At 41.6% G+C, this 54,830-nt stretch overlaps 1 long non-coding RNA gene across 2 annotated transcripts; it reads right to left on the bottom strand.

Annotated features, from left to right (window-relative positions):
* Positions 1–44,006: 44,006 nt before the first annotated feature.
* Positions 44,007–53,816, bottom strand: LOC126044285 (uncharacterized). 2 transcript variants are annotated; one of them, XR_007507626.1, is made up of 4 exons: positions 52,760–53,816; positions 49,321–49,785; positions 45,960–46,076; positions 44,007–44,880 (listed from the first exon to the last, which is right to left on the bottom strand). It is a non-coding gene; the product is annotated as an uncharacterized LOC126044285 (long non-coding RNA). The 2 variants fall into 2 exon arrangements; XR_007507625.1 differs by lacking the exon at positions 52,760–53,816 and having other exon boundaries at positions 44,008–44,880; positions 49,321–50,063.
* Between the last annotated feature and the right edge of the window lie 1,014 nt (positions 53,817–54,830).

The following is a 54,830-nucleotide window of genomic DNA, read 5'->3' as shown; positions in this document are numbered from 1 at the left end:
GGAAAAGCTGAATAAAAGATTCATGTGTAGGAAGAAGAGGAGGGAAGGTGAACAAATAAACCAGAAGAAAAATTTAAGGACAATTATTTTGTATAAAGCAGGTATTTGAGTTACTGTATTGAATTATGTGAACATTTTTCTTGTTTATAGTCAGAAGGCGTTAGTGAATACAGTAGAAACGGGACATAAAAAGAAAAGATCTCCAGGAGCACTAGTGTGGAACAGAAATGGGAGCAGGTGCAGAGTTTGTGCATACAATTTCACGTGTAACACGGTTTAGTTTTAAGGACTGATGTTAGCTATATATTTCCATATGAATGCTTGTACCTGTGACGTTTGAGTATTTGAGGCTTCCTTATAAAAAAATTATGGTTTTAAAACATTGAAATCTCTTCCTCTCACCATGGGCTGCTTATTCCTATACTCCGTTCCAAATAATAACAATACTTGGCAAGACCTGGTATTTCGAGCACAGGCAACAGTAATGGACAATTGGCTTCTGGCCTGGAGCTGAAGAACAGCAAGTCTCCGTCTGTCTGCCACCAGGTACGTAGGCATTCCCCGGCGATACCCATGCACCTTTAGTAATGCAATCTGGGATAAGGCATGCCAGATCAGTCTCTGTATCCTTTCTTCAAATGCACTTCACATTTTTTGAGGATTCTGAGGACATCCTTGAAATGGAGAAACTTTTCCGCGTTCCCTTTACATTATTTTCTCTCTTGCAGACAAACTTCCAGTAAACAATACAGTGAGTTCATGCAGATACAGACCGACTGAGATTTTAGGACGGGCTGAGTTACAAGCGTGTAAACCTAGAGTAACAGCTGCACAGTCAGTGACACTGCTTTAGCTTCAGGCTTGTTCAGCTGAGATCAGATGCCAGCCAAAGCGATGTCTACGTGCACAGAAAACGTAGGTCTTCTTCCAAAGAGCTGCCATTGCACATACGAGGAACGTGTGAACGTGAGCTTAAATCTGCAGGCTTCCACTGCTGCACAACTTGTTGGACATTCAAACTATTAATTTATGACTGTTTTCTGTGGCTGCACTGTGACTCTTAAGGCAAAAATCAATCATTTTCTTTGAAAATCCAGAGGCGAAAAAACACGTGTGAGGGATGGGAGGAGATTATATGGTTTTCAAAATACTGTCTCCTCTCTGAACCACATCCCTGTGATTTCAGCTAAGGTAAAATCTTACAGATGAAGTATTACCCTTCTGAAAAGTGTCTGCCTTATGTGTCTTGAGATCTGGAATTTAAAAAGAAATGAGCTTAGCTTAGCACCTCAAAAGATTTGTCTTTTCAAAGAATGTAGGCAATGTGCACAGGATGGAGAGCCGTGCTCTGGGATGCAGTTATTTGGAAAGGATTTGAGGGTCATGGGAGAAAATTACTCATGCTGAGGTCCCAAAGCAATGTGTTAACATGATCCTTACAGTTTCAAACGGGAACCCCAAGTAGCAGCAGAAGAGTATGTTTGAGGGAAGAGTGTCCACTTCTGGTGTCCACTTATTGAGAGGAGTGTTAAGAAACTCAGGGGAGTTCAATGCAGAATAACATAACAGACTAGGGAAGAGAGGGATGGATGGGAAAAAAATCTTTAAAGGCTGATTCTACCAGCTTAGCATGTTTAATTTAATGAAGCAAAGGTCAGGGATGTGATAAGGACATCTCAGAGAAGAATTTATTCCACCTGACCTTAGCTGATCTAGCGTCATCTAGTGTCAGCCACCTCTTCCAGGCCCCCTCTGTAACTGATGGAAAGAGAAAGTATCACCACCCCAGGATTCTTTTCCTCCAACACAAAATAAATGTCCCAAACAGCTTGGATAAATCATTATCTGTCTCCATGGGCTACTGGGGGAAACTAAATGATTTGTTCAGACTAGGCACCTGATTCTGAGACAAGTGAATTAAGGAAAGATAAATCCCCACATGCACTGCATGGGAACAAATCTATGCAATAGCTCACTGGAGCAGGCCAGGGTTTAACGAGATCTATCAGCTAAAAGTTGAAGCTAAGCTAATTCAGGCTATAAATAAAGCAAAGAGCTTTAAAAACAGTATAAACATAATTAACAGCTGGATTGATTTACTAGAAAATGCAGTAGATCCTTCGTGACTGATAAGTTTAAATCTAAGCAACAGTAACTTATTTCCACTTATTTTTATGGAAAAAAGAAAAAATGAGCTATTCCCAGTTTTCTACTCTAGAAAGTCCAGCAAAGCAGGATAAGCAGAACATTTTTATTAATGTATTTTCAGCAGAGGGAGTTCAACTGAAGAATCATTAAGCCTCAGTCATAATAGCATGAGCACAAAATAATAGTTATATATTCCCAACCCACCATTAGAAAAGCATTTGTTCCACTTCTACCCTGAATAATTTGAGAAGAAAGACACTTAGAGACAATGCTGTCCCTACCCTAGGCCTTGTCCTCTATTGCTCAACCCTCCTTTGTTCAGAGGGAATCTGAAATGCCATTGCTCAGTTTTACCTCCTGTTAATGCATTCAGACAAAATTTCCCTCTCCACTTTCCATACCTTTAAAGGTATGTTTCACAGATGTGTTTTCAGAGCCATGAAAAAAACTCAAAATGCTGTCTTGTACAAAAAAAAGGCATTGACAGCAGATGTTTCTTCCAACTCTTGACTAATAACAATATGACTCTTTCCGAAGTCTCCAAATAGCCCTTCACCTTCATTAAATGTCAAAGTGGCTTCAAAGTTCTCCTCGCAGGCTTTGAGCTCATGCAATGAATCAGTCCGAAAGGCGAATGAGAAAAGCTGCAGATTCCTCCCCACCATCAGCACCGCTCTGTCTTTCCTACAGAGATCCTCAGAGAGAAGGATTGTGTTTTGCAGAGAGAAGCAGCACAGCCTGTGCAGCAGAACCACATTTATCCCTCTGCCAAAGTGGTTTATGCATCTGCAGATTTGCCTCTGCATGCCAATTTTTTCAAAAGAAAAGCCTCAGCTTTCCAGATTAGTGGTGGAATATGTTTCAGCAAATCAGCCAGACAAGCACATCAGATACGCTTCCGTCTGTACCGGGCCTGGACATAAACCTTAAAAAAATCCCACTTCACAAAAACTTTTGTGACAAATCATAACATCTACCCACCATGAGACAAGAAACCCTAAATATGGGGAGAACTGTATAAGAGCCACTCTGTTATGAGCTCTGTCAAAGTGCCACTGACACATACAGCTCTTTCCAGAGAAGCTTGCACTGTAAATACATAACCAAAAGTACCCTGAGCAAATCACCAGAGAAGTCAGTCTGTGAGCAGATCAACACAAGAGCCGAGGGCACCACATCCTCAGGGCCATGGGCAGCTTGTGCTCTACGGGACGACTGACAGCAACGAGGACAGGGGAGGTGACCCTGATGGGGGCACGTGGCAGGTTCCAAAATGCAGAAGCCCAGCAACAGAGAAGCGAGGACGTATACCCACAGTGAGATCCAGCAGATAACCATCAGCAGCTCTTTGGCTGATGCCTACGTCTGAGCTGGTTATCCAGATTTTCTTCATAGCCGGTGAACAGAAGCGCTTGTTGGATACAAGTCATACATTCCGTGCCCTACACGGCTCTGCTGACTCCAAAACGCATCCCCATAACTAGCTTGGATGTAAACGTCTGCACTGTGGAGACCTACCCTTCAGTGACACCTATCCCGGAGAAAATGAGAGTGCAAAGACCCCGGGGGACAAAACTACCTATGGGAGAAGCACCGACCCCCTCTTCTACGTTGTGTGCAGGATTGTGGCTAAAACAGGCTGTGTGGCCTCTTCACAGATGGAAGAGAATGCTTAATCCTGCTGCAACAGCCATAGCTCCTTGATTTGAGGCTTGTCCACAGGAGCAGACTTTGGCACTGAACTTTTATGGAGTACATTCACTCATAATTGTATAATGCTAGAAGGAAGTGTTCACACTAAAACCCACAGATGTTCATCACAAAATACGGTTTCACCAGTCACAACATATTACAGAAATACCCAAGGTCTTTAGGTTGCGGAGAAGCCTCAGTATCTCTGAGCTGCTGAAGGGCAGTTCTCATGGTGGACAATCTTCCAAATTGTAGAGCCCTGGAAGCATCAGTTGTTGCCTAAACTTGGCATTTCTGCTACTCCTCTTTTCATTCTTTTTGCTCAAAGCAGGCAGCTGAGAAAAATGTCAGTTCTTTTCAGTTGCTGCCAGAGTCTTAGGAAATACATGCTGTGTGGAAATGCTTTACTGCTCTCTAAACTACCACAATAACAATTATCTTTTCTTCATTTGTGAAAAAATATTTAAGAGGAAAACCTGTTTTATTCCGTGTCCATCAAGAGCAAGAAGAAGGGACCAAACTTCCTAGAAACAAGAAATTCCAAGTTTGGGTTATCTCCAAGCCAAATATATCTGAAACTATTCTCCAGAAGAATAGAATCAAATGAGAAGGAATAAAGGGTTATTGCTGCAAGAAGCCATTTCCATAAGCAATATGTAACTTGCTTTTATACAAGTACTATAAAATTTGTGGTGTTTTTCTTTCTAGGAAACTAACAGCCAGAAAAATATTTCATGCTTTTACATGAAATTTGTATGTTAGGCAATTCTTTTCAGCTTAGTGGACCAACAATCTTGATTTTAATTTGATTTCTATTCTTTATCCTAGCTTCAAATAATAAAAGATTCATCAGTCTTCCACTGTAAACTATTGATATTGGCCTCATTAGCATAACATGTGCTATAGTTCTGGCTAGCCTATGTGTAAAGTGTCATACATGCATTCCCTGCCAGCACTGGATTTGGCAGAGAAGCAGAATAGGCAAAGGATGAAGTGGGCAAGTGCTGGAAGTCTGCCACTCAGTCAGTATTCCTGAGTCCCATCCACTTGCATAAGTGACCCTTTTGGGCTGCAATCCATTTTCAGAAGAACAGTTCCTAGAACCCAGCTTCTGGGTGTTGTGTTAATATATTTAAAAAAAAAAAAAAAAAAAAAAAAAAAAAAAGTGCCTTGAAACCAGAAAAGTTAACAAAGTTGACCAGGAACTTTGATTTGATGGCTATGCAATGCCATCAGTAGGCAGGGTTACCCCAGTCCTTATCCTTGTTTTATCGGTTAGTTCTAGCACAGATGGAAAGTCAGCAATGTCAAAGGATTTGCATACGGCTTGCTCTCTGAGCTTAGCCTCTAATAGAATAACAAAATGACTGACATACAAGAACCGATTAGAGGGAACATGAAAATATAGCCGCCAAATGCACATGCACACACTGCAGTTTGATAGAAGCCAAAAGTCACAGTGTGGTACAGTGCCAAGTTCGTATGATTCGCATCTAATTCAATGACATCTCGTACCCATAGGCAAGTTAGATTCATGCCACAAGAATTTCCTGTCGTTTCTTTCTTTTCCCCTCAATAATCTCCAAGATCTGTTTAATACTCCAGCTACGTTGGGGACCATGCTTTTAAATAGCATTTAAATAGCCTCCCCATTCTCAAAGCAAAGCCTTCCCATGCCATGAACTGTAGTCATAGAAATGTCACCTTTCTCGTAGTCTCAACACCTCCTGCTTCTCCAGCTACAGAGACAGGAAGGAATACTGTGGGCTCATTAATTCTCTTTACAACTCTCAACTGAAAAATACAGTCGCTAAGCAAAAGTAGCCAGCAACATACCTTCTTGATGCACAGAGCATATTGCTGATCTAGCACTGGTGAAATGTTGTTTCCTAGGAGCTGAGCAACCCCGTTGTTATACCAGAATTTTCTAAGTGTCATTTCTGAATAGCTCTTGACTAACTCTTATCATAAATATTCACTCAATCAAGCTATTAGATTCTGAAACCAGAAGAAGAGTATTTTATCCACGTAGTACTAGATTTCATGTAGAGAGAAGGTTTTTAAACAAGCATTTCTAATTTCAAAGCGGCGAGATACATCTGCCATTGTGTCATGGTCAGTAATATGCTTTGACTACCATTCCCCATTTGCAGCAACTTATTATTCAGAACTGAAATAAAAAGCAGGAAAACACCAAATATTTGAAGTCTTCTTGGGTTCCACATCAGCATTTTCCTGTTTCCTCCAGTCACTGCTAATTAACCATTCATCAATTCTCAAGAAAAGCCCATGTCTTTTCACTTACATCAAACCCCCCCTTTTCGCATTAAATGTGTTTCGGGTATAACAGTCAGTTCAGACACCATGGCCAGATTCAGATAACCTAATTTCCACACATCCCAACCTGTGTCTACTGTATCCTACTGATCACACAAGAAGGGCAAAGAACAGTAATCTGTGCAGAGGGACAAAAGAGACGTTTGGGCTTTGTGAATGTGAACCCCGGTGTAAATACAGATGCAGGATGGGAGACTCTAAACAGGTTAGTTAATGACACACTTGTGCTGATTTCTCAGGGTTGATTCCTTCATTATTTAATATCATTATTATCCCAATGATTCAAATGCCATTACTGCTAGCAATGGCTGTTACTAACTTGCCGTTGTCTTACGGCATGATCTGCTTTGCCACAGCACTGAGACAAAGATTTGCCACATCTAAATTAAATGTTCATCACCCAGTCCCAGCTGCTCAGGTAGGCTTTCCTAGAACTAATGAAGTATATCTAAAACACGTATCTAAGTATCTTTGAAAAACTTGCTCTGTGAAGGTGTCTCTTTCTCTCCCCTTATCTGAAAGAAGCTAAATGACTATCTTTGTTAGTCTACTTCCACTGTGTGTTCCTAATTTAGCTTTGACAGCTAGAGTTAGGCAAGACAGATTCCATACTAAAACATTAAATTGCCTTTTAGTCTTATATTCAGTGACCTGTTATAATTAGCACATGTAATATAAGTCCTTCCCAATTTTCTTCTGAAACTAATTCTTCTAAGCCATGAGTTGCCTGGGTAATTCATACCTCGGCATTGGTCTTTCAGAGCTGCACCACCTTAGCGAAGCAACACAAATGAATAATTATGTGTCCGGTTCAGAGGCATATTCTGTGATTCTAAGACAGAGACAGCAAAAATACACATTCATGAACTTTTCACAGGAAGCAAACAGCTGTTCAGAAAAATGGCTTCAAAAGGTGGGACCACCATCAGCCTAATTATCCACATTCCTCCTCGTTCAGCTTCTCTCACCAATAACATGAATTCAGGCCACGAATATGTAAGAAAAGGTTTTGTAGTATATTTATTTCCAGAGTCCCTTTAGTACAAGGATTTCTTTTCTTTTGGCTGGTGCTCCCAGTTTCACCACTGAGTAGGACGCATGGTATTTGTAGCTATGTACGTAGCAAGGATCCCTGCCAGTTCCCTCTTGTACCAACCCTTCAACAGAAAAGGGATGAAAAGCACCCCAAACCAGTGCCTGGCCAAAGCTCAGTTCCCTTTTCCCACCCCAGTTTTCACTCCAGACAGCTAAGGGGAGACTTGAGTCACCAAGCAACACACACAGGCTGCCTGTGAACAGAGCACAGCTAGCAAAATAGTTGCCACACAGCGGGTTCCTAAAAGCCACAACAGTAATGTGGCACAAAAAAAGCGAGAGAGATTGAGGTCATCGCTGCTCCCTGTAACAGCAGAAAACGTGCTATGTCCTGTGCCCAGAGGAGGGTCTGGGTTGTGCTGGGGACAGCTGGGATGGAGATGGACATACACTTAATAACGCAAGGAAGGCGTTCCCTACTGGGAAGGGCTCCCCTGGCATACTACATCATCATTGTTATGCACAGCTAATACTTCCCCCAAGTAATTAATAAGGATTCATTAGTAATGTATATAACATGATATTTCCATTATAATAATCAACAGTATTAATAATTAAGCTTTATTGGAATTCCTATTTAATGTAAATAGTACAGACAAGATTACTCAATTGAGATTTTCGCATGCCTGGATGGTTGTACCCAGGACAACCCTACAACTATCTTGGTTCCAACTGGGCACCAGTGCAATTATTTTTAAAAAATAACCATTGTGTTACTTGAAGGGACACAGCTGTAAAAACAGATTAAGGCAATCCTGGGTCTAGAACACATGGGGTGACTTGGCCCTCTGGTTTTCGTGCAAGACCTTACCCTGCATTATAAATACACAACTCCTGTTGCAAATAGCAGAGTTAAACAAGTTCTTTGCAAATTCTGCAGCAGCTGGACTGCGGAAAGGTCAAGCATGTGTGCAGTGGGTCTTACCGAAAGGTTACAAGAGATGCAAATACAAATCACCTTTAGCGTGGTCCGCACCATTGCTCCCTTTGGAAAATGAGCACTAAGTCCCTCTGGCCAAACCTCTCCCTCTCCACACCGAGTGCAGCGAGAGCAGGAGGAACGGTCGGTGCACTTTGCTGGTGGCTTTCCCCATAGGAGAGTGCTCCAAGAGGTATCTCCTGCCAGGACAGGCTGTAGGGAGGGTAGCACAGCACCGCCAGGTCATTCTGGGTCCACAAATACATTACAGGAGTAGCCAGTGTATCTTCCTTAATCCTTTCCTGTTTTTCTTCAGATATTTCTATTGCTTACTTTTTAATTCGAAATGTACATGCTACCTACATTCCCCGAGTTCTGAAAGACAAATACCTTCATACACATCAATATGGACAGATAGGGGTTCACACTTACTGTACTTTACCTCATCCTCTGCAGTTAATCACGTACCTAAACCTAGAATCTAACACATGGGTTTAAGAGTAGAAATAATAAACACATAGGTAACTACTTCAGGATTGGGACTCAGCTTGTTGCTGTCCATTGACCATATTTTTTCAAACATGCAGGAATGCCCCCAAGCACTGCACATCAGTGTATGAATAATAAAAATATAAAATCAAAATAAATTAAAAAATATTTTTTCCAAATATTATTTCAATTTATGAATTCCAGGAAATTGCATTTTGCTGTTAGAGTTCAGTACCATACCTTTTAGGATGGGAGCTATAGGATTCCCTGGCCAACAGGCTACTGAAGTCAGACCTTCCACTCTATCTAAGCAAAAGTACCTGGAATTAATGGCCAACTATTTGAGGGTCATCCAGCCAAGCACTTTATATCGTGTAAACACCTGCTGGACCAGAGCTGAGCCTAGATGCCAGGTGAGCCAGGGCACCACGCGCCGCAGTCCCAGGTGGACCTTGGCCATGGCTGGAGGCACCATCTCCGCACAGCCATCACTCAGGGCTGCTCTCCCTGGGACGTTCTCCCCGAAAAGCTGTGCTAACCCTACGGTCAGACATCACCTTCTGCCTCCTCTTCTGCCTGGGGTAAAGACCACTCATCGCGCCGATGTTGTTGTCCCTCCTGCCTGGCGATTGCCACCTCCGCAGCTCTGCCGGAGCAGTTCATGTGAAGCACTTCTTAACTCCAGGCGTTTCTTAATCCATTTGTTTGCTCCAGGGTAGGTCTGTCAGGCCAAGGCAAACCACCCTTTAGAAACGCTGAGGCTCAGCGGAACAGAGCAGGGAATATTCATGCAAATGGCACCGCTGGTGGGAATGAGTAGGCCAGGCATCTGCATCGCCAAACAACACCGCTCCGACCTGATGGGACACCCTCTCAAAAGCCCACGGTGGGAAAGGGTAACATCTAGGAAGGTCTTCTGTTACTGAGAACACTCTTTGCTTTGCAAGGTATCTTCCCTGTTTGTTTTACTGGAAACACTTGGTGGAGAAAGTGCCTTTGAAAGCAGCTGATGACTTCGGGTCTATTTAATCCTGCTCAGTGCTCTGTAAGTAGCTTTCTACCGAGCCAATTGTTTGTGCACCTATTTGAAGCTTAAACTCTATATGAACAATTGTGAACTGACTTCCTTTTTCAGGTAGACAGAATTAAATACAATATCTAGGTATAAATTGCACCATAGTATATATAAAATAAAACAGAATGGTTGCATCGAATCATAGTAAGTTATAAAAATAGAGAAAAAATCAGCCCCACCCTGTTAATTAAAGAACATCACCAATAAACCAAGAAGGCAAAAAACCCACATTTGTATAAAATTTGTTTAAATCTCAACAAGCAACAGTGTACCATAGACGAATTTAGCATATTTCCAGGGAGAATATTTTCCAGCCTAGCTGTTGATCTATTCCCTAAGGCAGGGCGCTTGAGAGATTGGAAGGAAAAGGCTTCTTCTCCCTGCAGATGTAGTGGAACACTTCGAGCCTCCTCCAAGGCCGGAGGTTGGGCAGAAGGCAGCTGAGCTGGAGGTGGTCCCTTGCCCTTCTGTCCCAGCACAGGAGCGGTGGTGACCTCAGCCACGGCTCTGCACCTCAGCTCCCCCCCATTGCCCACCCATGGCAGAAGAGCCATTTGCCCTGAGGGTCCACGCTCAGCCGACAACCACGCAGCCACCACACGTGGCTCAGAAGTCAGCTGGACACGGATTTTAATTTATTTGCACTAGGTGGAAACCCAAGCTATTGCTATGAGCTCCTTTCAGCAGCAGAGACAGTCACCCCGCATTCAATCTCAGCTAGATAAATTTTTTTATTGCATAAGACCCTCAAAGATAAACAACTTTGCTATAAGTGCAGTGCAATGAAAATAAAATCGATGGCAGATGGTTGCCAATGTGTCTTGTTCAGACACTTCAGATAAACATGGGGAATGGCAGAGAGACACAACAAGTGTAAAGCAAAAATTGGTGGAAATGAACAATGTTGTGGATTCGCCACTCTCTTACAGACTCCTTTAACTATGGGAAAGCCAAGGGAGTTGGACATTTATCCCTTTCTGCTTCCTCCACTCTAAAAATTTTGTTGATCTGTATACAACCACCTTTACGTACAAAATAAAAAAACTTGAATAAAGTAAAAAAATTGAATATAGAAATCTAGAAACATGAAATGGAAGTATAACATAATATGCCTCCTGCACAGAAAAGGAAATAACAGAGAAAAGTCTATTGTTCTTGTAAGAGTTTATTATTGTCATCTAAAACACTAGGAATGTGGTTTTGAGTCATGTTGTGTGATTGTATGGACATATATTTTAAGCAACAGGCCTGAAATTAGAGCAAAATGGAAAAATAACTATTTTTGCAAGCATCTCACACAAACGAAGGTTAGCTCCATCGAAGGGCAGCATCTTTTATTGATTTATTTTATATTTCATTGAAAGCAAAATCCACTTACCAGTGTTAATAAGGAGATCGTAAAAGACAAGAATATATGATTTAATATTCGTCTGTGTGCCTATGCACATTTAAGTGCTGATTTTATTTCAGCGTTTTACCATCAGTTGTCTCAGTATTCCAGCAAGTCATGGTCAGCCCAGCCAAAAGCTGCCTGTGATAGGAATTGCAAGGAGTTCCAGGCTAACAGCATGCTGTGTAACAACACATTTTCTTTTATCACTTTTAAAATGGCTTGTTTTCAATTTCACAGTAAGTTGCCTCGTTCTTCTACTACAGAGTTGAATAGAAGTGCTATTCTTGTACTACACGTTACATAATTTTGTCAAATCCCTTCTTTAAACTAGATCGGTCCTACTCTTTTCAGAATCTACTACCTTCATTTTCAGATTTAATTGCATCTGTCAAACAAGTTTCTAGCTATTGATCAAAGATCTCTTCAAACAGCTTTTCTTCCTGTAACTCCAGCTTCCAGCACTGAGGAGAGGAAAACCAAACGAGGAGATCTAGGAGTACTGCTCCTCTATTTCCCTCTTCATCACCCCTCCCAGCTTTCCGGGGGGAAATCCCATTGAAATATCCTAATTACTCCACCGCCCTATATTTTTATGAAAATGGAGCAAGACTTGGAGGGACGGTCCTCGCACCGCTGCGGTCTGACATCTGTACAGTGCCATCCGCAGAGGTGGCACTCTGCGGGGATGCTATCAGCCCTAGGCTGTGGCGCAGAACGTCACAACCCACTTCGAGCTTCAGACCCCTGCCCACCATGGAAAAGGATGGGGCAAGACGAGGATTTGTTGTCAAGAGATGAGCCAGACATTTGTGGCAAGTGGTATGTTCGATCGTACGTTAATGATAAAAAGTCAATGATAATGATAAAACAATGAAGGAATGAGAATGCCAGACAGATAATTAGGTGTATGACAAAGACAAGACACATCTTGTGAAAATTAAAAAAAAAAAAATAAAAATCATTACAGAGAACTGCTCATTTCTCACAAAGCACTGTGCATTCTTACCATCATTCTTTCATTAAAATCTACTCAGGTGACACAGACCCCCAGCCCACCTGCAAACAACACGTGATGCTTTGCAGCTGCCAGTTGTCTTGAGGATTTAACTTGGGGAGCATCAGAGCAGGGTCGGTGCCACCATTTACTGAAGCAGGGACTCTGCCAGTTGAGTTTCTACTCCATAGTTGAATAAAGGGCAGGAGCGCCTGCAAGTCCTCAGCACACCAAAAGATACTAATGCAATTCCCCAAACCAGAACAATGCTCTAGATGGAAGAAACCTGTCAGAAAAAAATACATATCTTTCAGGAAGAGTTTTGGAAAATTTTTTTTCCATAAAATTATGAGGATTTTTTTTCCCATCCCAGTTCTACCTCAAATCCTGCAAAAGCTGGAAAAGATGACTGACTCTGTCCTTCCTCTCCCAGTGATGTTTTTCTTATCCCATGGGATTTTCTTTTTTATTTTTTTTTTACCACTGCTAAAACAAATGAGTCAAATTAAGCCAAAACTTCAAGATAAAGTTGCTAATCACCTTGTTAGGGAAAGTTAGCAATTACTGGTAAAAATTTTTTTTTTTTTTTTTTTCCCCTCAAAGAAGACAGGACTGCTTGTGTTACAGCTAGTATCAGTGAATCATTACTACCTCCCCGTTGTTTATGTTACCTTCAAAATCAATGCACGTGTTTTTCCTACCACACACTTGATTACTAGCAGGGTTTATACTGAAATTTTCTGTGACATTTCCCCTTCCCAGTTATTAGCCTGAGTGTAGCCTGTTTTATTCTTCATGATGATATCAAGTGCTATGACCTAACATGAGCAGTTACAATAGCATATTATACTTTTTTAATTCAAAACTGAAACTTTTGAAAATGTTGCAGAATCAAGAGGCTGAATTATTTCTAGCTGATCAGGATTTTTTTTATTTTTTTTTTTTTCCTCCAGAAACATCATAAATCAATGTGCTTTCAGTGCTGTCCATTTAAAATGATGTAGTGATTTTGATGAAATCAAAGGAGAGAAAAATCACTTCAGTTCAGAAAGTGAAGCATTTTACTTTAAAGAATGTTGAAATTAACAATTGTAAAAAATGGGTTTGATTATTGTTTCAAATCTGCAAAATAAAAAAAGCTCACAAAATATCTCAGTATCTTTTTAGTTTCACTTTTTCTCCCAATCCATTTTTCTGCATTTTTTCACTCAAAACATACCCTATAACTTTATTTCTGTACTCTTATCCATGCAACTGCTTATTTTTCCAGACCCATTCTTTAGCTCCTGGCTGTTGAGAGAAGCAGAGAGTAGATATGGACACCAAATAAAGAGCATGGGCTCAATAACCTGATTGAAAAAACTAATTAAAACTGTTTTCTAACCTTCACCCAACACTGTTTTTTGTAAGACAGTGATAAAAGAAATCAAAATTAAGCTGATGCTTGTCCCAAATATGTTTTTATTCTAGAGCACTGATATCATCAGTTCCTGCAAGTGAGGTGACTGTGTTTTGAAAAGCCCATGGTCTGTGACAGAAGCTTTTTGTTTTTTCTGCTCTAGGAGAAATATTTTTGCCCAATGCCTCATTCTTCAAACTACAAAAAAAAATTATATTATGCTTTTTTCCTCAAGTTATAAGTGTATTACAATTGACATTCTGCCAGAGAGGACTTTAAACCCCATACATCTTAAATATAGCTCAAACCCTTTACCTTTCTCAAATACTTTTCTCTCTGTTGGACTATCAAGTCTATTTGTCTTTTGCTTTCCTAGATGATCTTGCATCTATATTGCCAGGCCTCATAACAAGGGCTCAGAGCAGACACTAAGAAGTTCTACTTAAAATTTAGACTTTCTGCCATGAAGTCCATCCTGCTGTTGTACCCACAGAATGCAAACTTTGCAAATTGCTGTAGGAGCCTGTTTCAAGAAATGCCCAGAAACAGCATTTTCTAAGGAGCTTGGGAATAACCCTGTAGGCTCCACACAGCAGGCTTGGAAGGTGATTTCAGGGATCAGAGCAAAGCAAAATCAAGGACATCTGAAAGAGGTCTGTAAAAGCAAATGCCTGCATTAGAACATTTTTTATTATTATTCTGCACCTGGTTACAACAGCAATATCCTATTAAAATCAATGGAGTTTAACAAAAGAATTAGACTACAGCATTTTGAATAAAATAGTGCATACTTCAGTAATATGTGAGAGAAATTGAAAGCATCAGTACATTTCTGAACAGATAAATGTGTGCTCTACTTTTAACAGACTACACTTTGCATTTAAATTATTTTATCAACTTCAGTACTTTGGGCCTGATTCATCTTTTGTCTGGTTTTATTCAATGAGATCACTTGAATAAAAATACAGATTCGGTGACACTGGAAAGTATTGTGAATTTCTATTCATTTTGCAGAATTTTGATGTCAGAACATACCTTAGCTTATTTTCAAGGTGTTTTCAAAGTGAAGCGACTGAGAAAAACCCCTTTCTAAGACTTTAGTAAGAGCAGACTTGTTCCCTGTTACTCCCCAGAGCAGCAACTTCTTTGTGATTGCAAATTCTGACCGGTTTTCTTGGTTTATTGTCTATAGCCCTATTATCTTTACAGAAGCTACAGATTTCATTAACTCGGCATATAAGACTTATCTCCTCTTATTTTTTTAAGTTGTCTGTCTGTAAATATTGCTGTCCCTGGGGGAGAGTGGAATTGCTTGGGTTGAATTTAGTGCATCCATAACACCTTCGGCTTTGTACTGGAACAAATATGGAAGTAAAATTCATCTTTCAAGGCCTTTGCTGCCTGACCGGGCTGGGAGGAGAGGGCATGGGGAAGGGGGGGATCTTCCTCACATAATTTTTCCTCTGCTCTCTTTTTTTCTTATATTTGTCCATTTGCTTTCTCCTACTTTCTTCAGGCAGCGGGTAGTTTTTGGAGGCAAAGGTTCACCTGGTGCTCTGAGGTAGCAAAGAAAATGTCTCGAGTGCTCGGCTAGTGCAGTTTCTTCCCTGATCAGGGCTAAGAAGGGCATGACTTTGGAGACATTGGGGCTTCCCAGTGCTCCGCAACCTTGGTTCACCTCACTATGTCCTCCGGGCGAGGGCATTTCATGCAGGAGGGGCTGATGCTGGCCCAGGAAGATGTCCCCCAAGATCTGGGAACACTGCTGAGTGCCTGGAGAAGGAGACAGCTCTTCCTCGTGGTCCCAGGGTAAGCAAGGGAGGAAGACAGGCTCCTTCACATGGGAAGGTGTCAAAGCATCTCAGTTGGGAACCTGCAGTGAACTGCTGTTCCAAGGCTCAGGTACTGCCGGACGAAGCAAGGAGACAAGGGACACCGGGGACTGGACACCCAGAGCCACACTCTTTCATTTGGGTACATACATTTTGACCTAACCACTGCTTTTAGTCTTGATATGATGTTCCAGAAGCCTCCAAGTGGGTTTGCCAGCTCATTTGGTTCAGTCCATGCCACACGTAAGACCAGGGCCTGGTTTTAAGGGTCAGTCTTAAGGGCTCTGGATACATCGTTTGGTAGCACTTAGACTAGGCAGATAACCTACAGGCATGTTGCACTCTTTGGTTGCAAAGTCCTCAGTGATGTTCTTCTGTGTCTTTAGTGAGAAGAGGTTGAAGGAATTGGAGGGGTTGTTCAGCCTGGAGAAGACAAGTCTGCGGAGGCGATAGCAGCAGTCTTGCAAAGTGTGCAATACCCCTGAGAGGAAAAGTGAATAAACTCTGCTCAGTGACCACTGCGGTGAAAAGACACATTAACGGGATTCTAGGGCCAACTGTCGCTGAAGTTTCGCTTAGATATCAAGAAACTCTTTCTAATAGTAAGGATCATTAACCACTGGAAATGTTGCCAGGAACAACTTAGGTACGGTTAAGTCCGCCTAGGGACAAAGAGACAGACTGCACAACCTCTGAAGATCCTATTTTACTATTAAGTCATTTGGACTAGGCATTATGGCTTTTAACGTACAGGGGTTCAGACCAGATGTCTCTGACCATTCTGGTCTTTGGCTCTATTTAACTGTGGAAGTGAAGAAATCTCTTTCTCAGTCTGTAATTCGACTTAAAACCTGTTTCAAAACCTCATGTCTGCACATAAACTACAGCAGCCCCGAGGCTGCTCAACCAGATCCTGTCCTGGCTCTTCCCGAATTGCAGGAACAGTGGCAGAAGCACAGAGGGGCTGAGCCTCAAGATGATCTAGTGTAACCCCACAGCTCAGGCAGGGCCACCCAGACCAGGCTGCCCAGGACCATGTCCAGACGGCTTTTGAATAGCTCCAAGGTTGGAGACTCCACAACCTCTCTGGGCAACCTGTGCCAGTGCTCCGTCACCCTCCCAGTAAAAAGGTGGTTTCTTTTTTTCAGAGGGAACCTCTGAAAATTGCCTCCAGTCCTGTCACTGCGCACCGCTGAGATTAGTCTGGCTCCCTCTTCTTTGCTTTTGCCCATCACATGTTTATACACATTGATAAGATGCCCTTGGAGCCGTCTTATCTTTAGGCTTAACAGTCTCAGCTCTCTCAGCTTCTCCTCCTGTGTCAGATGCTCCCATCCCTTCACGCTCCTTTGCTGGACTTGGCTCCAGTATGTCCCTGTCTGTCTTGTACTTGAAAGCCCAGCACTGGACCCAGTATTCCAGGTATGTCTCACCAGTGCTGGAGACGGTGGCAATGAAAGAAATAATCAAAAGAAATGTAAAGAGGATCTGAAGTTCAAGGAGAGACTAATTGGTATGAGGCTGCCACAAGTGTCCTGCTTACTGCATGGGATCAATCAACAAGATTTAGCGGTGATGATATCATGTTTCTAAAGATACCTTTCGCTGGCTGAATATGTTATCATTCATTAGCCTGAAGGAGAGTGAGATAAACTTAACTGCTCTTTCAGAAAACTTTCTCTTTTCTGAGAATGCAATTATTTTTTTTAATTATTTTTTTTTATTAAGTGGGCTTCCTATTTTTTCCTAAACTTCCCAGGGGCATTATTTAAAAAAACCCCAAACTAAACAGAAGCCCTTTACTTGAAAGGAAATCTTGTTCCTCATCCAATCTTGAATGAACCATACAATCAGCCACTAAACCACAGTATCTGGCCCAGGGATATTTTATGTTGTATATAATACCTCACTGCAAGAACACCTTCCTCTTCCCCTTCCCATTAACACACTAGATGTCCACAGAGATTTTTTAGGAGTTTGTAAACCACTTACAGCTGAAATGACAGAATGAGTTCCTAAATAATGAGAGCTGGTTGCAAAAGAATACACAACAGTACCTAAAGAATAGGAAGAGGATCCCAAAAGCATATAGGAACTTACAGCAAGCAAGTCCTTTAGACAATCCCTTTTTTAAATTAGGCAGGAATGTTTAATTTTCTTACAAGGATAAGACATTTTTCATGCTGTCAACCCAACATGTGAGCTATAAAAATAATAGATATTCTGTCATCCTATCTGGCTATGCCCCAAAACAAGGGTTTTAAGAAGAAAGGTACTTGGAACTAAACCACATATTTGATATGAGCATCCCTCAAGACCCAAAATATGCTTATGAAAGAAATACAGAGGGAATTAAAATACTATAGAGCATTTTATAATTCCACTTCTGCCCTCTTTTAAAAAAAAAAAAAAAAAAAAAAAAGAAAAAAGAAAAAGTTCTGAATTACTGCTAATTCAAACCACTCCTTAACAGGAAAGCTTTATTATTTTGAGGAAAGGAACATTCACCCATAAAACAAAGAAAACATCTGCAGCAGGGGACTAACCAAGAAAGCAGACAATGGATTAAACTACTCCCTGTAGAGTGATAGTGTATTTTAAATTATTTACCAGAGCCCTTTCTCTCCATCCTTCCATTCTGCTCCTGTGTCATCCCCGTCGATGCCCTGTGTCCCAGCTCAGGCAGCTGGGCAGAGCGCACTCCTCACTCCCGCAGGGATGCTGTGGATGGGATTGAGAAGGGCCCCAAAAGGCAACCCGTGAAGGTGCTCAGGACATGGACGCGTGTTACCCGTGACGCAAAGCCCTTCAGAAAAGCTTTCCTCAGGCAGCAGCTTGGCTACGCCTGCTCGCACAGTTCCTCCAGAGATCCCGTAGCTGCAGAAGGGTAATGTGCTCCTGCGTCTCCGAAGAGTCCCAAGTTGGGAAAGGGATCTCCTTTGGAATAACTGAACTCTACCCAATCGTTCCTGGGAGCTGCAGTTTCTCTCAAGCCCCTGTTTGCGTTGGCAGCTGCCTGCTGTGTATGCTTTTCTCTCCCAAGTGCTGCAGCTCCCACAGAGACTGTACTTGGCAATTGAGCACAAACAAATGTGAGATTTGCGTGACCACATCGACAGGGCAGGTGGGATTCATCTTGCCAAAAGCTAGATATATATAATATACAACCTCTGCAGTCATCTAGACTTCTTTTGTAATTAAAGGAGAGGAATGTATACTTCTCAGACATGAGCTATATAATGTATTTTAGTCATCTACACTAAGATGAAGTGAATAATTTCTTAGAAGTCCCTTTTTCTCCTTTACTTAGCATAGAAGGAGTCCAGGTGACTAAGATGCTAAAAAGTTATCTGAGATTAATCCCATTCATTCTATCTCGCTGGAGAGTTAACAAGTCTTTGTATACGATAAACATGGTGGCTACTTACACATACATTAATATCTTCCATATCACTCCTAGTGAGGAAAAGATTTGCTTAAGAAGAACAGGAGGGGACGTTCACTCTTTAGCATTCATGCATCCATTATCACTAAACACAATCACTAGCCTGGCAGCCATACATTTGTCTGAAACATTATTTCTTATGCAAATGTGTAATTCGTTTCTGGAAGGGCAAAATTAACCCTGAGGGAAAACACATAGCTTATGCTTCATTTGTATCCAGTGACAGCCCTCCAAAAGACAGGGCTGTGTAAACACAGCGCGTTAAGTGGATAGGAGAGGTCACTTTGAACAGCTACTCTCTACTCTGGGATGAAAGGGCCACTGGTATTATGCAGGTCATTTCAAGCAAATGCCAGTAGAGCCAGTCTACGCGGCAGTATGTTTCCTTATACGTCACAGGCAAAGTATTTTAGGAAGGTTTCTGGCATTTTTAGCATTTTATTATTGGAACCCATTTTGCCCTCTTTGGATTGTGGAGTCAGCTGCTGTAGCTACCATCCATCAAATGATACAGGTTTTCAGCAAAAAAATCACGGTGATATTTTTATATTTCATTGCCTAATATTTCAGACTCTTCCGGGACAGGACTGAGTCCTCGTTGGTTCCAATGACATACTCTCTCTTCATATGATCCAGCTTTCAGTTCCAGTCCTGAAAGGGCTGCCAAAAATTTAACATCACTTTACACCTTTCTATCTAAACGTCTCAGGCCAGGATGATGGCATGTGAGATAGCAGGCCTATTTAATAAAGGGGTTGGGAAAAGGAAATGGGGAGAGGAACAGAAAGGAAAATTTTCTAGAGTTAATTTTAAACTTTGCATGTTTCTGAACACATTCAAAGGTCTGGGTGTTGTCCTGGACTGCAAGGAGATAGAACACAAGGAAGCGCTCTTCTGGCAGGATGACTGAAGCCGCAGAAATTCTCTGCTCAGACACATCCACAAATACAGAGCAGAACAGCGTGCCCGCCCACTGCATTCAACTCTACAGGGAGAAAGAAACATTGCTCTAAAGGAGCCTTGTCTTGTTTCTTAAAGTATTCACCCTGCCCATACCTCACACTCAACAGCAAGGGGAACCGAGCTACTTCACTCCTCCACAACCAGTAGACGAACTATGGAGGTAAAGCTTAATATAAGGCAAACACCTTCACTGGGAGTGGTATGAAATCACAAGCCTGTTATGCACACACAGGGAGTCTACTACCTATATGTCTGGCTCATAAAATAGAAAGGACATGGGTGAAATCCGGGTGCTGCTGACGAGATACGGCCACCACCAAATTCCAGAAAGCCATGCTCTTCCCTGGGGCGTGGAAGTCACTTGGTGACACTACTCTTCAAGCTATCTTCTTCCCCACATCCTTATTTTCTTGTGATTGTATTCACCCTATCCATTTCATTGGCAACAGCATACCCAGAAGGTGCAAGAATTCTGGGCATGCTGGGTTCACTTCTGGGTTCACTTCTGTTCATAGTCTTTTCAAAAACACCCACTGGCCAACCCAACGCGTTCTGGCGGACTTTAGGGCCCTCTAGTGGCTTCGGAGAGCGGACATGATGAAAGAGGACTGACAACTCTAAAAAACTCAGCAACGTTTCCTACCGCTTTCAAACCAAAACACAAAGCATAAGCAGAGTTCCTCCACCACTTCCAGTAGAAACAAAAGTCTTCATTAGCCCGTGTCCCTACGTTGCTCTTCCACTCAACTTTTCTTCTGCGAAGTAGGACTAAACTGGATGTTGCACGTTGCCATCGTTTTTCTAGAGCCGAAGGCCGACTGTGGTCCAAACATAAATCCTGAACTCCTCCCATCAAGGGGAAAGGCATTCCCAGGCTGTCACGGATATGGCAGTCTGTAAATCGTACAACCTGTCAAAGTTCGTGCACCAAGAGTGGGACACAAAATTGGCTTCCATCTTATTCTGCTTAAGTACAGTGACTTTTTGTTGCAGGTTACTAATTTACAGCACAGCTTTTCTAGTTCCTATTTTATTCTATAACTCCATGACCTGGGAAACAGGTCAGTGGGCACTTTGAACCTCTTAGTCCCATGCATGAAGATGTCCCATCGTGTGAATGGAGCTGTAAGGTTGCACTACAGATGGGGAAGCAGCACTCTTTATCACCTCAGCCCTGGGGGGGGGGTGCAGCGGGCCACCGCTGTGTCCCCTCAGGCGTCACGGCCTGGGGGCTGTCTCAGACTTTGCAAAAAAAGGCTGCAGCTGGGCCACAAAACCATATTCAGCAGTAACGTAAGGTGTCGCTCAAGTGTTTTCTCTTAAAAACACTGGGCTGTTTTGAGAGAAATTTGGATAGCTGGCTGTTCATCCAAAAATTTTGGAAGCCAGATTAGAGATTTTTGAAATCTGTTTAAACACCTGAAACTGTTGTAAAGCAGTAGGAAGAAGACTTAAAAATACTTAGTGAGCCTGAGGTAGTTCCCATAGAGGCAATTTCAGTATTGCTAACCCAGAATGTTTGAAATTTGGGGCAAATGCCTTCTACTGCATAATCATAAGATATTTGTTAAAACGTTGACAGTGTAGGAAAGGCAGTCTGAGTTTCTTTTTGCTTAACTTCTGGTCTTCAACCTTCTCTATAGCATTTCCTGTACAAAATTTTCTTTAGATCCCAGCTAGAAACCTATTTTTATGTAAAATTAAGTTTTCCACCTTTTAGAGCCTCAGAGAAAAGCAGCTTCTAGACAGGACTTGCAGTAAAATCACAGCTGGCAGCAGAGCAATTTACTGCAGCTGTCTTATAAACATCTACTGTGGATAATCTCAGGTCTTTTTTAATAAAGGAAAATTTCATGCCATATTATTGTCCAGTTTCAGAAAAGATTTTAGAGCACACACAGGCTGAGAGATAAACAAAAGGAAACGGTTGTGCTGCAGCTTAGTTTATGGGCTGTACCTGGGCTGCTTTCAGCAAGTGTGCCAAGATCTAAGGGCCAGGTACTTGAGGAGACCCCAAAAGCCCTGTTGTGGACACTGCAAAGGGGAAGGGTTAGGTATGAGCAGAGAAATACCTTCAGGTGACCAGTGCTGTGACTGTTCTGTAATCATTATAGGCTCTTGAGACCCAAATATTCGGTAGACATGACCCCATTTAAAGTCAGTGCCCTCTCTCGTGAAAGCCTGATGTCATGACTTGGCGATCCTGCAGAGAGGATGCTGACTTTAGCAAGCCGCAGATGACAGCAGAAGGTACAGCTATACAACACAACAGCGTACCTCGCCCCTGGAAGCAGTCTAGCTTCATGAGCATGGTGTTTTGTTGTGTTAAGTAGCCAAGAGGAGGCCAGCCCTGCGGCAGGACAGCAATACTACCTCTGGTAAGATTTACCTATGCCAAGCACTGCATCTTTCTGGTCCTCACACTCGACGTGTGAATCACCAGCTCAGGTCTCCCACTAGAATAAAACAACTTTCTTTAAAAGTGTCTCTTGTTCAAAGCCTAGTTTCCTTTTTGTCTTGGGTTGTTGGGTTGGGGGTTTTTTTTCACTTCTCTTTGCTGATTTTACACCAATTATCATCTTTACATACATAATAAAGCATTAAGGCTCGTCCAGACTTGAAAGTTAAAGCAGATTTATGTTTAGTGTGAATTTGCACTACCACAATAGCTACTTCTGAATCATTTTCTGTACAGACAGGCCCACTGCTATTATAGAGTAGAGCGAGCAATCCCCAAATCTCTCTTGAGCATCGCCTCGGATGCAGTTAAACCAACTCAGTCTACCTCTTCTGGGCACTCGGGGAAGGAGTCTCCAAGTGCCCCAGTCTCCTTTCTTGAATGAGACACGGCTGAGAAAAAAGGGCAGTGGCCAGACCACTGAAAATGCCTGAAATATTGTCTGGACGTCTCAGGACTGCGGTTCCCCAGTGCCTTCAGCACCAATGGTGGTAGCTGTTCTTCCCCTTCCACCACACTCCACTCCTCTCCTGAGCAAAACCTGAACAAAGCAGAAGATGTAACCTTACATATCTTATATTTGGCCTGCAATCTGAATGCACTTTTCCTCCCACATGCTGTCATACTGTATTAACAATTCATCCGTAAGTTCATTTTCCCTTGTACTCTGGTAGAACATTGTTTCTAAATGACCAAGCTGGAATAGAATGTACAATGAAGAGCCCAAAAGGATCAAATTAGCAGAGAGTGGATTATATGTGCAACATTTTCCATTTCTCTAACACTCACAGGGGAAGAAATGAATCTGTGGGATATTAGGAAATGTTGCACTAATTGACATTTCAACCTGCCTGTGACATTTTCTTTTGAAGTCATCCATTAGAACACAACGTGCCTGGTCAGTACATGTAGCAATGTATTGTTATTGTCACAGTGCTTCAAGTACTTCATCCGGAGTATGCTACAAGTAAAATTACTCCATCTGCTTACAATCTTACTCTGTATTGTTTCATATTTTTTCCAAGAGCCCAGTTTCCTTAGTTTCGCAAAAAGATGCTGTGGTAATTATTCTAACTGGAGACCTACAAATGTTACGGTTTTATTTTGCACTTCTCAAAGCTGATTGTGCCACTTAAAACTAAAACTCTTCAAGTGCTAAATCAAAGTAAAGGGAAAACTTAGTAAGTAGGAGAAATTATTACTAGATAATTGGTATATTTTTTTAAGAATATCCACTCTGTGTTTGAGTTTCTGGTTCAGAGGCCATTGAAGTCAATGGAAATTCTCCCTTTGACTTTCCGTTTCTTTTCTCTTCTTCAAGAGTCCTTGTCCAAAATATCTAGTAATATCCATTGTCAGAGAGAACATATCTGGTCAATTGTCTGGTGTTTTTAAAGATTCCTTTGTTTCTAAAAGTGAAGTCATTTGTATTCTGCTAAGCTCACTACACAGCTTCTTCAGATGTGGTTTCCTGGCAGTTTCCGAGCTTCAGCACATCCGCAACACTCTGCTGGAACCCTTAGCCAAAGTGCAGTTGCAATGGAAACACAAGAATGGTAAGGGAATAAAATGGAAAGTAACTCCAAAATATATTCGTGTGCCACTGTGCATTCCTTGGACTAGCATTTCTGCAATGCTGGGCGAATGTCTGTCAACCTCACCTTGGTAAGAAGTTACTGGTTATACCTGAAGTGTGGAGAGGGACTATAAGAGGAATCAAAGACAAAAAAGATGTCTGCGGGAGGGTAAAATGAAGCAACTGTGAGAGCTTTCTTCAGAAAGAATTTAACAGAGGCATTAAAAATAAGCAAGAGTCAGACAAAAAGTGAACCAGACTTTCCTGCTTGCTCTTATTTATAAGATAAAGGCTTGGGGAACTCCAGTGGAATGCTACAATTTACAACCGACAAAGAGAAATTTTTTTATTATTATTTATGCACTGTTCAGTGCTAGAATTCTTTGTCAAAGGCCTATAGCTTCCTTAGCAGATTGGGGAGGGGGAAGGATTGGCTAATGGTTCTGGTAGCGAGAACTTCCCAAGATACTTGTGACAGGTTATTAATAAAGGGATAAAAGGGCTTATGACTCAGGACATAAAGCAACTGATGATACGTGTGGAAAGATCAGCTCCCTTAATGGGAAGTTTTTTTCTTTATTATGCAGTGTTGTGCTCCTTGATATAAAGGATGTGGCATGCGCCAGCCCCAGGGCCAGACCTCTGGTGGAGATGGCCACACTGCGGTCTTCTAACAGGGAATGACGACCCCTGCACCTTCAGGACTGAGGTCCTCACGCAAACGCAAGGTAATTCACATTGCCTCCCTGAAGCCCAAAGACTGACTTGTCCAAAACCACCGAAATACCTTTTGCAGAGTGATGAAAGTCTGTCTTACAGCTCAGGTCCTCAGAGCCCAGTCTCCTGGTTCCTCTCCGTCCACTGCCCAGAGCAGAGGCAGAAAATCTGAACATCAGTGTCCTCCACGGGAGGACTTCACTCGCCTACTCACCCGGACCGGGGACCTCTGTATCCCTCCTTTGTCCATGCATCCATGTTTCCTTCCTGTGCCACCAGGTAAGTCCAGCAAGCGCACCTGCAACGCAGGAATTGGGAAGCCCAGTCACATCCCTGGGGAATCAGGTCTGGATCACTTGCAGCACAGAGTCATTTGTACACTGGATTTATACTGTGAATTTGGAATATAGGGGACCAGGACTTTCTTAAAGCAGTCCCGGAGCGGGAATCTGGCCTGGGCTTCTCAACTGCTAAATTAATATCTTTGTCGGAATATCTGTTTGCTACTGTTTCTTAAATAGGTGGTTGTTCTCAGCGTGGAAATAATTCCACCAAAATGAGCATGGAGCAATGCAAACACTCAAGAACTGTGAATGTAAGCTGTGTTTCTCCTTACTCGTAACTGTGGTTATGTTTTCTTTACTCAGTGAAAATAGTTGTTTTCTTTCACTCCACATCTGGTTAACTAATTTGATTTACTGTTCCCTTATTCTGCACCACAAAAACACAGATAAGAGCCTCACCTGGGATGGCTTTTTCTCCCTTTGGTCATCTGTCAATCAGTCTAAGACTTAGGCTTGTCCTCCAAACCCTCATAAATAAGTCATGAACATGGTAAGGTGAAAAGAAAATAACCTGGTCTGTGTTTAAAAAGCACTTACCATTATAACTTGCCAGTGGTTTTTCAGCTCAGGTTTCTCTTTCCTCTCATTTCTCCATCTTATGGTGTTTTCCTGACAGCTGTCTAGGAACTATATGACTCACAATACAAGAATAGAAACTTTTGAAGATTTAAGAGAAATAGGAAATGTCTTACTGCAGACATGTGGTTTTTAAATCACTTCCCCGAAGTTAAGAAAAAAGCTCAAAATACAGGCACATGCACACACAAGCATAATTTAAAATTTTTGAACAAACAACAAGTTTTATGTTTTGTGCCAGGAATGTAGACTGGAGCAGAGAGATTACAAACCTGAATGTGTGACTAAAAAATATACGTACAGATGGGAGGGTATTAGAATCTATGTTGCTTATTTACGAACAGATGGAGACTATACTTTATTACAACTAATATTTTGGAAAAATACTAAGCTGTGCAAATCCCAAATTAAATTGTAAGTACAACAAAGCAGGCAGCATTTTTTTTTGTCAGTAATCAGATGCTTTTAGAGGCAACATGTTTAAAAAAAAAAAAAAAAAAAAAAAAGAGACGGGGCAAAAAAGCAGCTAAACCACATAAATAGCTCTGTTGCTTTCTCACAGGTGCTTAAGCTTTGGCAAAACAAGGACCTTAATCACCAGTTCACTCCTTGTAATTAATAAGAGAGTCTAATCTATTTTTTCCTTTCAAAACTACTGTTCCCTGACTCAGAGTTTTCCTATTAGCATTACATCGTGATTTTAGGGCACTCAGCCTGATATGATTACGTTAAGGTGGAAAAAAATGACAAATAATTATTTGGCCAAATGTCAGGAAAAAACTTCCTGGTAATGAACTCTTTGTTGATTATAAAATAATGCCTCATTGGAAGAAGTGGGAACAGCATCTCTTGGGACTAATTTGTCTTGAGGCTAAGAAATAAATGATGTCATAGGTTATTGCTCCCTCTAATTTCTGTGACTCAGCAGCTGCAATTTCAAACTGAGTTTCCGTGCAGAGTGCTTGAACTCTCTAAAGATTTTATAACGATCTCTGAAAGAAACCAAGCTATAGCAGAATGAAGAGCAGAGATTTGTTATGGCTTAAATCAGTATAAAAGCCTCTTTGAGCCAAGGCCAATAATTTAAGCGGGGCGAGTTCTGGTGTTTGTCACTCAGGGGTAAAAGGGTCGCATGGAGGCGTTAAGAATAAGTAGCTCAAGTCGCTTGTCTACCTGTCTTCTTGGGGAAAATAACTCAGATTTCCAGACTACCTAAAGCAACTGAACGTAATGGGAAAATCTGACAAAATTAGTGGAGGATTTCCAAGGTTCCTCTCAAAGAAAGAACTGACGTGGTTTCCATTTTCATCGGCCATCTCTCCCTCCAGCCAGGTGACTCCGACCACCCGTGTCATCACATCTTTTCTCTCCTGCCAATAACAGTACGTAGCTCTGAGCCACTACGAGGTCAGAAGACACAGCTCAAGGATGTACCAGCCCACAAGATTTTTTTGCTTTCTGTCCTGCTTTTCTCCTCTGAGAAGGAGAGACAGAGATGTAGTCAATATTTTGGTAGTGATTCCAGAGTTTTGGTGTCGCAACATAAGCAGTTGGTTGGGGATGTGCTCTGTCAAAACAGAGAGTATTTGACTTGTATTCAGTCAGCTCCCAGAGTAATGCCAGCAGCTCGGAAAGATCCTCCGGAACTGATGCACTGCAAGATGAGAAGGAATGTAAGAAGTCAATGACGGACATAATTCAGGATAGACACACTGAATTTGACAGCTCCCTGGCCATTTCTAACTGAGATAAGATAGTTAGTGATGACTAAGTTATATTATAAAGGTAATTCTTCTCTCTTAAAGTCTTCTGGCTAGCATACACTAGCTTCACATTGAATACATTTTCAGTCTTTAAGTTTCGTACCATACAGACTTCAAAGGTTATACAATTTTCTACCTTATTCTCCACTTAAATTTTTGCCTCTGTACCCCAATAAGCTGAAAAAGGTGGTAGGTTTGGTTGCTGTTGTAGTTAGTGGGAACTTTGTTTTCTCCCAGTGGGTAATGCAGGACAGCCCAGCCCACGCAGGTTCACTCGGTTACCAAATCAACCAACAGGTATTTAGTACCACAGAGGTGATCCCTGGCTCCAGCTCTGGTTGTGTGTCAGTTCCTTGCCGGTAATGGGTACAGCAGTTCTGTTTTACTGGGTTGCCTTCACCAAACCGTGGCTGTTACCACAATAACCTCTGGGGACACTAAGCTCTCATCCACCAGACTGACTGCGGATACCTTGGAAGTATAAAGTGTCTTGTTCTTCCATTTTTTGCAGTTCCAGTGGCATGGACAGCTGTCTGAGAGATCTTCATTATCCAGGGCTAGATAAAGGTTCATTCATTAATCAAATACTCTGTAAAATATATGTGATCCAACATTACTGTGCAACACAGAAGATTTTTCAGAAGCAAATGAAGAATGCTAGTGGCCAACCAGAGGAAGACAATGCAAAGGAGCAATAGTAAAGGAAGCATCTTAACAGTAACTAATCAACATATCAAATAAAAGCTAATAGATACATGTCATCCTTAAACATTGAAAACCCTTCCTGTTTTACAAACACTTTCTAGTTAAAACAAATGTGCTTTGCTTATTTAATATGTTGCTATTATTGGCATTATTAAAAAAAAAAGTGTGCTTGAAAGTAATGAATATACTTAGTCCGTAGCTTTTTTTATATGACTGATATTGAAGTGTCAGTATTGATAGGTCAGCTTAGTCATGTACTGGAAATACCTTTAAAATTTAGTAAACTTCAGCCAGAGCAATAATCTGAAAATGTACAAAAAGAAATTATATGGCTCAAAGGAAACATTTTCTTTTTATTCTAATTTCCATACAACTATTTTCTATCAGGTGGAATACAACTCAAATAAAATTTACAAAGGCCAAACTTTCATTTGTTACCTTCCGATTTCCATCCTCTGTGAGCGTCTTACAATTTGCAAATCTCAGAAGCTGCTATTAACAGTTCAATGCAAAAATTAAACATGATTATTTGAATTTCTAAGAAAACGTCTAAGTCTTCCACTCCACTGGCTTGAAACTAAAACAAATCCAAGACAGCAGAGTCAAGTCAGTCCATGAAGAGGGACTATTTACACATTTTCTGAGTTTCATAGCCTGGGACCCAGTCCCGTTTTATCAATCTGTCTGCTGCTGTATCTAAACTCAGGTGAATACCTTGCCAAACAAAGCTTTCAGAGCAGAGCTGGAAGGACAGATCTCCATCTCCCTGCTCCAAGGCTGAGCGATGCAAGCCCTCACGTCTCCAAAGGAAACAGCCACTGACCCATTCTCATCTTAATAAGGAGCTTGATGACTTCCTCAAATACCACTGCATATACATTTCTACATATTTGCTATATAAGGAGGCCAATATATTGATTCCCATTTGTTGGGAGAGATATTTATGTGACATACGGCAGCTGAATTTCCTACCACTTCTTGCTGTCGCCAACTCTTCTACCTGTGCTTTGTCAGGATCTTGCTGAAGGGATCTACCTTAGATTTTAACACAGCTTACTGTCTCATTAGTGCCGTCTTTTATAAATTAAGGTCTTGCTGGTGGTGCTACATCAGTGCCACAAGCAAAGACTTTCTTTTCCATCAATAACCACGCTCCTTGTATTGCTTCGAGGAAGAAATCATGCCTGTATTGAAACCTTTCCCCTGCCCCATATAATGTTTTGTGCAGTGTATTTATCCTGGTTTTTTTCTCCCTGCAGGAATTTCCCAGTACCCAAGAAATTATTTGGACTGAAAAGTACCAAAGGGGATCATACCACAGCTACTCTTCTGTTAATGCAAGGTCTGCAAGCCTGGGCTGTCAGCTCTGCAGCTAAGTATGCCACAGTACACATCAGCCAAAGTCCTATCTACTTTGCCTACGTTACTATCAAACAAATTTAAACTGTCAGCAATATTTCTGAAAGATTCTTGTCCTTCGGAATGGTTCAGGCACCTCAGAAATAGGTCCTCGTTCTGCTGTTGACATTGTCACTTGCTGTTCCGGCCTTTCTCACTCACCACTTAATTGCCCCTTTTAAAAGCACGCTAAAACTAGCGAGGCAAACAGTTTCACAGAAAAACCCGCAGAGTAAATGAACTGCCTGTATGAACTGAGTTTGCCACAGAACTGAAATCTTCCCCATCCCGTTACAGTGCCTCTTTCCCAAAATGGCTCTCCCAGCTTCTCTTTTTCCCACCCCGCTCCTTAGCGAGTGCATGAGGGAAGCAGTCTCATACAACAGATCACCGGTATTTAGCATCCCTTTCTATTCACAGGCTCAGTTCTACCATTTGTGAAGCCAGTCTCCTACTCCAGCCACTGCTGCAGTCAGGGTGAGCGAATTAAGTTCTGCAGCTGATGGAAATGGTACATTCCTTCTGGGTACAAAGAGATAAAAACAAGTGTTTCTCCCCAGTTTTCCTTTCCCTGTGGAGTTTCACACCTGAGACCTTTCTCAAAGCCAAATTTTCCCAAAGCGAGGTTCTTTTCTTCTTTCTTGTCATTTGTTCCTTCTTTAGTTAAATCAGAAATGACTGGCTGATCAAAATCGCTTGAAGTCCTTCGTGGCCTGTGTGGCTGAGCATGCTGCCAGCATAGCTATTGAAACTCTGGGGACTTTAATTTAACTGATGACAAAGGCTTCAGAGAGTGACTGGCTGGCTGTGCTGGGACTCTGGGCTCCATGTGACAGTAGTTTGTCTCTTCCCAACAACCAGTAAATAGTACCCAAGTGATTACTATCTGTAGCGATAGTCCGTGTATCTAGCATATTTAAAGGAATAAAGGGCTTGCAAGTTATTATAGAAGGGAAAAATATTCTTAGCCATGCTCTTACGCTAGAGTGAAACAAAGCCCCGACATTACATACAAGTGTCACCCATGCCCTGAAATGCTTTTTCACTGCTTTCTCAATTCCTATAACTGCCCTAACCCAGCTTTCCTCCCTGGACATTTTAACCTTCTTCAGACTGATCAGTTGAAGCCCTTGGCTGGGATGAGGTTCCAGTCCCAGGCAGCTCGGTGGGGAGGTGATAAGCTGTCCCTCAGCATCACTCCCAGGCTTTGCAGGGAAGTGGAATGTTCCCTTCACAGTGTTGCCTCCAGCAGTCTATGGATCAGTGCATTACAGGGCGACTGCCGTGACCCCGGCAGCCCACCTTTGCTGCCCAAAGAGGTTTCTGAAATCCTGAGAACCGGAAAGTTTTGTGGAACAGACTGAACAAACATCTGCTGGGAGGTCTTGAGGTTTCGTTGATCCTCCGTTGATGTGCGTGCTCACCGAAGGCCCATTGTCATATAGACAATGCCCTCTGAAGTGCCATTCAGGTTCCACTTTTTGAGATTCCCTGATACTTGTATAAAAATAGATAGTTTTGTTCTCCTAGCCTCACAAAAGACCAGGCTAACACTGAAAGCAATAAAGCCTAAGGTGGTGAGCAGCAACTGAATCTATACAGCAATTCTCCTGCGGTGTCCCAAAAGTTGTCCGCACCCTGAGCCAGCCTCTGCTCCTGGAGAACCAAGTGCAAAGTCTAGGAATTAATGATCACTGAGCAGAGGGTAATGGACTGTCTTCTGCTAATAGACTACTAAAATCAGCTAGCAGAAAAATTAGCTTGTGTTTGTATTCTGGAGGCATCTTTCCACTGAAATTATGAAATACAATTTAAAATTAGTTTTTTGGTATACCACTAGATGGCAAACAAGCAGTGTGATACACATCAGACTTCCTATCACGGCAATCTCCGATTAGGCATATTGTAAAAAACGCAGGCTATCTGTATGCAAATAAACAGAGGCTTGATGTGGTGCACGCTGATAGAGAACAAAGAATACTTCAGCTTTCATGTTTCAAATTAATTTGTGATGTTTTAAGGCCAGACAATACGGATCTTGTTGGAATCACAAAAGATTTCCAGGGCAAATGTTTGGTACGGCCTTTGCTTTCCCCCTCGATCGCCCACAGCCACGCACCTACAGCTCCCTTGCCTGGGGCTGAGCTGACCTGAATGTCAGACAATGCTGTAGTGGCTTCCTCTGGAAATAAGTGGGGGACTTTGAACAAGACTATCACGAGGCCCTTGAAGAGGGGCTCTAACACCAGGCTGAGACGTGGAAATCATAGAGGAGTGCAGTCAGGGTCTTTCCAGTGTATACATTTTGTAGGGGGCTCATCATTAATATAAGCACAAGGACCTTCTAGAAGCCAACGCAGCACTCAGTCAGAATACATTTTGCTCCTTTAGATAACATTATGAACGCACAAACATTTATTTCAAATCTGACAGCCCTGGGAGCAGCGAAACGGTGAGGAAGCTGCAAGGGAAAAGCCATCATTCAACATTTCATTTCCTCTCCACCATACACCAGCGACCGCTTGTTATCAAAGCTGCTGGAGGGTCATTTCAATTGGCCTTTTTATCCCTGCAAAGGATTTTTCACAAAAAAAACAGGAAGATGTCTTCTCGGTAGGTCTGCAGGGGCAGAGCAATTAGAAAAAGTCCACTAAAGAGAGGAAAAAGGCACCAAAAAGTCTCCCAAGTGCTCCCAGTCATTTCTCCATTGCTAAAAAGAAGTCAGCTATGGGCATAATTGCTAACAGTTGGTTTTCCAGCTCAGAAAATCTCCAGAATAAGCACTGGAAATGCAGAACGCTCCATACCCTACTAAAATGTATGGAAAATTGTGAAGCGAGAATGTGCTCACTCAAGCCAAAATGCAACCACATAGTGACTCAAGGACCAAAGAGAAGTGTACGCTGGGAGAGAAGCAAGTCACTTTACTTGTTCGTATATATTTAGTCCCCGGCATTTGTTTTATATCAGGAAAAGATGACAATGGAATGGGGTATTTCCTTGATCACGAGTGAGGATCTGCAAAGTATGGACAGAGCAACTTTGCTTTGCTGTGCACCAGAGAGTCAAAACCCAAGAGAGAGCACTCCTCTTGTCACAGCTCCCAGCCTGCTTTTTCCATAACCAGCAGGCCCAAATGTTTCCTGAGCTTTCTCAGGGCCATAGCTACGAACAAATCCCTTTTGGGCTCGCTGCCTGACACCAGTTCACAGACACAGCAGTTAATCCCCGACTCTTATTTTAGTTACAAGCTCCCACAAGAACCCCAGTACCCACGTGTCTCAGCATCTGTCTGGGCTTTTGTACAGTGCTGTTTTTAGGGGCTGATTTCCATTATTTCAGCTGTCACCAAACATTGAATCGAGACCTCCTTTTGCAGAACAGGGTTTGAGCAGGCTTCCTGTTTGTCTTGGACAAAAGGGTCCTACCTCCAGCATTCAGAAATTGCCCTATGGCTCTCTTCATAACAGCAAAATTATAAAATATTGTATTATGGTTGTTGATATTAGTAGTAGTAGTAGTCTTGGAAGTGCTTATTTCTGTTTTCTTTTTATTCACATGTGGAGGATCAAGGGAAAAGCGGTAGACGTACACAAGTTTTGGGGTATGCAGGAGGTTTTTTTAATGTATTGCAGTGTTTGGACTGCAAGAAAACTGCTCAGAAGTAAGCCACAGCCTTTGCTTGTGATGCATTTTTTATGCTTAGCCTGTGTATTTAAGTCTTAATTCATCAAGACTAGGTCTTACACTGCAGAATAAATGCGCTTTTTTATGAACTAGGCTCTCTATTGTGTTTAATAAGTACCTAAAGAGGAGTCCTGGGGTTACACGGGGCGACGGGCAGAGGTTAGGCAGACAACGCCGTGCTCCACCTCCGCCTCCAGCCAGCAGAAGCAGTAGCTGCGGCAATCTTAGCTCTCCATTTTCCACCAGTTCTCAGCCCTCTGTTTTGCTCCTGTCCCTTTCTTTTCAGTAACAGAAGCACCTTAGGCCCTGCCAGGCTCCCGTCCCTCACCTTTGAGGCAGTAAAATCATTGGTTTACATATTTTACAGAGAGCACTCAAGCTAACTCAAGTTGTCACATACACATAAATAGCAGGCTCCGTTCACTGAGCTTCAGCTGCGTTTCTGAAAGCAATGTGATTATAACAGCTTTAAAAGGCAGGACAGTCTGCAATTAGCAGAGGGGTTTTTTCCTGGTAATTACATTAACCTTTAGTTGAATGTTACTCAACCCATCACGATGTTATTTTTATGGTCCCCTACCAAAGGATGCCTCTATAGGATTGCAAACCTGTCTTGGTCAGTGGAAAATTCCACGTCCTTACATAAATCCTACAAGTGCCTTGCTCTGGTCGAGTGCCACCCTGCGCTGTGCCTGGTAAGGTTTTGCAAACAATGGTCTTGCTGGCTGGAGGGAATCCAGCCGTGCTAGTAGCGTTTTCAGTCATTCTTTCCCTGCACAATGAATGAAGAATGAAAAATGCGGCTATTCACAGAAGCAGTTTTGTCAGATAGTAATGACCTGGGTACTAATGTAACACAGTTTGTCACACGATATGTTCTGTAGATTGTTATTTTCCATAGGGTTTGTTTGCCTCCATGTTTTCCAGGCACAGAACTATATGTAGTGCTCAACAGAGTTCTAGATGTACAGAGAGAACAGGGGCCATGACTATAGCAGAAAATAATTAAGCTGGATAAATATGCAAACATTCCTCATAAAAATCCAATGAAGAGATTAACTGCACAAATACACAAAAGTTCGTGAGAGGTGGTCTGGCACCACAGATTCTTCCTTTGCTCATTTAATCTGATTACCTTAATTACATATAACTGTAGTCTACGATGCAGTAAAAGTACCACTGTAACTTTGCTTAGTTCAAGTCCCAGGAAAAATTTCATGAGTGCAGTTAGGACAACAGAATAAGACCTCGGAACAAGCTGAGGGGATAAGGCATGAGAAAAGTTATTTTTATTAAAAATAAAATTATAAGAAGTAAAACTTTGTACAATTTTGCCTAGTTTTCTTTCAGAATTCTTAAAATTATGATCCTGATGCAGATCTGTGAGTAAGAGAAAGAAATGTCAACAGAAACTCTCTTGTAAGCTGCTGAGAGTGGAAGTAATCCTAGGTGACTCAGGTCACCAAGCTTTGGGGACATTCTCTGGTTTACCTTGGCCTCAGTTCCCTACCAGCTAAATGGGCATATGTCTTCCTTTCCCCCAGCCTACTTTTGTGTTGAGACCAAAATGTTCTTGGGGCAGAAGCTGAGTCTGCTGTAGACCTCTGAGCTGGGGTCTTGGCAGGACTTCCAGGTGCCACCATGCCCCTGTGATAGCTGTGTCAAAGTAAAAAAGGGAGTTTCTCCACAATGTTCATACCAGCATCCTTCTCTTCCTGTTTTCTCTTTCTTTTACAGTTGCGAAGTCTCCCACTTTAGGTGTCTAACACGGTCCTGCTTCAAGCCCAGGTGGCCCAGTCCAGGCACCCAGCGCTGAGTATGCAGGTTCCAATACTGCCAAGGGAGGGAGGATGGGCAGCTGCCCACCAAATTGGCGTTTCCTCTGAAAATTAGGATACAGGGACTCTGCAAAGTGATGCGCCTGGTCACTTACCTGCTTCATTTGTCAGCACAACCAAAGGACTTTTGTCACACAGTCCCTTGGTCCATGAATACAAACGCCACTTTCGATGAATGGATTTCGGTAGTGCTAGTATTCCTTCTCTACTAATTTTTGTTTCTCCACTGATTCATTCTCTGGCACACCATCAACTCTTTCTTCAACTGAGCAGATGCTTTAACCATAGTTCCCTCTTTCAGGAATATTCTTCACCTATTTTTTGCCCTGTAATGTGAAGGCTTCCTGGATGAGCTTGCATTACAAATCATTCCTATTTTCTCCATTCAATGCTTAGCATCTTTCAAAGTGGCAGAAATATGGTAATGAAGGGAGTAGTATCTCCATCTCCCATAGCAAGGTATGCTGAAGTTAAAAGAAAACCTGATAACTTCTGAGTGGAAATTATATCACCTAATACCAGATCTTGAAGTTAGGCATCTAAATTCATATTATACTTACTGGGGGGAACTGGACACTTCTGGAGGATGACTCTACTCTCTTACATTGAACCTCTACACTAAGATTAGATGAACTGCATCCTAGAAGTACTTATTCACACTTTGATGACTATAAAAGGAGTCTGGATGAGTAGCTCACTTAAGCCATCTTCATCATGGGCATCCAAAGTTGATTAACATGAATCCCATGCTGAATGTCTTAACTTCTGGAAACTTCAGGAACTCCTGGAGTGTGGGAAGACTTACAAACCAATACAAACATCTCGGGTTATTCAGCAGCTTTTTGAAAATAGTTTTATTATTGACAAGTAACAAACTCATAGTCTTCTGCTTCAAACTTAAGATGAGCTCAACACTTGAAAGCTGCAGTATGGCAGTTCTCATTCCTCCTGTGTAGTCACACTCCTTGAGATGGAAAGGACCTCATACTGCTTCACTTTCTGAGACAAAAAAGGCTGCTCTGTGTTATGATGACTACGTGGTACAAGAGTGGAAAGCTGTGGGGGTTTCCCATGCTGTGGTACATCTGGGGCACAGGATGACAGCTTCCATCTGGAGCACTTCTTATTTCCTACCTTTCTGCAAACTGTATCCTCCACCGGACTGGCTAGGTACAAGGGTGTTCTCTGAGGTTAATTTTAGCTCCAGATGAAACTCCTTCCAGAGCCATTAGAAGGAGGTGGACTTCTACAGAGACCAAGTCAAACCATCTAAATTACAGTCCCTTCTGGGGCCCTAAATTGGGCTTGCCCAGACCATGGATGTGGCCCAGACCCCATGGGGGGTAAAGAGATTGGCTCCGTGAGGCTGAAAGTGAATTCTCACCTCTGTGAAAAGAGACCTTTGAAACAGGAGTAGCCTTTGTTCAATTTATCAGCATTGTCCCTACCAAACCAGAGCCCCCGAGCTCTGTACCCCTGAACCCAGCTGTTGGCTAAGGCAAAAGAGCAGCAGGGTGAGCTGTCATCAACACCTGGGAGCAGAACCAGAACGAGCAGTAACTTCTCTCCTAAATCTTCCATCGCTAAAGAAATGGTATCCACTCTGACGAACCATAGGGGACCTCTTCTTGCATTTCCAGAAGGCTGAACTATTTTGGAAGGGTTTGGGTAAATGTGTATTTCTCACCACCGTACTTAATCAGGTCCTTTTTAAAAGTTAAAAAGACCCCAAATCAGCTAAAGATCAGCTAAGATAGCTAGATAAAGTACCTTCATTTCTCATGAATGCTTTCTCAGAAGAAGAACAAACTTGAATCCACAGCACTTAGATTAAAATCTGGAAACTTCCAAAGCAAATACAAATAAGTCTGTGGTGTGGCTGAGCTTCCACAGGACATCTGGCTGCCCCAAATTATCTACTTAATCTTCTTACAGAATTTGCTAAGGCAGTTTATCTTTGGTTTCTATCTTTATGTGAAAATGGTATATCTTCACCCAAAGCTACATCAGAGAAAGCCTTCAAAAGACCATGATGTTTGCAGAGTTTATATACAATACTTTAGGATACGCACTGCTACAGCACCATGCATTGCAAGGCTGGAGTCATGGTGTTATGGTATCCTTTATTTTCCATCTCTACAAAAGTTTTATTGTGACTGTAAAGGGCATTGGACGTCATGGTTTATATATAATACCATGCATAAATAACATCAAGGCTAGAAAAGGGCAGCCATGGGATAAATTTGAGCTTGACAAGACAACAGAAAAGTTCATTTCAGACATGCCTGTCTGATAATAATAGATCTTCACATAAGGTTCATATGAGGCCTTCTCTTGTCTTTCCCTTCATCTTTCCTAGAAGCACGAAAATATCATGTTCTAACTCTCCTAAGACTTCCTGGGGTAAATGCAGTTCTAACATAAATGCTTAGCTCCTTTTTGTGCTCAGTTTTTGGTTTTCTTTATACTTCAAAATAGTGTGGAAGGAGTCCCACAGCACCTCAGCTTCACCTAAAGCTGTTTTCATAAAAAAAAAAAATCCCTTTTAGGCAGTTTGTCACTCAGGAAATTTACATCAAGATCATAAAATAAATGTCATTATTTCACTTAACAACCACAAGGATACAAACTTCATCTTCTCCAATGATGTGTTTTACTTCTGGCCAAAAAGTTTAAAAGCCTTTTCCTATAGGTCTTCAGTTGTTCAAGCCATACCAGGGAGCACTACAACTTTACAGCCTTGTTTAAAATACAGCATCACTACTCTCTCTGGTTAATCTTCAAAATCTAATCACCATCTGATATGACTACAAAAGACACAGTAAAAATATTCTTGAGATTTTTTCCAAACCTCCTAACAGATCAGCATTAGGTGGTATATTTGCTCGTGTTGCCAAAATACTGAACTTCACTGCTAAAATAAATGCTTTGAAATAGAACATGGGAACTCTTACTGCCTGTGGAAAGAAATGCTTATTTGATTGTCAGTAGATTTTTAAACACAGTTACTGACATCCTTTTTAACGCATCACACAACCCTCATAGGCTTGTGATGGCTCCCCACCTTTCTGTTTGGTGCTCTGTTGTCCATGTGCAAACACCCCTGACTCTTTGCATTTGAGCAAGAGCCCACTCGGATGGCTCTGTGTCATCTCCTTGTCCTGCTCCAAGGTCGGAGCCCTCAACTCGGTCTTGCAGCTCCTTACAGCTTCAGTGCCAAAGCTGCCTGGCTGCCTTGGAGCAGGGGGAAGCCAAACCCCCATCTGTCTCTGCTCACACCAACGTAGCTGTAGTCTCATCTGTAGCTGGGTTTCCATAAAGAATTTAATATGAAAAACATATTTATCAAAAACTATCTGTAAAAAGCACAACTTGAGTGATTTTTTTTCCCCCAGGATATTTCTTATTCAGCATTATTATCTTCAATGTTTACTAAAAATAAAGATTCAATTTTGGTGTGCCTAGTTAGATATTTAACATTAATATCTTTCTCAATAACATACTTTTTCAACAAAGTCAAAACTTCCCACTGAAAATGTCAGTGAAAAAAAGATTATTGATTTGTTTTCATATTTTTGAATATATTTTTATAGTTTTAAGAGAGAAAGAAACATATTTTTTTCCACAGAAGACAATCATAATCGTGGTGATCTTCATTAAAGGAACAACGAAAATCCAGAAAGCACAGCAAAAAATGAGTAGGGATCAACTTTGAACGTCCTTGAGATACCACTGACTAAGAAATTAGCTAAAACAGTCATTTTCCTGTTTCATACTGAGCCTTATTTACAGCCCAGCCCTTGCTAGGAAATACCAAAGTTCTCCCAGTTTTGTCCACTTTTGCTCCCAATCCCATGCTTATGAGTGCGGTCGTTGTCGACACACCATATGGCAGGTATTGCACACCTCCTGAGGGACTACAGAAGTAGGAAGGAACCCTCAGGACCTCCGAGGCAGCAGAACAAGAACCGTGGCCACGGGAAGAAGGGCTGCAGAGCTTCTGCATAGACTCCCAGGGTTGGAAACATCACCAGTGCAGCTGCCAAGTTGTAGCTGCCCACACAAGCACATGCTAAATGGATCCTTATCTCTCCATTCTACCAGGAACAATTATTTGTTTTCTCTTTATCTGTATTTTTATCTCCACCCTAGGACTCATTCAGCTCTTTTACAAAGACAATCCTTGGACAGGGTTCAGATTCAAGCTTCTCTTTTTTTTTTTTTTTTCTTTTTTTCCTCCAGACAAAGCCTTTTTATAATTGTGCAGGCATTACACAAGATTCCTTTTTTTCTAAATTTTCACTCAAGCCAAATCTCTTTGTATTGTATAATTAGGCAGCATTTGCACTTCAGACAAACTCTGAGAGTATAACTCCCTAGCACCTAAAAGTGAGAGCAGGATGCTACCATCACTTATGGAGAATCAGATCACAATTATACCTTAGGTCTTGAATGTATATTCCAGCTGAATTAGATAAACAGCTTTAGATAAATAATCAACGTCGGCCAGGATCTGCTGAGTAAGATGTGCAGCCTCAGGTAAAAGAAGGTAAGCAGAGATTAACCATTTCTAATTTGGATCATCCTAAATTTACACATTTTCATTTCCCATGTCTGTATGGTGAGAAACTGAGTTCAGTCCATCATATGTCATTCCACTCCTGGTTTGGGGTTGGTACAGAACGGACTAGTAAGCATCTGCATTGAATTTACTTGATCTTGCTGCATTTTCTCTTTCGAGACGGACCCTCTCAGAAACCTGAGGGTAGCAAGAGGTACGAAGAGGCCTAAAAGGCATCATTATGAAAATGATGTCTCCCAGCAATAGGCCCTTTCCCTGATCGTGTACCCTACTGCACGTTAGAATGGCAGCAGCAGGAAAGGCAAACACCAGAAGAGCCCAAAAGCCACCTCGGTGCCCCTGCGTGACCCCTTAGTGTGGGGCTGCTGTTCTGGTGCTCAGCCTGCAACGCTAACCGAACAACCAATGTATCAGTGAAGTGTAGCACTCAGCAAATAAAGCTTCGAAACACCACTTTTTTTCTTTTTTTCTTTTTTTTCCCAGGCAGGAAATGATGTATTTTACTATCACATGAAAGACAGCAGTCTGACGCTTTTTTTTTGGGGGGGGGTGTTTTTTTAAAGCAATGGGTTTTCTAATGGCTGTGCCCAAGTACAAACTAGGTTATTCTCCTGCTTCTGAGAATATTCTTGTTCTTTTCTAAGTCACTTGTTTATTAAATGGCATCGGAAATGTCTCAGAAGTATTGAAGTTCAAAAGACATAGAAAGATTCCAAAGAGCAACAGTTCCTCAAACCAAGTTTTCAGTTCATGTAAATTCCATTAGTTTAATTTTAGCAATTTAAATTAAAAGATATTTTGAAAAAAATAACAATTCCTTTGTTGTCAAAAGCACCTCCTTCAGCTCCTCCAACTAGGTGATAGCATGGCTGTTTCTTCACGTATTTGTTAAATTAAGGCCACAAGGAACTGTTGGATATACAGAAAATAACAACTTTGATAAAAGCCATGTTTGCCAGAAACCTATCCACTCATGAAGGTAACAAGAGATGAGGAGTCCACCACTTCCTACAGCAGATCGGTCCCAGTCGTCATCAACAATATAAATATGTGTCTGCCATTTAAGGTTCTTACTGGATACAGGGAGAAACTTTTTGCCAGAACTGGAGCAGGCTGCCCAGGGCAGTCGTGCTCTCCATCCACGGAGTTTTTCAGGACCCAACTGGATAAAGCCCCGAGCAACCTGGTCTGGGCCCAGAGGTGACCCTGCTTTGAGTAGGAGTTTGGACTAGAGACCTCCCGAGGACCTTTCCAGTCTGAATTATCCTGTGATGTGATGACACTGTAATCCCAACATTAATTTGCCTGTCTCCAGTTTCTAGGCACTAGACTTCATTAGGCCTTTGTGGGCTACCAGGCTTAGCTCTGCTGATTTATATCTCCTTGGGGTGCTACCAAGGAACCAGAAAGCAAGACGTGACAGAGCGCTTAGTCTCCCTGCTGTGAAACTGAGGCATGAGGCTCTGGCAAATCCAACTTCCAAGGAGTTTCCCATTCCTGGCTCTGCAGCAGATCTCCAGGCTCCCGAGTTGCCTGTTGGTGAGCCTTGGGAAAAGCTCTCACCTGCATGGCAGAACAGCCCAGAGCCACAACTGCAAGCAACTAATTGCAAAAATATTTAATTATATTTTTTTATTAATAAAGAAGACCAGATATCAAAGGTAACAGACACAGAATTAAGAATAAGGGACTCTTCAAGACGTGATAGACAATCATGCTAATACATGATGTGCTTTCCTATTATAACAGAAATGGTGAGTTTAGAAATTGGGATGGTAGAGTTGTTTCCCATGTGGAAGAAAATAATGTATTTTTCAGCTTGCTTTGTTAAGAATTACAACAGAATTCAAAATAAGGGGTTTTTTTTTTTTTCAATTAAGAAGCTAGGAAAAACCATAGTAGGAAAAGTGGGAAAAACCATGAGAAATGTTAATATATTCTCTTTTATCTGTAATAGACATTCTTTACTGTTTTGGAGACAGTATTTGGTCTAAGTAAATTAAATCAAGTGTTTAATAAGATTTTTAAGAAGTCAGGAAGGCTGGAAAGAGATAAAGAAGTCTAGACAAAATATCCCTGTTTAATGTGGTTATTCATGCCACCTATGAAGGATATGACTTGCGGTGACCAAGCTCTGTAATCGTTTTAGCATGATACAGAGCTTCATTTGAATGAAAGAACTCAGTCATTTGAACTTCGGGGTGTATAATAGTCCCTCTCATAGTGGAAGTGTGTTTAATGCATTGAAATTAGTTTGAAGAGAAAAATTGTCCCAGTTCCCATTTTTTTCTGCAGATTCTTTTTAGGCCAGGACATTCTCCCAAGATATTCAGGAAGCTCCACTCAGGAAACAGGAGAAAAATGTGATTACACTTAAAATACATACTGGAACCAAGGCTTTGCACAACTTTGATTACTACTGTGTTACCTTCGGCATTTCCTGCTGACAGTTTGGTTAGAGCATTCCATGCGGCTATTACAAGGCACAGATTTTCAATATGAAGTTTTACATTTCAGTCACGGAGAATTAAGAAGTAGAAGCTGCCGTACATCATCAGGGATGAGATCAGAAATGCCACAGAAACAGGAAGCTGATAGATATATATTTGGCAGAAGATATGGATCAAAATCCAATTGGGAAAAACCCTGAGTTAAGTAAATATGAATGAGAATTTATTCATCTACTTCTTCCCACCCCATTTCAGTGGTTTGATCCACCATTTCAAAAGAAGTGCCACCATTATTTTGGAAATTTTGTGACCCCTCAGTGAGATTTTAGGCTCAAGATCGTAGTCCCAGACGACAACACAGTGCTTACCTGACTGGATCTTTCAAAACACGGTGAGTGTCTCCTAGGCCAGAATGACAATTCTTCCTGTTCTTCACTTGTAGATTTACAAGATGCATCTCACAATACGACATGAAAAAGATTTGAGAGAGAAGAGCTGCAATATGGCTATCATATGGGGACAAGGTTCTGCTCCTGGTCTTTCATCATCTCTTCAAATGTTTTGCAGGATACAGCAGGCAAACTGGATTTCATATAGAAAATGCTGATTCACCTCGAACCAGACCGAAAACACACCACTTTTTGCTTTCAGCCAGTGAGTTGCCGTGGGTATCCCTGAAGAGCTTTGTGCTTCATACAGTGCTGCAATACTACACCACTGACACCACAATGCAAATAGCAAATGATAAGATAAGAAGGAGTAGGTACTGTGGGCATGTCATCCAGCCACCAACCCTACAACTCCCCCCCCCCACCCCAAAAAAAAAAACAAACAAAGAACCCCAAAATCAATAGTGTGCCCCTAAATTTAAAAGATCACTATTGCAAACAGGAAAATAATGTTCACTATGTAGTGAATCAGAGCACATTTTGGCCACATGCTAGTTCTTAGTGGGTTGGAATTCTGGATAAAAAATAAAACACAAAAAGCTCATTAAGACAGGAACAAGAATGCTATGTCTTATTTCTCCTTCTTTTATATTTCTGATTGGCAACTTAAGCATTTCCTTATTTTCTAGAACTGAAGACTACAGCATCTTGAAATTTTTTTTGCTGACTTTCTCCTGGTGCATGAATGAAGCTTTTTCATTGCTTGACTTGCTTATCAAAGAGTTTTCACTGTGGTTGTTTGAAATCTTACTTCTTCAGTCTATCTCATTAGTATTCTCCCCCTGTGCTGGGCACTGGTGAGGCCACACCTCGAATAACGAGTTCAGTTTTGGGCCCCTCACTACAGGAAAGACCTTGAGGTGCTGGAGCGTGTCCAGAGAAGGGCAACCAAGTTGGTGAGGGGCCTGGAGCATAAGTGTTATGAGGAGCGGCTGAGGGAGCTGGGGCTGTTTAGTCTGGAGAAGAGGAGGCTGAGGGGAGACCTGATCGCTCTCTACAACTACATGAAGGGGGGTTGTAGTGAGGTGGGCGCTGGTCTTTTCTGTCAAGTAACTAGTGACAGGGTGAGAGGAAATGGCCTCAAGTTGTGCCAGAAGAGGTTTAGATTGGATATTAGGAAAAATTTCTTTACTGAAAGGGTTGTCGGACATTGGAACAGGCTGCCCAGGGAAGTGGTGGAGTCACCGTCCCTGGAGGGATTTAAAAGACGTGTAGATGTGGTGCTTAGGGACATGGTTTAGTGGTGGACTTGGCAGTGTTAGGCTTGTGGTTGGATTCGATGATCTTAAAGGTCTTTTCCAACCTAAATGATTCTATGATTCTATGGTTCTATTGTCAGGAGAGGAGAGATGGCTTTGGCAGCAATCTGAATAAACAAGACAGAAGAGACATCAAAAAAGATTTATTCACAGGGCTTTGTCTTTAATCAGAGTCCTTTTAAAAGCCAGTAAATGTTGCCCTGTAGTGAATTTACTCTTGAGGCTTGCAGAGTATCACATAAGGCAAAGCCCATACAATAAGTAAGGTGACAGGTAGGAGGTAGCATCTTACCTGGATTATATGGAGTCTCACCGTGGCATTCAGATTTTATAATTTTTGTAAAGTGCATATTAAGTGCTGATCTGGAACACGTCCCCTTTTATTGACACATGACTGGAAATCTGTACAAAGCTCCACACTTATGCTCATAAGAACCACCAAAGACCAAAACCCCAACTTTGACCTCCCCTGCCTCCCACTACTATCACAAAGGGACAGACAAATTTTGCAGGTAACAGAGAAACAAAACCAAAGCTTAGCAAAAGTCGAGGAACACAGCAAAAAAATGTACGGTTTCAGCCTCGGTTCCAACACCATGCCACAGCCAACGTTTTTCAGTTCAGACCAGAGGCTTCCAGGGCGCTGAGCAAAAAGCCAAGAACTGAATACTCACCTGCAAAGGTGGCTACCTAAAATAATCAAGACTTCAAGAGAAATTTTCTGGCTGATATCTTTTGAGATCCGCTGGATGAAACTAAGGAGTATTCACAGAACACGAAAGGTATGAAGGATGTTCCCAAAAATCATTGCCTCTGTTGGTTTTTTTTACACAAAGTCTGTATCTTTACGCATGCAGAAATCAAAGCTGTGCAGAGTAAAAGGGTAAAATATTTTGAACTTGAAATTCAGCATGGGGTTTGTGCAGCAAAAAAGAATATTGCACAATTTAGGTGTAAGAACTGGTATTCCAGGAGCCCGTGCCCCAACACAAAGGGACTGGTTAACACTCATAATAAGACGTTAAGGCTATAAGGGAATTAAGACGGCGGAGATCACTGTTTCTATAACTTAAACCAACAACCCAGCAGGCAAGCACCACCAATGAACAAGCTTTGTTAGCATGTGGTTCTACTCTTCCTAGTGACTCCAAGTGCTCTGGCAGTGTGGTGATCAGTGCAAAGGATGCGTGGGTACTACGGTCCTGTGTGGTCCTCAGCCTTACCCTTCTCCAGCCCAGGAACCGGGCAGAGGACAAGGCAGGGCCAAGATGGTCTTTTTCCATTGATTCAGGAGTGCCTGAAGGAACAGAGCAGAGCAGTGGCTCTCAGTGAACATCTGCAGCCATTTCCCCCTCCAAATGTTGTGTGATGATGCTTCCAGCAAAATTAAGAATACAGCAAGTCAACCCATCAAGAGTACAGGATATAGCTATATGATCTCATACTTTGTGTCTTTATTACAGCCAGTGCAGAAACACCTTGCTTGCCCAACTGTATCAAGTTCTACCTCTTCGTATTTAAATCATATGGATTCTTTGAAACCAGTGTTGCTTCTGAGTCATCTTACACTCTAGTTGGGCTGGAATGAGAGTAGAGGAGCAGAGATAGTCTGACTCATTACTCAAATTTGAGGAATGTCTGCATTAGAGTGACAAACAAAATGCTTAACGCTAATGGTTATTATTTACTCTCCTCACTCTCACCAACCGTGTGAGCAGGAATAAAATTCAAATGCTAATTCTCAGCTCATGTGAGTCATGCTTCCTTACAATATTCAGACTTCTTTTTTTTTTCTACTTGTCCCTTGGGCACCCCAGTCCAAAAATAGCTGTTTGGAAGGGAAGGGGAAGAAGGGCAGTTGAAAATAATTGATGGAAACAGCTTGTTCTTCAAATGTGAATAAAAAAGCTAATTTTCATGGCTAAATTACCTAAATCTACTAACACATAAGTCTTACTGTCAAAAATAATGAAGAGGGAAGGGGACTCCAACTATCTTTTCTTTAGCAACCCTGCTCTTGAAAACCTTAACTTTAAATAACAGGAAAAAAAAACCCACCTTCTTACTTTAACCACCCTTACTGAGCCAAATACAGTTCTCACCAACAGATTTCTTTTACCCTTCCACACCCCCATTTTCCCAACTCAGAGCTTAAACTCTGATACCTTTATTCACACTGAATGGCCTTAAGAAGTCATACCTATTTCAGTGAGCCTTCAAAAAGATACCGCTGTGTCAGCTGGGGTTTCTAAAGCTGGCCATGCATGGGAAATTCATGTGTGAAACCAAGTCATTAGGCTGGGTCTCATCATGTATCAACAAGACTGTCAATTTGTTTCTGGTTTTAGAGATATTTTCCAGTTGTGTCATACCTACCCTTTAAACATTGCCTCAGAGTTCCAACTCAAAATGAAGTCCACAGATACAAAGCAAGATCTTCATCTAGATGGCATTTATTTTCAGCATGAAAGTTGAAGATGCCAAAGAGTTTGTCTAAAAGGCACAGAATTAGGGAAACCACGTTATTTAAAATTGTGTGGTCTAAATTAAAAAAAAAAAATAAAATTATTTCAGGCTCTGAAGCATAAGAAAGCCTTAGCAGTTTCAAAGACAAGAAAACAAGTGTCTATGTTAAACCTCTTCTTGGACTGAAAGAGCCAGGGAGATGAGGTGTTGGAACTGTACTTTTGCATATGTTCAATAACAAACTCATTCTAGTCATCTAGGCTATATCTATACTTGTAGTTAAGGTCGAGCTTATAGTTGCCCCCAGCCTATGACCACAAGCCTATTTTAATCCCAGGACTTGTGCCCAAACACACATGTATCTTAACACTAAAATTTCCACTGAGCTCCCAAGAACAAAGTGCAATTCTGCCATTTACCTCTTACTCAGCATTTTTTGCAGGATGTCTTGAATTTACTGATTAAGTGCCCAACCTTAGCAGAGAAATTCATCCAGAGGCAAACCTATAGTTAGTTCTCTATTTTTGTCTTTCAGATTGTTCACTTTCATTTTTCCACCCAATTATTAGAAAGAAAATTCATCATGCTGTCATTTTTGCTGGTAAAAGAATTTTCAGTATTTGGCCAAATTTGTGTAAAACTTCACCCCTTTCACTAAGCTATTTTTGGAAGAATTTCCCATTTTCATTTATAAAGCATCTTCACCCCTGCTAGACCTAATCAATTTCTCAAGGTGTTTAGAATATTTGTTCAGATAGGGAAATTCTGAAGGTGTTCAGTTTGCATCTATGGTTCCAATTGTAGTTCTGCATTACCTTTTTTCTCTGAACTGCTCAGGAAGAAATCAAAGTGAAGACAGTTTTCAAATCTGGTACCAAGTGGATTGTTAGAATAGCTGTTTGACCTCAGAATTTTGCACTTTTGCCCTAACCATCTGTGCCAGTCTTGGGTAATAACCCGGGATGGTAAGCAATTCTGCTGTCTCATTTCACAAAAGCAAAGTGTTGGAGAGTCACAGTATCACAGCACCATGATATTCAAAAATCTTTACAGCTACTATGAGGCAAAATTTTCAGCAGCATGACTCAAGGTAAATAATTCTTTGGCACAATATTCTGGCTAATTTTTTTGCTGCTCATCCACATCAGCTGGGAGAAAGAAAACACTTCAACCAGTGGGTCGAATGTTAGCTTAGAACGAATACAGACATGCTCTGAAAAACTGCAGAATCTCTTACTCAGCAGGTAAATCCCTAAGGACCAAAAGAAGGTCAGCCAATTGACTACATGTTGTTCAACAGCGGTTTCCTTTGACCTGCCAAAATCTTTCCTGTTGTCATGCTAAAAGAAACCTAGTACTTTGTATTTGTGATTGCAATTAGTGAGGAAACTAAAAATACTGGATCATCAGAACTAAAAGTACAAAATATTAAGCACTTTTGGGAAAGATTTACATATATTATAGATAGCCTCTAGTTCTGAAGAGGGCAAAGTCTAACGACACCTCCAAAGGAAAAGGAGCCTGATTGTCTTGTTATGATTGGGAAGTTTAAAGTTGGAAAGTAACACTGCTGTCACAAGACACGTCCACCAAAAAGGACAAAGAAAATCCAGAGCACCAGCAGGATGGGAGAGAAAGAAATCGTAGATTGTGTCAGAAAATCACAGTGGAAATTGGCTTCACTTTGCGTTGTGTAACTTCTGCCCCACTCCTCACTTCCTATCAACCAGACAGTGTTCTGCTTTACATTCTTCATATATCATCTTTATTAATAAATTCTTTTTAAAGTAATCATTCATTAGCGATTAGTCATGTTTGCATAAGATCTCTTGAATGAATCTCTTGCTAATTTCTCCTTCCTTGCAATTGCCATGACTTATAAAAAGTTTGATTACTTGCTTCTTATATCTTTTTTGTTCACAATTAGAAATTTGTCTCAATGCAAAATTTGTCTGAAATGTAATATGACAATATGTCTTACCCTACCTTAAGTAACCATGAGAGACAGCTAATTTGGTTTCTTAATTTAAAATGATTTATGGATGTGGATACCCTTCATCTGGAAGCTGTCATAACTGTGCACATTAAGCTGCCAACACTGCGCTGTCAGGGGCACCAATCTTTCAACTAAGCCAAAACCAAACTGCAGACTTAGACTTAATTAAGAACTAGCTAAAAATTTGCTCATATTTTTGAAACTTTTGAAATACAGCAAACTAAAAACTCAGCACATGTTCAAATATTTCCATTCAATTTAGGATTTATTTATGAAAAACAGAAAATAAAAAACTTTATTAAAAGTTTATAGAAAGTTTTGTTTCTGAATTCAGCTTACTCCTTTCAGATACCTATTTTCAGATTTCGGGGATCTTTTGAACCACTCTGATAGAAAAAAATAAAACCTAGATTTAAAAGTACATAGGCTAAAAGGACAAAGAAAAAAAAAATCAGATTAAATTTCTGCTATCAGAACATTTCATGCTATTTAGATATTCCCTACCTCCAGAAGAGAAATTATATCTCACAAATATATGTATCTTAAAGGGATAGTGAGGACAGAATAGAAACACAAATGCAAAAACCATTCTGCAGTCCTAAATAATTCATGCAGAGAACAAAGTAACTAATTTCTTGCTCATATTGTCTTGTTGGAATGCAAAGTCAGTAGGTAGTCTTCCAAGAGTAAATTGTCATTTACACAGCAACACTTGACGGTTAAACTGTATGTTAGATAACAGCCTAGGCTCTCATTTCATTACAGCTCCCTAATGAAAAGAAACACGTTTGTCAGCATTCCAATACAAGTCTTTAAAACAGACAAGTTCATGAACTTACGGGACAACAGACAAAAAAAGTCAAAAACCTACATACACCAAAGAAGACCTATCATGAAGCAAACATACACTAACCTACTGATTCTGTGCCCAGTTTAGCACAGCAATAGAGCAAATTCTGAGAAAAACCCATGAGGAGAGCTGCTGTTTAATGATGGAAAATTTTGTAGAACATCATCAGTGCATCATATCTCATTTGGATAAAACCAGAGACTTCTGACCTCTCCTGTCAGTCTGACTTCGTTCCCCTTCTCCCCGTCTGTCTGATTAACTGTTCCACAAGGACAATAAAAAAGGAAATACGCAAAGTTTAACTACATTAAAAAATCATGTCATATTGAATGTAGGGATGGAAAATATATTTAATATTATTGTACAGTTTATAACTGGTTTAAAATTGAAGTGTTTCAAAGGATGAGTTAATATAAAGTTAATACCTATAAGAAAAGGAAGTATTCATACTGTTCAAAAGTTATTTTCTCAAGAAGGTCTTCTGAAGTGATTTAGGTGCATGCAGTCCTTTGGTAAGCTTTGCCTCAACATCTTCTAAAGACCTTGACAATCTTCCCTTAGCATTTTGCATGCAGGATTTTAACAACCTTTCTTTATTCACTCTTCCTTAGGTCAGGTTTCTTAAACTTTGTAGTCTCCTCCTTGCCTTACAAGGGCTTTGGAATAGGAGCAGCTATACTCCTTCACTCTCTGGCTTGCCACACATGAGGTCAGACCAGACGATCTTCAGGCCTAGGAGTCCCAGTAACAATATTCTCCCATTTAATTCTGAATTTGCAAAATTCATTGTCTACTGTCAGTAGTAGAGACCAAGCCACAATTCCACGCTCAAGCTTGCGCATCCTCAGCTTTTCTCTGCTTCTCTGCCACTCTCGCTTCTGAGCAGATTTCTAGGAAGAATAAGATGCAATTGAGATTTTAATAGCTATCTTTCACTATAAAATTTCCTTGGGGAAGTAACAGAAGTGATAGTGACTGGTCCAAACTAATAAAGGGCAGAACACAAGCTGCTGGCTTCAGCTGGGGAATCTGCAAAAACATAAGTTTTATTTGGATACCATTGGCAGTAAGAGATTAACTTTCCTATAGCACCATCTAGAAATAGTCTAAGACTTCCTACTGCCAAATCCTTAAACTGAAGTGTAAAAAAATTACATAGACAGTGGGACAACTTCTTTCCTAAGGCAAATGGCACACATTAACCTCAATGAGGTTTTGTACAGCTAGGCCAACAGAGAGGGAGGTGCAGGTTTTCTTACTAAATTTTTAATAACTCCATGGTATGGCTGATGCACACACTCTTTAAAGACCTGTGGCTTCTAAGGTTGTTATAATTTTATCCTCCAAGGTTGAAATCACGCCCAACCCCAGATCTGGTAAACATTCGTGAAAATGAGTGTAGAGGGCATGAGTATAGCCTCCAGGATTTTCAGGTCTCCTTGATTCCAGCAACATGTTTACCCTGCTTAAGGAAGCTTCTGGATTTTTGGCTTTAACGTTTCACCTCCTTTACAGGAGATGAAGCGAAGCTTTCCTTCATTCTGCTTTAGTTTAGCACGTCTTTGTTGTGGGTTTTGTAACTAAACAAACCAATTGCAACAGCCATAGCATTTGATGAATCTTCTCAGGACTTTGACATTTCTGCAGTGTATTGATTTTTATGAATGACTGTCCTCCAGATTGTTAATTATTCAGATAATAGGAAAGACTGGACAAGGTGATTTCTTGGAAATATTTAAGATCCACTGCACTTTATAACAATCTTGCAGAAGCAGTCCAGTGACACAGGTCTGTAAATACTTCTTGTGATTAAGTTTCCTTTTTCCTTGCCCACCATATTTTGTATTTATTATAATTATTGTTGAAGGTCTTTGCCAAAAAGATAAGTATTATTGTTTTCAATTTTTACACTAAGTATTTTGACATCCCTTAAGTCATGCTGGAGGTATTTTCAATGTCTGTCTGAGCAACCGTAAGGAGAGTTGTACAGTGGTGGGTTATGATGTGACCAATGGGGCACGGCTGCTTCAGGTGATACAGCAGAACAAAAACCTTTGAAGAAAAGAAAAAAAAAACCCATCCCCACCTTCAAGGGGGAACCTTATTTTAACTCTCTAGGAGGTAATGGAACTCCTCAGATATCAGGTCTCTAAAAGCTTCTTAACATATTCTACATTTTTTTTCTCAGTGATTAATTTCTTAAAGTAAGAGAACAGCACAGTGAAAATATTGGTGCTGACCAAAATCCTTAGCATGGTGATTTGTCCTGGCCCAGCTACAAATAACATTTCTAAGCAGAAGAGAAGTGAAAACACAGAAAAGCTGGGAAGGCCACACTGCAGCAGCACCAGCAGCACCAGTAGCTCCTGGGAGCGGGGGACTGGGTGTGGGAGGTGAGGAAGAGCCCCCACGTTGGATCCACACAGCCCCAGGAGGCTGTGGGCAGCGGTGAAGAGGTGGTCCCGCTGTGATGCGTGGGAATGTGGTGGCAGAAGGCAGCGGGAGAAGCTGTGTCTCCCACAGAAGAACAAAGCATTTATGTATGTAAAGCTCAAACACAAAAAGAAATTGAAACAAACCACAGTTTGGGAATGCTCCAAGATGAAAGAGCCAACTTTACCATTTGGAGGGGGACTAAGTCCCAGCGATAAAATCCTCAGGCTCTAAAAAACATAACATCTGGGCTTGTCAAAAATTTCTTATTTGCCATCCAAGAGAACATAAAAATAGGCCCAAGGCAAAAAAAAAGAGAAAAAAAAAAAATCTCAATCTCAAAATCACAGTCCGCAAGAGCAGATGTTCCACAATAAACTCCGCAAGTCAAGACAAAGAGAAGTTGGAAGATGATGCAAGAAATGGAATGAATTATCAGCTTTGCAAGAGATTGCAGATACCATTTCAACATTTGGAGCACGGAAAAGAAGATGGGAACAATAAGACTGCTGAAGTCTCCCTAAAATCAGAGCCTAATGAACAAGAGCGGAAAGCAGAAATAACAGAGGAACGTGTCGATGCACTGAAAGCAAATGAACCATGTATTCATTTAACAAGTCCAAGGCAGTATAGCACAAGGACCAGTCATTTTAACACCGAACAATCAGTGAAACATTCAGATCTTAAGAAGTGTGATTCACTGGAATGCCATAGAAATCAAAAGCAGCCCATAATTGGCTTAGAATGGATCGGAAGGTCTCATTTCCGCCAAAGACAAGAGCTGGAGAAGAGGAGGGGACTAACAAGGCTAAGAAAGAGTTTGCAATGTCTTGTAGAGGGCAGCGAAGCTCTCACTAGAATAGATCTGGAAAAGCATGTCTATGCCTCCAAGAAAGTGCCCCTCACCCTGAAGATACAAGGCAAGCTGCAGAGATTCTTGCTTTGGGATATCGCAGCGTGGAGGAAAAGAGGAGGGAGTTTTATACCATCTTAAGTGAATTGCCATCCAAAAACAACCCCTTCACTGACCAAATAAAGAACATAAGGCCCCTGAGTACCCCGGTTTATAGCTTAGGTCGCTACCTCAGGTAGGCCAAAAAGTTGAATCCCCACAGTATCTCCCCCCATCTTCCATGGACATCCAGGCATGGCAAAGGCAGCTCCATCATCGTTTTAAAATAAGGCATCTACAACTTCATGAAGCATTGAGCCCAATCTTGGCGATTTCTTTTGATGCATTTTGAGAACCGCGGCAGGACTGAGCACGAGGCAGAGACAGAGGGGCGCCTACTTTCCGGCGTCCTGAGCGAGCTTAGATTTGACTTAGATGTCACATTGTTCAGACCATTCAGGAAGATGATTCAGAAACATGCAAAGGTATTATTCTAGGCCATCCAGCCAAAATGTGAGGTGCTCTTGGAAATTACTCACCCCAAGAAGTCAGGCAGCAGCTGAGCAGCGTCATCACACATTTTGGACAAAAGGACCTAAATTCTGCCTAGTCAATTACTGGAATTAGGCCTGATTAAAAACACAAAAGGGGAACATTTTCAGCTTTCAACAAAGACAGAAATGCCAGGACAAATTATCAACATTCATGGTTTTTCCATGCCTGCTGCATCAGCATGGCTCTGACGGGTGGGTTAAGAAAATAATAGATCATACTTGTTTTCAGTCAGCGCCTCCTTTGGGAGACACTGTCTGCATCTCCAATAGCAAATGCAGACTGTGGAAATTCCTGAGCCCTGTATCTATTTCCCTGCTGTTGAGACTGGAGACCTGTGAGAAACCAAGCTATGGACGGTTGAGAGGAAAATGTTGACTTTCCGTTCCTCAATTTGATATGAGGTCAGAACAAAGCTGGAAAGTGCACCCAGACCAAAGGTCTTCAAAGTTCTCCCACATCCAACTGTTTCAGTACAGTCACTGTCTGCGTCTCAGACTATGGTCTGGGTTGGTTCAGCTCCAGGTGTTTCGCCCCAAACCACAAAATTTCTCTGTATTTATATTTTAAAGAGCTTAATGTGCTAAAGTTTACAGAGATGACATTTTGATTGGACTACGTGTTTGTATAGCAAAAAGCATGACAGGCGGCTTAGAACAACTTGGGGGAAAAGCCCAGCCCGATGGGTTAACGCTAAATAAAAAAGACAAGAAGTTAAGTTTAGACAGAAGAAAGACAGTAGGAGAAGTTGATACCGGAAGATATGCAAAGAGTGGTTGCCTGTCCCAGGAGCACTGGAAGGAAAAAAATTTCCTTGGAATGGTAAACTACCCCAGGAAAATACATCTAATTGTGCTGCCGCAGTCAACAACCTGTAAGTGCTACAGGACAAAAATGTCCGAGGAGCTGGGGATGGAAGCAATGGCCGAATGCCTAAGACACATTACAGATGCTAACAAAAGCTGCGCATCAATGCATTCACCAAGAAAAAGAGGCCCTGCTTGAGTCAGGCGTACAGAGGCCTTGTGTTTTTATTATGGGAAGCATAATCACAAGACCGGCTCAGGATGACAGTAACAAGTCACACAGCTTTAAGGCTGGAGCTGGCTCGTGTCCTGCTGGTCCAGAACTTGAGCACACCGCGTGGGCAACATCCCGCAATACAGCACTTAGATATTGTAGGCAATGCCAGCATTTCTTTTTAAGCAGAAGAGACCTAAAGTGCATAACAATACGACATTAGAACAATGTTATCCTCATTTTAAACATGGACTGTAGATGTCACTGTGCTATAGGAAGACATGCATTAGCAGTAATTACCCAATGCAGCAACATTAGGGCAGCAGTTTATACAACCCATCCATCTGAATTTCCAGACTAGATTTTCCAGGCCAGACTGCAGAGGGGCTCTCTCCGTTTCTCCCACGGAAACCGGGCCACTGCCCAGCTGAGACTGCAAAAGCAGAGAAGTCAGCGGGAGGGCGAACCAGAGGGAAGCTGACTTCAGGCAGGCTGCAGGGGCTGGGAGACCAGCCTCCCCTTCGGCAGCTGTTTAGGGATGCTGCTGTTTAATACCTAAAGCTCTCAACTAAAACAGGTTGCTGCTGGGTCCGTAATGAGCAGTTATACTATAAACGCTGTACTCTTCTGGGTGCCTCAAAGAATTTAGTGTCCAAGCAGCCTGATTTCTCCTGACACCAAAAAGACCAGGAAAGAAAAGATGCATTTGCGATCTGGAGCACAGGCAGATTTAGGGTAAGCCGCCTCTGCAGTCAGACTGATATGTGACTGCAGCACAAACAGACTTTCCTCATCCGTTCGGGTGCCAGTAGCAATGCCACTACTAGCCAGGCTTGGGCTGAGGTCTATGCATACAGCGTCCCGCAAGATTTCCCATCTGGTCTGGAGCTTATGGTGCAGCTCTTCAATTGCTTTCAGCAGCAGCAAATTGAAAGCTGTCCCAGGTCTGCCTACGGGCCCTGCAATCACAGCCTGTCAGTGCAGACAGTCCTGCTGACTCATTTGAAGTTGCATACTTAGTCTTATTTGGGATATTTG

The sequence above is a fragment of the Accipiter gentilis genome, chromosome 11, assembly GCF_929443795.1.
Source record: "Accipiter gentilis chromosome 11, bAccGen1.1, whole genome shotgun sequence".
Taxonomy (NCBI): Eukaryota; Metazoa; Chordata; class Aves; order Accipitriformes; family Accipitridae; genus Astur; species Astur gentilis.
Note: the sequence above shows the minus strand (reverse complement) of the source record. Positions and strands in the feature narration are given on the sequence as shown.